The sequence below is a fragment of the Ailuropoda melanoleuca genome, chromosome 3 (genome assembly GCF_002007445.2).
Source record: "Ailuropoda melanoleuca isolate Jingjing chromosome 3, ASM200744v2, whole genome shotgun sequence".
In the NCBI taxonomy this organism is placed as follows: Eukaryota; Metazoa; Chordata; class Mammalia; order Carnivora; family Ursidae; genus Ailuropoda; species Ailuropoda melanoleuca.
The window spans coordinates 96067408-96135199 of record NC_048220.1 but is presented as its reverse complement, the minus strand read 5'-3'; the positions used below and the strand labels follow the sequence as shown (position 1 = coordinate 96135199).

Here is a 67792-nt window from a genome sequence, read left to right as displayed (position 1 = left end):
TGTTATGAGCCTGCTTCTTCCTCTCCCACTCCCCCTGCTTGTGTTCCCTCTCTCGCTGGCTGTCTCTATCTCTGTCGAATAAATAAATAAAATCTTTAAAAAAAAAAAGAATATTCCACATAAAATGAAATTATTAATCCTCTATTACAAATAAAGAAACAGAAATTCAGAGAAATTAAGTGGCTGAACAGTAAGTAATTGACAGAGAAAGAAAACGTCTGACTCCAAATACCACTTTCTTAAATATGTTATTCTGCTTCCCCGTACTAAACATTTTTAAAATTTTAATTCATATAATTACATTTCTTCACAAATCGCAAATCTGTGATCAGAAATATTTTCATGAGTCTCTCATGACAGCTCTACTCCCAGCTTACGAGGAAGGGACATCCCTTCACTTACCTTATAATCATGAGTTTTTGGACATCACAAATCAATGTCTTCATCAGGTTCAAATCTGGGCTCTGAATTATGAGCCAGTTGTGTCTAGGAAAGTCCACTGTTCTTTTGAACCTATGTTCTCTTACTGTAAATAGCAGTATTGCAAGAATGCAATGGCAAAGATTGTGTGGGGAAAAAAAACCAACACAGTTTCTGGTATACTTTAGCTCCTAACTAGGAGATAATCTCTTTTATGGGGGGAGGGAGAGGCATTTTAGAGTTCATTCTCTCACCTCCTTAAATGAAATTTAAGAGTGGTCTACTTTATGTTGAAATTCTAACACTAAATGGGAATAGTGGTGAACAGAAAGCCCACTCCATTACTTTCAGAATCACACTTTAAATCTTTATTTTTTTTAGATTTTATTTTTATTTATTTATTTGAGAGAGACAGATAGTGATAGAGATAGTGAGAGAGAACACAAGCAGGGAGGAAAGGGAGAAGCAGACCGCTCACTGAGCAGGGAGCCTGACGTGGGGCTGGATCCCAGGACCCTGGGATCATGACCTGAGCCCAAGGCAGACGCTTAACTGACTGAGCCACCCAGGTGCCACACTTTACATCTTTCAAAGGCAGTTATGTGCTGTCATCTTTATAAGCAGATGAAGTGTGGAACAAGTAAATCTGTCTTCACTTGTCATCTTGATCCTTTATGTTAAGTTGATATTGGTCTATATGGTTTCTGATGTTGTATCTCTTTACCCATCCAGAACAATGCTTTCTGGGCTAAATCTCCAGTTCTTATGGGGGACAGTCCACGTTCCTGAAATTTGCATGGGCTAATTGTTTCATATATGAAATTACTCAAGAGTAATTATCACTCTTCTTTAAAACTCTTTTGTTCCCCCCTACCCCAAGATCATATATATAATTAAAATGGAAGTTGTGGAATTTTCTCCAAGAGAAAGCGTTGTGAATGTTATTATGAGCAAAATTGGAAATGGGTTAGGTTGAGACTGTTTAGTTGGCAATTGCAGTTAAAAAAAATCTAATTGTTTCTATATTCTACATTTAACACAAAGACATTAGATAATTTGGGATATATTTATGACCAACCATAATAAAAAATGCATCCATATCTATACACTCATTTTCATTTCACTCCACAGAACACAATTATTGTAAACATCAAGAATTGGGAGCTACTGAACAGATGGGGCATTAGTGTCTTAATTCTTGATCTTTGTTCTAGTAAATCCTTCCATTTCATATCCTTTCTACAAATCCTATGGCCATTCAGGGCATGATGAATGGTTTTTTAAATGCTGCTTTAACGTTTGTGTCACTTTTTGTGTTTTATGATTTCAAAAAAATATGTAAATGAAGCTGCCCAACAGGATAATGAGGCCACATTAAAATCCTCAAATATTCTAAACCAGGTGTATCCTCATCATGTCAGAAGATTCTGCCTAAAGTAAATACAATTCCTTGGTACCAACATGCCTATCGTTGTTGTTGTTTTTGTTGGTTTTTTTTCTTTTCTTTTTTTTTTTTTTTACTATCTCTGATAAGTAATCTTTCTAAATTGACCCCCAACTCAGATCTTTATTTTTGCTTTCTGCATGTTAGACACTCAATAACTAATATTGATTGAATATTTATTATGTTCACCTTAACAGAGAAAAATAAGGGCAAATATCATTCTAATGGGTTAGAGGAGTTTACCCAGAGACTATGTACATATACACACTTGAAGTTTACCAAAGAAAATACATCCTGAATGTCTTAATGTTATCATAAAAATAAAGATGCATGTTTCCTAAATTCAAGTTATATAGATAACTACCCAATCTAGAGTCGTGACAATATTTTAATAGACTATGCTCATTTGCTTGCCTCCCTTCTGACTTGCATTGAAGTCTTCACATTGTTAATGGAACCTGTCTAAAATCTTCTCAAGTTTTGAAAAATATTGATACTTGATATTTGAAAATAAATAATTCTTAAACCATCAGCTTATTATCATTCCTCTGAACTCTGAATAAATCTGTGTTTTCCTGCCTGGGTTGATGTGTTTGACATCTGTGAAAAGACAAGACTTTGAAAGAAGATGGGTGAATCTGGGTTACATGTGAGTTGCTGATAAACTGAAAACTGCCACAAAAGAAAACTGGATACTGTCCTACTTGCGTTATTAAAGAGTCTGGCTCTCACATGTATGTTTTATTCCTAAAGGGTATTGGTTGCGTTTTTCTTAAATCTTATAGGAAAACGTTGTAAAAGGTATCTTGGAGAGGGTGTGTGTGACTGACTGTAGAAACTGTGGTTGGAGCATGTGGTGTGGTTAGTTCTATCTTGGAGTAGACTCTTCAAATCTTCCTGGTTTAGAGTATATGTAAAATACTCAACGCCTAAGGCAGGTGTAATGAGAAGCATTCTTCTCAGAACACCTTAGAGATAAGAATATGGGCCGAGGAGTACGCCTGGCATGTAAGCTAGCTTGTCGTGGTATCTTGTCTAATAACTGGGAGTTCTATGTTTCAGTTAAATCTAATGTGTCATGTGGATAATATAATCATTATTGTGAATTATATGAATGAAAGAGAGAAAAACAGAAGGAAAGTGGCATTCGTTGGATACCGACTAGGTGTATGCAGGAGGACTATGTGATCACATTTGTTTTCCAATATAATGCCACAATCAGCAAATGAGGTAACATTACCTCATTTTATTTATTGTTTTTAAGGATTTATTTACTTATTAGAGAGAGAGAACATGAGTGGGAGGAGCAGAAGGAGAGAATCTGAAGCAGACTCCGCGCTGAGCATGGAGCCCCATGCGGGGCTTGATTTCATGACCCTGAGATCATGACCTGAGCCAAAACCAGGAGTCGGTCACTTAACCTACTGTGCCATCCAGGTGCCCCTAACATTAACTCATTTTAAAACGTCAGAAAATGAGGTTCAGAAAAGTTCAACAATCCAGTGATCATGAAGCTATTAGATATAGATGACTTCACATATATATCCGTGTATGACAATCACTGTGCCATGCTAACCCGAGTTCTACAAAGATCGCAGGAAAAATTACATAATCTTTGATCTGTTAAATTGTTTGGGGCAGACAATCTCTGAATCTCTTTAGAGTGCCAAACATTTAGACTCAAATATGAGAAAATTTTGATTTTGTTTCTATTTTACATATTCTGTTTCTCACTACGCTGAGATGTTAAACTAGCCTTCTAGCATGGGAAAAAAGAATTTGTCTAAGTAACCCAGGTGACAAAGGTGTCTAGGTAAAAAAGTACTCTATTACTAAATCACGGTTCTTTTTCCCACTGAGCTATTATTTCAGTACCAATTAGAATAGAAGGTATAGCCCTCTGGATGTGCTCATATAGTTCATTAGCAAGATACTCTGTATGATAAATAGGGAAATTAGAAAAGGGGGACTAGCTCAGTGAGTGTAAAAATTTCATTGTAATATCCAAGTATATATAAATAAATGTAGGTGGCATTATGTTTAACTGCAACCTGTACAGTTTTGTTGCAGATTGATAACCATGTTTCCTACATGTTAAAATGTGCTTTCAGTGTATGTATCTAAGCCATGCAAAGACATTTAGAAAGACCACTTTATTCTAGATTTCAGTTGACACTTATTTGATATTTTATTATTTTTACGTGCTTCTTCCTGTCCCTCACCCAAAATTATTTTGTAAATGATAAAAAACCACAGTGAATTAATGAGAACACTCTTGCTATTTTTTTTCTCATTTGGTTCACATTTAGTTGGAGAAAGTAAAAACATTTCTGTTGAAAAGAATCAGTACCACTTCTTCAATTAGGTCAGGGCTTCCTGCCATTTAAAATTGACAGAAAAAGCAAAATGTACCAGACTGCAACACTGGAAATAGAGCTATTAGGCCTTCCCAGGATCTGTGGTCCTAGGTTTGACCTCAAATCCCTTCTGCCTACAACCAGTGATGGTTTGGAGGTGCTTTGAGGGAGTGGCCTCTTAAGAAGGAAAATAGCAGAAATGTCCGAAACACTAAAGTAAGCCTGACACTGTGTTGCAGTTTGGTGCACTAGACCAGCAAAAGAAAGAATCTTGTCCTGAACAAATATTTTTAAAAAATGTTTAGAGGTAGGTTTTATGTAACTGATATGAAGATGATAAACATAGATATAAGATGAATAAAATAGATTTTAATGTGAACATACAGCATATCATAATTAAGGAAATAAAGTAATGTAGAAGGGTGGTTAAGAAAATAAGCTTTGAAGTCAGAAGATCTGGGTTTGCATTCTAGCATGAACATTCACTACCTATGTGACCTTTGGCAAATCTCTCACTCTCTCTAATTCATAATTTATTGAATGATTTGTAAAGCAGATATATTAAGACTATCTCTCACAGACACGTTTGTGAATTAAATTGAATGGTTTATGCAAATTTGTTAGCACATTACTTGGCACCAAGTAAACACTTTAAGAATATTAAATATCATGGCTATTACTATTTCAAAAACTTACTTCAGTCAGATGCAGACACACTTTGAAGGGGTTTATTCCACTAGGTAGAAGAAAAAACAAGAGTGTCATCAATTATCTAAAAGATACAATGTAACAAGACAACATAAAGTAATTATTTCCTTGCCATTAATTTCTTATATTATTTCTTATATTTATTCCTTGGTTTTATGTGCATGTGTTAATGATACCTTAATGGGAAATAATAAACACACTGATAATTTAGAGTTGCAATTGCTGTTTTTGAAGTAGTCAAATTATCAATGTTTTAAATGGCCACAATTTATTTATTAAATTCATTTATTAAAAACTGTCTCAAAGCAAATCATACATATAACATCTGGTAAAAACTGCCTTGTTTTACTTAAATAGGGAATCATAGTATGGACATTTCCATTTCCGTATGTTCACTATAGTTTTAAGATAAACCCAATGATTATTTATAAATATTTATTGTTTTAAAATGTATGGAAATGCTGTGCAGTTGTATCCTGATGGATAGTCACATAACATTTAATCTGAAGAAAGATGTGATTGGCATTGTCCTCAGAGATTATTGTGCAAATGATAACGTTTCAGTAACTGTGATTGAAAAAAAACAATCAGTAGAGTGATTCGGTTGTATGACATTAGATATAGGATATAAAGTTATTCCCATTTGCAGAGGAGAGTAGAAAGAGCTGGGACAGTTTTACCAGGAAGGAAAAAAAAGATGAAAAGATTACATTTCTAGGACCATCAGTCTTTGTTGAATCAAAACAAAACTATGAAATTGCATTTTATATTGTCAGGTGAGAAAACAATACTTCCTAATTGTTAACCCAGGGTTTCAGAACCTTACTGAAGTGAGTTTTATTCTCAGAACTGCTCAGTAAGTAAGTGAATTAATGGATAAGTACATAAGTAAATAAAAATTGAGTAATGTCATATAGGGAAGCTATGATGATCCTCAGTGGATATCTTTAAGAATGCATTGAACTTTGTCCTATCTGAACAGAGTAGGCAACATAAAATGATCTTCAAATCTCTCTTCCTTGAAGACTTATTTCTAAAATCATTTCCCAGTAACATTTCCTTTTAAAAACTAATGATAACCAAGCCCAATTCAGATTGTGGTCGTCAATTTTATTTTCCTGATCATCTATCTCAATCACCTGTCCTGAGTTTCAACCACGTAAGCTGACTGCACTGCAGCATAAGGTCAAGGAAGTCTTCTAGCATCAAAACCCAGTGAGTGGTATAGACTGGCCATTCAGGTTTTTTCTTCACTTTGCCAAGCTCCGCCCCTATCCAACCCCTCCCCCCACCACACACACAACCCCCAAAACAACCCTCCTCTGCTAGAAGTCTCCTCTGCTAGAAGTCTTGGGCAAAATGACTAGGGAGCTCAAAGTTCGGACCTTACTCACCAGAAGAATTACTTGGTAGGCACCTTATCTTTTCAGCGCTTCCTACCTAGTCTGGAGCAAGTACTGAAGGGACAGTTTCCAGAGCTTCGGGTCATTTCAGAAAGGACCCATCTCCTCTCTGCTACAAACACCCATTCACAAAATCCGAAGAGAGAACTACAGTCGCCCCTGGCTCCTTGGAAATTTAGTTAGATTGATGTTGAAACACACCTTCCTTCCCCAAGTGTATAATTATTCGTGGGTGGAGAGCCACCAGGGAGGGTAATAGAGGAGGGCAGGAAAAAAAAAAAAAGTAGAAGATGGTTTTGTCCTGACTTCTAAAAATCTTTTTGTTAATCTTCTCTTCTCCCCCTCTCCCATTTTCCTAATCCGGAGAATGATGGAGTTCGAGGCAAGGGAATGATTCCGGAAATGGAGATATGACTCTCAAACCTAGAAATGATCTGGGTGATTTAAAGTTAAATACTCCTCGTCCTGGGAACCCAGCACAATTCTTATTTAAAGGAGCTCGTGTTTTCTCCTTAATAACATAAACAGACAAACAGTTGCCTCCGGAGATTAAAAACCCGGTTCCGGAGCGCGTTTCTTGCTGTCCTCTAAGCTATAGACGAAGGTGGGGTGGAAAGCGCTCGCAACCTGTGAAAGTGCGAAAGCCTCGAAACCCGGTGGCCAGTTCCCTACTGGCCAGAACTCTTCCCCGCCATCCCTCATCATTCATGACTCCGCAAGACACAGGGACTCAGACATGTGTGTGGGAGTGCGTGAGAGGGAGGCAGGCGAGAGGACAGTGGCTCTCCACATGTGCAAGCCTGCAGCTCCCTGCATTCATTCATATGCATGCAGTGGTTGAATCTTTGATCAAAGCTGGACTAGTTACACGGATCAGTTTTGTTTTGTTTTTTTCTAATGGGCACACCTTAAAATAGTGTTCATGAATTTAAAGTGTGAAAAGGTTCTGAGTGGAGTCCCTAGGTCTCTAACCCTTTCTACCCTTTCCTCCCCCATTTCTACTCCCCATACACAAAAAAGGAAAGCTTGCAGCAGATTGTAGAAGGATTTGAGTCTGCAGCCAGAGAGAAGGGGATTACGGCCAGAGCGGTGCAAGTTAAATTGTGCTGCATATAAAAAATGGGCGGATTGGTCTCCAGATCCAGAGGCTGGTACCACCTTCCTTTCTAAAATAAAATCTCTCTGGCATGAAGTCACCGCCTATTTCACATCCGGTTTGCCCTGGGACGTATTACTACTGTCTTGGTAAAGAGAAATCTTTTGTTGTATAGCTGCAGATCGGATACTGGGAAGCAAATTTGGGTGTGAAATCTTCAGCAAAGGAGCACGCAGAGTCCATGATGGCTCAGACCGAGTGAGTGAGAGGCAGAGCGAGGACCCCCCTCCGCTCCCGGCGCGCCCGGACTCGCGGACTCGCGCTGGCTCCAGGCTCTCCGCGATTTTCTCTCGCACACTTTTCCCGGGTCTTGAGCGATCCTGTGCCCAGAGGGGGCCCGAGGTAAGTGCGGCTTCGGACCGCTACACACTGAGCTTTGAACGTGGCTTTTCCTAGCTGGAGAGACAGGAATGCTAGAGGAAAAAAAAAGAGAAAGAGGGAACAGGACAAGAGCCTGATCCCATAGCAGGTAGAAACAACGAATGTTTTTCTTTCAGGGTGAAAACCGCAGCGATATAGAAGCATTATTTTTCCCCCTCTGTATCTCTTCTTTTCTTTCCCCCTTTCTTAGGCAGATATGAATTTATTCCGCGGGGTGGGTGGTGACATGTTGTTTTGATTTTTTTTTTTTTCAAGAGGGAGCTGGAATGAGCTGGGGAGGGGCTTTGGGGGGCATCGTCTAAAGTTAAGATGCTGGGACAGAAAACCTGTCTTAATGTTCCATTCTAGGGAAGGCACTCTCACATTCTGGCTGCAAAAATGCCTCTTTCCTCCTTTCCAGTGGACGCTGCTAAAATGCCCTCTGGTGTAGGGGTCTCTGGTTCTGAACATGAAAAACTCAACTTATCATTTGATATGGGTGGCATGGGATATGGGTGTTTGGAGGGTGTGTGTCTGGTGGGGGAAAGTGGAAGGTGGAAAAGGGTAAGGAAGCAGCTTAGCATTTCTTTTAAACTATTATGTTTGTATTTGCAAGAAACTTTCTTACTCAACAACTCAAGTGCCATGATAGGTTTGTTTTTCTCTTTCAAATGCCAGAGGAGGACAAAAAGCTATGGTACCTTGTCTTGGGATTTTGTTTTGTTTCATTTACCCCTTCGGGAGTCACCTTTTTTTTTTTTTTATAAAGACCAATAATTATTAATAGGTTAAGAGAAGTTGCTTTTCCTTCATAACAGATGTTGAAGATTAATGCAAGGATGAATTATAACTGTGCAATTTAGATGCAATATTTTAACATAATGATATTTATCCAATATTTCTTGTCATCCGTGCCAAAACCAGTGACTAAATTAAGTAAAAACTATGAAGCTCACAGCTCTTATCTGTAGATCTGGACCATTTCACTCTAAACACATTAATTATGTTTCATTGCTTACATGCCTGTTTGTAATGGTTTTTACTGATATAAATGATCCCCAAGAGTGTGGGAAGCATTTGTGTAGATGCACTTAAAGGCATACTACATTAAACCATAGAGTGGTTAATGAAAAACATGCTTTAAAAGACATGCAATTCATTAATCATTCACTGTACTAAGGAGTATAGGTTCAGGGAAGTGCTAATAAATGTCTTTAACATTTCTCATGTTACAACTGCCATTAAGTATAACACATTAAAGAAAGTGTTACCATATCTGCTCCTTAACCAGGTAGTGCACTGATTTTTAAAAATTGACTCCACAAATAGATCATAATTTTTGAAATTCTCTAAGCTTTCTATACTCCTCCTTTCCTCCAGCATCCCACTATCAAGTCTAAAATTCAACAATCAGATGGTGATTGATTGCACTTTACCTAAGAGGGAAAAAAAATTCCCGTATTCATGCAAAGCAAAGCACTCCAGTTTCCATCTGTTTGAGATGAAACATTTTCTAGCAGCAACCTGGCAGAATTCAAGAGGGCTTAAAAGATATGTGTGGGCATGTTTGTATGCATTTACGTGAGTGTGGTTTGTGTGTATGAGAGAGATCAGCACATGGCTTGACTGTAAAGTGTGTCCTTTAGCCTCAGAGAAGCATTAGTGAGCGTATTTAACAAGGCAATCAGAGGCAGAGAATATAAGCACGACTTCGGCATTCAACAGTGTGTTTCCTATGTTGTTTATTTTTTTGAAAAAAGATAAATACGGTTGCTTTTGAAATCAAGGTATATCCAGAATTCAAAGATGAATTCAGTCATCGAAGCATATTAGCCTACCCCAGCTCAGCTTCAAAATATGTTCTCCCCATTATAGACACCAGCTTAAAAATTTCAATGCACAGTTCAGGCGTGGAAACTCCAGTCAGAAAGGTCAAATTTTTAGATGATAAACAACAAGAAGAGAGTAATTCGCACTATATTGGAAATATAAAACCTAGAGAAAAAAAAAATCACAGTTTTTATGTTGAGGAATATTGTCACCTGAAAGCATTTCAACTTGTATTCTTTTACAGGAGAAATTAAGACACTGATATATTTCTGAATGGAGAAATGGAAGGGAAAGTGGAGAATGGATGGGCCAGGTTTCCATTGCTTCCAATGAGGTGTCATATCCCAGTGAGGTCATTTCCTGACTTCAAAGCATTCATCTGAACTGCCTCAGTCAGCCCCAGTGGTTCTAACCTGATGTTTCTTGCAAGAGACATTGATCTCTACTTGTTCTACTTTTCAGCTGCACAAGCCCGCGATGAAGAAAAGTCCGGGTCTCTCTGACTATCTTTGGGCCTGGACCCTCCTTCTGAGCACATTGACTGGAAGAAGGTGGGGGCACTTTATTTTAAATCTGCATGAGGATTTCTGTAACTTTTCATTTATTCTTTCAGGGGGAAGAAAATTGTCCTTGGATGAATTCATGACTAAGGGAATTCAAAAAACTTAACGGCAATAAAATCCCAACTAAGAATAAAGAAGAGCAGTATGAAAAAATAGCCATCTATTTGCATGATGGTTAGAATACACTTAACACGCTTTTGTTAAAGGAATGTATTAATTCAACATTTAAGTCTTAAATTAAACTTTTCACTGTTCAGTTGTAACTGAATGAAATATGTGGGTTCCTAATTCATAGAGAAAGTTACCCCAATTAATGTCTGCATACTCTATGAGTTGATTTTCCAACAAGAAAATTTCTAGCCAACTGTAAAGATCATAGAGTAACTTGCGACTGTATGAAAGTGGAAAGTTTAAAATAATATTTGTAATTTGAAAGTCCTAAGTCTCTATAAATGCGTGTGCATATTATGTTTTGAAACCATTCTTTGTATAATCGATAGAGGCAGAATATACCGAACAAATATTTAAGAACATTACATAAAATCGAACTTCTCCATTTAAGCGTAACTACTGTGGGGACAAGTTATGAGAAAAATTTAATAATATGCTTAACTGTACTCAGAAATTTGCTAATGATCAAATCAAGCATATAAACATATTATAGTAGCAGTGATTAAAGTGACCGAATATTTCAGATTCTTCTCTATCTGCTTTAATACTTCTTGAATGCTCTACTCCTATGGCCCTTAAGAAAGTCTTAGACATATTATAAAAGCCTAAGGTCCTTCAAGATGTAATGGAAAGTGAACTCTTAACAAGTTAAGGCGGAGAGAAATAGTCTGGAAAGATAAGAATAGATTCTTTTTTAATTGAGAAGTTGTTTTTATTTTTTGCTGTTGTGTATGGTAAATAATGACTACCAGATGAAGAGGAGAGTCACTATTTCCAGATACTCTTAACCTGAGGAGTTAAATGTTCTCCATTGCTTTTGAAAAATTATATGAAGTGTTACTATTGTAATGACCTGTAGATGGAGTTAGTGCACAGTGTTTTATTATATAGTGGTTCATATGGAATCAAAATCAGGTACTGCAACTGACATTTCTCTTCAAATTATATATTCAGTTTAGGAAACCTTACGTTGGCGTTAAGTGTTTAAGAGCAATAAACAATCTTGATCTTTATCCTGGGGTTATTCTCTGACAGCTATAACTGGACATAGTGAATTAGAAGTGGAGATGAAGAATAACCTGATTAGAAAATCACAGGAAATAAAGATTACTATTCCAGTTGGGATAGCAGAAATAGTTTTCTGGGAGGGAGGGAAAAGTCTCTATTGGCATTTGCATTCTGATGCATACAATTTGTAGAAACGACATTTATAAGATAAAACCAGGGATGAAAGCTTTTCCTGAATTTGGTATAAGCTTCAACACACAGAAAATGCCGGAAAAGGTAATCGACGACTGCATATTCTAGGAATTGTATCCAGAATCGAATTGTGCTCTGTCACTCACCCCATCTCATCTTTACCCCTTCTTACTTTGCTGCTTTCTTCCTTAGACTGCTTGATGAGGCCCTCCTCACAACTTAAAGTGTCCTAGCATTTCTTTTCCACTTTATCACCATGACCTTCCAATATCCTTGAAAGATGCATGCATGGCAGTTCATTTTGTGATGAGTTTTTATAAATAATTGCATTTAGACAACTATTTTTGCTTTACTGGTATCATCTGCTATTGAGACATCCTGGAGGACACAGAACTCCGTGAAAATTTGATTTCAAAAAACTAGTAAGATGTTTAAGTTTGCCAAAGGAGAGTGAACTGTCAATCTGTATGGTATTAATGTTGAATTTTGGAGAATGGAAAATTGTTCCATAGAGTTGCATTTCATATATTTAACATCATGAAGAGCTTTTAGTTATAATAGCTTTAATTATTGAATTAAAATTTTATCAGAAAAATGGCCATTGAATTTTGCCAATATAAAAGTAATTACCTTTTTAAAAATAGTTTTTGTTTTTGAAATGATACTTTCATTATATTTCTTGTTCCTGTCAAATAAGTGGATCGTGGTTTCAGACGTTACTGTTTTTTTTACATTGATCAGTAATATAAACACACACGAGTGAAGCCAAAAGCATATTAAACAGAGAATATGAAAGTGATATATTTGTGGCCCTTCTTAGTTTACACTCTGTATTCAATTTTTTTTAACTCAAGGTCAGAGCTATCACTGAAATATATCAGTGAGTGTGATCCACTCTGAGATAAAAAAAAAACTCTTCTCTCAAAGGATTTTGGAGGTGTCATCCTAATCATTACATAAAATATGATATAATGACCATAAATGATAGTGTGATTGATATAAGATATACACAATATTTGAACTGTGGTCACTATGTGGTTGAAACTCAAAGACTAGTAATGGTAAGGGGTAAAAACTACACCTGCAACTAGAAAGATTTAAATAGGAACAATTACTCCATTACAGAAGAATAGAATTAAAGTTTTACACTAAAAGTTGAAGAAAACAGGGTTCTAGGTCAAGCTCTGCTCACAGATTACTGTGTTTTCTGAAAACACTAATCCCACACTACAGTTCAGTAAACCACAAATTAAGAATATTGGACCATATCTTTTCAAGGTATCTTTTACCTCTAAGGCAGAAATGACAAAAATTCAATTAATTAGAGGTTTGAATAGACACGTTGTAAAAATCAGTTCATAAAATTTAAGGGGAATGGAAATTACACACTGATTTGAAACTATAATTATCCTAAGAAACAAGTTTTAACTATTTTTCTCACCTAAATATCCTGAAAGAACATCAAAAGAGCAAATATAGATATATGTAGATAGATATATAAAGTAGATAAAGGAAGTGTATGTTGGTAGGTGAAATCTTAAGCCAATGCTACACATTAAATGAAAGCAAAACTAATTTGATAGCTCAAAAATACGTATTTTTTTTTAATTTGGGAAGAAGGTTGCCAGACTTTTTTTCCTCCCTAGCACGCATTAACATTCTTACCCAGAGAAAACATGCATTATAGCATTGTGTACATGCTGAGATTTATATATGCAAAGAAACAGAACTCATTTCCTGTAATTTTCCTTCCTAGTTAGAAATATTAGAATAAAGAGCTTATCATGTGTGATAACAAATATGAGAAAATGGTAAAAATTAAAATATGACTTTTTTTTTTTTTACTTTGCCCAAAAGAATAATCAAATTAAGATTCAATAGAAAAGAAAGTAGGAAAATCCAAGGAAGGCTTTATTTGGAAAAATGATTTAATAGAATTGTATAATGTGGATTATTACCTGCCTTTATGTTTTTTTCAGCTATGGACAACCCTCATTACAAGATGAGCTTAAAGACAACACCACTGTCTTCACCAGGATTTTGGACCGACTCCTAGATGGTTATGACAATCGTCTGAGGCCAGGATTGGGAGGTGAGTTGCATTATTGTGTTTTTATTTTAGAGAACAGTATCAAATCTTTACTGATGAAGCCTTGCTTTCATTCTAAACGATAAAGTAATAAGAATGGCAGCATGTAGTTTAAGGACTAATCCTATTTTTAATGGATTGCTCAATGTTAATTCAGTTTACTATGGTAGTTCTGTGCACATACCTATATGTAGTAAAAGGCAGAATCAGATATCTCATAATTACATTAAAAAATGTTGCATTTACTTGGCAATCATAATGTTTTCTATGCAATGATGTTTGATTATCCAGGGAAAAAGTGAAGATAATATTCTTCCTTCCAGCCCAAAGACTACACCTACTTCATTTGGCATTGCTACGTTTACATTGAAGTCAAGTAGATTATCTCTGAGCCTGATGCTCTAAACATTTATTTTGGAATATTACATATTGATCTACTGTTTTGCATTAGATTAGCACCAACTCTGGGATAAAAGGTGAATGAGATAGATGATAATTTTTTTAACCATGCATTTGAACTTAAACCCTAATTTTCTATAGTAGAAATATGTTTTTCTTTGTATACCAATTAATTGGTTACACTAATGGGTTTCTACTTAGGAAGAAAAAAGCACTTAATAATACAATATTTATAACAATAAGAGTAAATAGTGCTAGACATTACTCACTTATTTGAATAACCATTGAATNCTCACTTATTTGAATAACCTTTGAATAAGATAATCAACCGATCTTATTTAGTTAAACAGAGGCTCATGAAGCCAAAACAAATTATTGATCTCAGCTAAAACAAGGGAAGCAAGGCAATAAATTATTGTTTAAAATCACACAGGAAACTAAGGTGAGAATCTGTGATTCCCAGTTATAGCTAATTAATGCTGCATCTTCTCTGAAGCATTTGTTAAAAAACTATTAAATAGCAATATTAAAATTACAATTAAATGGCAGTATTAAGAAAGTCATCTCTTCTTCACTTAGATAGCAAATACATACAAAAAATAAGAAGCTTAAGAATCCAAGTTTTGATTTTAAAACTGAATAGTAGCCTGGATTTAGAGTCTTTTTTATTTTTTAATATTGTGGGTAGCGTAATCACCTGGATGTGGATCATAGGTCTGTTTTGAGGTTGCCAAACACCATTAGTGTCTCAGGGGTTTAAGAGGAATTGCTTTGTCAAAGACAAGACTCAAATATATGTCAGAGGCCTTACCAGGTGTCCTTTCTTGTCAATTTCAAACAGCCATTCTTCCACATGCTATACAAATTCCTTCAGGTTTCAATTCCACCCATTACTGCCTTCTGAGAAAAAAAAAAATCTTAAGGAACAAAACGTATTGGTCATAAAATGGAATGCATAATTGAGTATGTGATGTATTATAATAATATTTGTGCATATCTAAACTTCTAAATTGGCTTTAGGAAAATTGTTCTTAATTCATAAAATTTGAAATAAATTGCAAAGACTGCAGGTAGGGAAGGAATGTACAAAAAGAAGATCCAAGACAGTGATATAACTTTTAAAAAGTAAGGCTTTCTAAAGTACTAATGGGCATGTGTCTGATTCCTTTACTTCCCACTCTATGATATCAACCTTTGCTAAATCAACAGAATTTTATAATGCATCTAGGAAACATTGTTTTAGGAAATCCCTCTTAATACTTTAACATGTGAATACGAGTATCCTCTATAAGCTCTTTGTGTAATTTTCGGTTTGTAAAGAATTTTAAACACACAGGCACACACCTTTAATGATCAGTTGTATTGTTGTTTGGAGTATAAGTAACGAACCCAGGACTGCTCCTTTACATTTAATTATATATAATAATTCTTAGATACATGTGTATGTTAACTCTTTAATTACATGTAGTGCAAGCAGGAAGCATTTTACCTACTTCTCATCTGCACACCTGGACCTTGGAGAGCCACAGAACTTGAGGATATATAATGTAGACAAAGAATGAGTTGAAAAGCTAGTTTTCAAGAACTGAAATTAATGCTAGATCTGTTAACAGAAACAACTGCATTGATTCAACGTGCAACATTACTATTTTGGTAGAATCTACTTTTAATATCTATTTAATCCCCCCAAATAAGAAAAATAGACATGTATTTAAAGAACAGAAATAGTAGTTGGCCAAATGTAGTCGAAGTACATTCCTTTTAATTGAAATAGATATAATGTGCTATGATGATAGAGAATTCAGGGACTTAAGAAAATTTAAAAGAATGGATGTGCTTTAATCTTTGCTAAAGATGACTTTTCTGATATCTATGATTCCTGGAAACAGTGATTTTGAGGATATGGTAGACAAAACAAGTTAAAAAGTAGCTCAGATATTTGCCTGTGTTTCTATTTTATGTATCATTCTCAAATGTACTGCAATTAAATATGATAAATTTGACAGTTCTGAGCAAGCTTTAATACTAACTTAATTTTGTTAAAATTTTTTGGAGTGCATCTTTTAACCTTAAGGTGTTTATTACATGTATCTCCAGAGTCGTCAGTATTTTTATATGCATTTTGAGAATGTCTCTCCGTCTTTAGAAAACTATACCTTAAAATATTACAGTTTTTAGGTATTTTCAAAAGCATAATCAGCTACAGCATTAGAAAAACATTACCATCTTGCTTTCTGGATGCTATAAACTGAAATTATTGAATACATATTTCTCTGTAGTTATTTAATTTCATTTCTTTACCATAGATTTCTGCTAAGTATGACATACATTCCAGTAGATCTCCATTGCAGAAATGGACCTGTTTTGTTGTTGTTGTTGTTGTTGTTACATGATCCATTTACTTTTTTATCCACCAATTTTCATAGATGAAAAGCCCATGTAGAGCAAATACTTGAAAGATATCATTAGTTTGTAAGAGGGTAAAAGTTTCCTCTTAACAGCTTCATGATCACCATTGAGATAATCTTCTCTTGCAAGAGAAATGGGTCCACTGTCTTCTCCATTATGACAAAAGTCTGGTTTTATAAAAAGAATTAACGTTATACAGAAGGCAGGGATATTTTGTTCTGAATATTCTCAGAAGGTATAGAAATGTGATAAGCTGAGACTCTAGACTAATGGGAGAAACTCTTTATGTGCAAATTCATCATGACCTGTTTTTCAGAAAAACACACTGCCACCCGAAGGCATAGCAATACTCTTTGGAGATACACACCCTGGGTCCAATAACTAAGAAACAAAATATATAACTTGGTTCATCTAGATGATAGAAACCAGTTTGGAGATATTGTTACACTATTTTAAAAGTCTACCTTTTCAGAGCCCAGAGAGTAATCCTGAGAAGATGAAAATGAAAGGATAACATAAAGAGAAATCTCTGGGAAGGGACTTTTCTTTTTTTTTTAAATAGAAGAGTTGAAGAGGAATACAATGCGTGGAATTCTAGTGATGTAATGTACTCTATTCAGGAACTAAAGAGAACGATAATTTGGCCATGTTCATATTTTAAATACAAAGTTAATGAAGAACCTTTAAATAGACTTGAATTGAAATAATCAGTAGCCAGAAAATACAAGTCAAATTGTCAGAAATTGTGGAAGTCATTCTCATTTAAAAATCTTCTTTTTTTTTTTTTTTTTTTTTTTTTTTTTTTTTTTTTTTTTTTTGAGGGCAAGGTGTTGAGGGCTATTTCTTCCTTACAGCCAGGGACTAAAGAATGTTTTTGAAAGGCTATTGCCTAAAGTCTGGTCAGTACAGAAGAATAAAATAGTTGGGGGAGGGGAAAAGGTAAAAGCCAGAAAGAATGTCAGGATAGAAAAGAAAAGGTTAGAGAAGAAAGATGAGCAAAAGGGGACATTGAAAATAAGTAGAGGGAAGTGAGAGGGATAGAAAAGGTGAAGGAGAGCAACACAGAGAAAATACTAAAGGAGGGGGACCTGTGTTCTAAAGATGGGTAGGCTCAGGTGTTCCTTGATTAATCAAGATTCTTCTCATTTTAAATCAGGACCAAACCAAGCACGTTCTGAGACAATTCATTTTCCGAAGGTTTCTCCTTATTGACTGTGATTAAAATATACTAAAGAAGCCTGAATTTTCTCCATCTTCCTAAAAAGTTAAATGATCCAGCCCCTGAACTGCAACCATCTAAGTCAAATTTCGGCCACCATCACACTGGTTCCCCCTGCGCTCTAGGTGGGGGCAAAAACAACCTATCAACACAGATCCCAAACTTAATTCTGAAGGGAGGTTTCAGGTTTTTAAGGATAAGTAATGCCCTTCCAGTGACATCTTACCCTTTCCTTTTGCCCAGCCTTATATACAGGCTACACTTTATCGATGATATGACAAAATCCTAGGGTGAGTTGGGTTGACATGTGCAGTTTATTGTCTGGAACATACCACCAGGCTGAGGGGTAACCATTCCCCCTGTTCACAGGCTTCTTCTTAAGCGTCTTGTTTACAAAAGACCTTTTCTTCTATAAATAATTTTATTTCACTCCTTGGAAAACTGATTAGGATAAAACCATTTTTAAATAGAACTCAAACAGGATAGCGCCAAGGGAATGAGATCTTGGCTGAGCCACATTTTCAAGGGACTGTAGAACTTTTCACTCTCTCCCTCCCTGCTGATGGTAGTTTCTGGAAATATTCTAAATTTCTAAATATTGCCTTAGGTTTAATCTCAATAAAAAATATATAGGATGATGAATGTCTCTCAAAGATTTTATCCTAAAATCATAAAGATGAAGATGGTAAAGGAAAGTGAGTGAATGCATACCATCATGCGACAAACCCAGGTGGATGGGAGGAGAAGTAAATAAGTAAATGGGTAGATAGGAATGTAGGTAGATGATGGACTTTATTTATCCCTACCATACCCTTAACAGATATTTAGTAAAGATTTTCTTCTTTTTCCTGTTAGTCATATGGAGTTAGGTTTTTATTTATTTGTTTGTGCCATATTTTCCTTGAATGTAAGTTAGATGGATATTTGTAACTGGAGTAGAATTGGGTTTTTCTCTCAAGGTATTTTAGCACTAACATAATGTTTAACTATCATACTTCAAAGCAGACTTTCTCCTTGTCTTCCTAATTTTCCCAATTTCGGATTTGTAATGCTATATAAGACCAATTATTGCAAGAGACCTCAGCTTTTTTTTTTTTTTAAAGAATTTATTTATTTATTTAACAGAGAGATAGCCAGTGAGAGAGGGAACACAGGCAGGGGGAGTGGGAGAGGAAGAAGCAGGCTCCCAGTGGAGGAGCCTGATGTGAGGCTCAATCCCAGAAAGCTGGGATCACGCCCTGAGCCAAAGGCAGATGCTTAAGGACTGCGCCACCCAGGCGCACCGGAGACCTCAGCTTTAAGATGTAAACATCTCCAGCTAAGCAAGGTGACTGGGTTGGATATCCATGCAGCNGGCAAAGTGGTGTTGACTCCTTTCAGAGTTAGCTTGGGGTCTTCACTTATGGATTTGTTTGTTTGTTTGTTTTTGCATCAAAATAAGTAAAGGTGNTGAGGCTCAATCCCAGAAAGCTGGGATCACGCCCTGAGCCAAAGGCAGATGCTTAAGGACTGCGCCACCCAGGTGCACCGGAGACCTCAGCTTTAAGATGTAAACATCTCCAGCTAAGCAAGGTGACTGGGTTGGATATCCATGCAGCTGGCAAAGTGGTGTTGACTCCTTTCAGAGTTAGCTTGGGGTCTTCACTTATGGATTTGTTTGTTTGTTTTTGCATCAAAATAAGTAAAGGGAAACCTAAGTGCCTTGGAAAAAAAGCAGATTAACTTCTGGGAAATTTTGTGTAACTTTGTAAAGTTTAAGTGACTAGGGGATAGATAAAGCAGCACCATTTAATTCTTTTTCAAAATTCAACTTTGTTCTATTTTAGGATTATAAAGTATCCAATATTCATGTAATTTTAAAAATTATTATTAATTTATAATTTATGTATTTAAATTCTATTATTATTATTTTTATTTTTGTTGGGTGTGATGCTGAGATCAGAGGCAACCATCTTATTCATGTTCAACTGAAGTTAACACACACATTTTATATTTCTATTAAACAGCCAGAATTTCAAAAATGAGGATGAACTAGTAAGAAGACAATGCGATGGCTTTTGACAGAATAAAAAATTCTAAATTGCTAACAATATCCAAAAAAATTTATAAAGTTAGATTCATCTAGTATTTTTTGTTGGTGGAAGTGGTGTTATATTTACTTTACCAGACCATGGCTTTAGTATTATCTTTTGAAATTTGACTCTGGATCCTTCATTCTGAATTTGCTGTAGCCTTATCTGGTGCTTTTAATGCCAGGTGTGGGGCAGATACTCAGACTCTGACATAATGCAATCCATTTCCACAGAAATACTATATCTAGACATTCCATAATTCAGTTGAATTTTTGAGAAAAAGCAGTTACCGAAAACCCAAGAGGAATTGTTAAAATGAAGAGAGAGCACCTTTTAACCTTTACTGGCTGAGATCTCCAGTCAGCTCCTGAAGCCAGCTTGTCTAATGAATCCAACTTAGATACCCAAAGGAATGTTGTAGCATGTTTAGAAACTTTCTACTCTCATCTTTTCCTGTTGTATATAAATCATCGACTGATCAGTGCCAAGAATTTCCTGAGGTAAAATGTAGCCACTGAGACTATGCTCAAGTTATAAAGACTAAATTATTAGTAAACAGCTGTGGTTTATTTTCTGTGCAATTACTTTTGAACTTTTTCTAGTTTTCATTTCCCGTCTTGATTCTAGAACCAATGTAGAATATTTTTTCAAATGTTTTGTGTAGATGATTTTTTTTCAGGTAGAGTCTGAATTCCTTACTTGAAAAATAATGTTGTAGTGTTTCTGAGATGAGAAACTCTGCCATTTTGGAAAACTAAAGAGAAAACAAAGTCCTAAGTGGATGCCATATTCCTCCAAAGATTGCTATAGTGTTAGTCTTATGTAACTAAAATGCCGTGATGGGAACAGGAAGTATGATGCCTCAAAGCTATTATAGGTTATACAATTTTGATCAAGACTTACATAGACCAAAAGAAACCCATTCCTCCAACACAGCCATCATATTCTCTATAGGTTACCTCCTCCGAATAGAAATTGCCTATAACATAAGGAGGGAAGGAGGGAAATTCTCAATGGAAATGAGATTAATCTCTGCCACAGTAAAATTTACCTTTTTTTTTTTTTCTCCCCTGGAAGATGCTCGTATCATTTGAGTACTTGGAATCTGAAAACACAAAAGTATCAGGGATTGGTTAGACACCTCGAAATGTGGGTTTCTACTCCATATCCAAATTTAGTAACTGAACACAGCCACAGTTAAGTAGCTCTACATATCAGCTAGGGAAATTTGCCAATTATTTTAAAGAATTTAGGTAATGGAAATGAAGGACAGAGAACAAAAATGTTGCCCCAGGCAGATTGGCAGGGAGCTGAAACATTGTCCGACCCAGGAGTACACACTGATGGTTATGTAGGGATCCCAGAATATTTTCAATTTCCAAACAGGACCATTTCCAAGTGGGGTTTTAAGGTATACTTTATTATGATGACTAATGTTAGTCCATTTAGTCTCCATACAGTGACTGCTTCTGTGAATTAATAGATACGAAGTAACTTAAAGGAGGCAATAAACCTCCTTCATAAGTTATAAGACCGCAGAACAGGGCCTGGTGAATATTACTCTGAGTTCCTCAGTAGACAGCATTTCCAGTGAAAATATGGCCAATACCATATTAAATAAATTGTTGTGATAGGCATTCCTAATAAAACACCACCTATAATTCTTCATTGTTGATTCCCTATTCCATTTTTTTATTACACTCTTAGAATGCGTTATTCACACAGCATCAGCTATCTTCTTAAACTGCAAGTACCATCACTTCACTTCATTACCCAAAGGCTTCTTATTGCATTAGAATAAAGGTCAACTCCTTAATGAAATGCACAAAGCTTTTTATGTGTGGCCCCACTTGCATCCAGAGTGTCATCTTATACCATGATCGTCAGCATCACCAGGCTCCAGATATATTATATTATTGAACTTTCTGTTTCTTTTTTTAAAAAATATTTTATTTGTTTGAGAGAGAAAAAGAGAGAGAGCACACAGGTGAGTGAAGGGGCAGGGGACAGGGAGAAACAGACTCTCCACTGAGCAGGGAGCCTGATGCAGGGCTCAATCCCAGGAACCTGGGATCATGACCTGAGCCGAAGGCAGACACTTAACCAACTGAGACACCCAGGCACCCCTAGACTTTCTGTTTCTTAAACATCACACATTTATTCTCACCTCAGATCTTTTATTTTTAAGATTTTATTTATTTATTTGACAGAGACAGAGACAGCCAGCGAGAGAGGGAACACAAGCAGGGGGAGTGGAAGAGGGAGAAGCAGGCTTCCAGCAGAGGAGCCTGATGTGGGGCTCGATTCCATAGCGCTGGGATCATGCCCTGAGCCGAAGGCAGACAGACGCTTAACTGCTGTGCCATCCAGGCACCCCTTTCACCTCAGATCTTGTTCTTTCCTCTCCTCCTTTAATTGTCTTTCCCTTTCTGCTCATCCCTGAATTTTTCTCATCATTGAGGTCTCAGTTCAAAGTTATTTCTTCAAAAGACATTCATTCAGAGCATTTATAGTGATCTGAAATGAATTAGTATAATTTGTGTATGTGTTTGTATATAACTATATATGTAATTATATCCATCCCTTTCCTATCATCTACAAATCTGTGTTTCTAATCTGTCATCTATTTATCTATCCTATCTATGTTTCTAATCCATCTAAAATAAGTCTTCCCCAAGACTGTAAGATGTGCTACAGAATAGAAACGTTTGCACTTTCGTTCACCAATGCGTTACTATTACTTAGAGCAGTGCCTGTCTGGCACATAGGAAATGCTCAATAAACATTTGTTGGTTAAATTAATATACCTAACACATACATCTCAAAGTGTTTTGGCATCTAATCTTGTTCCACCCTTACTCTAGTGTGATGTAGTCGACCGTGCAGGTGTTATTTCTTCACTGAAAAGGCGAGAAAACAGACTCAGAGAGATGAAAGGATTGTACCTAAAATCACACAGCTTGTTCTCCAGGAGAACCAGAGTTAAAATCTAAGTGTTTTGACTTTTAATCCAATGTGCTTACTACTTACTATACTATACTGCTTTTCTCATTTCTGCCTCAAGCACTAATCATCTTTTTGAATTATCACTTCAAAACATCTGTTATTTCAATACTTATCAGCAGGATATCAACATTGTAAAAAATCTCTGGTAAAAACAGATTTACTACAGTCTAACAGCTGTAGAGTGTATAATATAATATGTGTATATATAGGTACATATATGTGTGTATATATAAAACATAAATATATATAAATCATATATATAAAGCACATAAAGCACTTAGATATATGTATATAAAGTATATCTTTGAAGGATATGCTTCTTTAAAGACTGATTTTAATTGGTTTACTTATCATCAAAAATTTTATTTACATTGATGTACTATTTTAAGATATCCCAAGTCACTATAATAATCATCACCATCATTATAATCTCATTTTACACTATTCCAGGATTATCCCTCTGACACTTGAACATGTATTAAATTTATACAAATTTTAAAGACTGTTTTTTTTTTAATAATGGACAGGGAAGGATTATTGTGAAGAAAATACTTTAAAAATTATTTGCTAATTAATCTGCTCTTGAACATTTCCTCCAACTGAGTTATTTTAATTGATTTCCATTTTCAGACAATTTCCTAGTTACATAAGGGGTTCATTCATGTTTAACTTTGGATAACTGTAAAATCACTCTAGCTGAACTTCATTAGAAGTTCCTGACTCATGTTGTGTGGTCTTAAATAGAATATTTTGAAACATGAAGGTATCTTCACTTTTCCTCATGTGATCCATAGAAAGGTTTTGAGTACTTTCTAGGTATTTCTAGTAACACTTTCGAGTCCAGTGCTGAGTCAATAAAGTCTAGTATTAGAGCACACGATTTGGATTTTAATGTTCTAATGCTCCTTAAGTAATAAATAATTCCTGAAATAATAAATAACTTTCTAAAATTATATATATCCCCTTCATGGGGATTTATTGGGATTTCAAGTTGGAAAGGAGGGGGAAAAGATGCCTAAATTTTCCCAGAACTGGGAAAAAGAAGGTTCCTCAACAATTAGGTATCAGCCAAAGCACATACATATGAGCATATCTTCCATCTAAGCCTGGTCCTGGATCTAAAGAGGTCTTGATTTCAAACCATCATTTCTTTGCTGAAAAGGCAAGTTAACCATGTCACTTTTTACAATTTGACAGTCCTCTATCTTGAACCTTTGCACTCTGAATCATAAATATTCTGTCTAAAGAAGAATGATTTCACGTATAACTAAGGAAATTGCTGGTGAGCTGTAGTGAAAGACAGACTTTTGGTCCAAGGAACCAATTTCTTGTCACTGAAATTGTACTCAACTAAATGAGAATGTGATTTGAGGATAATCATTTGAATTAAAAAAAAAAAAGAAGGAAAGGAATACATCAAGATACTAGCAGTAGATTTATATGAATGATGGTATTCTAGGGGAGGTTAATTTTTTTCAATTTTTTTTTGAAATTTTCAAAGATACTATCAAATTTTTAAAAAATTTAAGTAAACAACATGATAAATTACATTAGCCTTTTGTTTACTGTAAAGCTTTTGTAACACTTTAGGGTAACATTCCCAGATAAGTTTGGGAAATACGGGGGTAAACAAGGTGGATCACATTTATTTAAAACATGATTTCTTAGAGACATTGGCATGCTAATTTTCATGATGAGTCTTCCAGAGGCATACATAATAAGCAGAGTTTTTCAGCAATGGAAACTGGCCACTCACAAACAGCTGATGACAAATCAAAGAAAACTGTTTGGCTATGTGGCAAGGAAAATATGTTGGAGGGAAAAATACAGAAAGTGTTGTTCCCTTCCTCTAATTATCTTATCCCAAGTTCCAGATGGTTTCCTGAATCTCATTGCACAGTCCTCCTTTCTCTTCTGGTGCCATCACCCATCTCTTCCATTTGGTAGTTGAGTGATCACTGCTGTGTCTCCTGCACCCCTCCCCACCCCCACCAGGCAACCTTCAGTTTGGGGACTTGGAAATTTTGCTACTGTAACCTTAGGGTTTGTGAATATGTTTGGAGGAGAAACAGAATGAACAGAGAGCAAAAATCAGAAACTCTTTAAGGATATCTGTATGATTAGAGTGCATGGTGCAAAGGCCATCTGAAGGACTCAGGTGAGGGCTCCCGGTCAGGGTACATGCCTTGGAATATCACAGTGGTGACTTTTGGGAAATATCGGAGGGAGATAACTCGTAGAAAATAAGGTGAAGCACTTGAAGATGATGAACTGGTATGGTAAATATACTTAGGGGCAAGGATAGATAAAGGATTAAAGAAATAGAATTTTAAAGTGTGATTATAGCCATTTGTGTGAACTGCTTTACATTTATGCCTAATCTTTCTATATGGCACACTAACAATTGTGTATGGCAGTAAATGTGAATAAACTTAACTGTGTTTTACATTCTATTTTATTAGTACAGTAATCTTTATAAATAGGCTTTTTAGTCTTTATAATTTGTTAGTTATATAGCATCATCATTTACTAACAATTTAAAAACAGCAGGGGGAAATAGCCCATATATTTGGCAAGTGGATATCTCACTTCTTTAGAGCGCTTTATCATGCTAGATAAAACAGATTGGTTGCTCTTAAAACATCTGCCAAGCCAATTTTTGTAAAGCTAGCTACCTTGGGGAGTTACCTTGAATTGCAGAAATTATGCCCTCCCCACACTCAAGAAATAGATAATGGTGATAAAGGAGTTCAGGAAAGCTGTCCCATACTGCCAAGCACTTGCAAATATGCAGACAGGGATTCATACATAGTTCCCAAATGAACATGCATTTAATAGTAGATCCTTGCCACAGAAGTAAAAATGAAAGAATGGTCATAATTTTAATTCTGTAGATGTTACCCAGATCTGTAAGATATTCACAAGTCTTACAGTTTATAATCTGCAGGGAATTAAAACTCAACCTTAGAAACAAAATTAGGTTGAATCAACCACTTAGAAAAATAAATAAAATAACAGGAGGATCCAACTCTTTCAAGATTTATGTAGAAGGAAAATAGAGACATTAATTCTCTTTGATCACATAATATAGGGTGTTTTTAATTGCAAGAAGTTGATCGCTGTAAATAATAAGAAATAAAATTATTTCCAATAAGGAGCATACCTGGGACACCAGGAATTAGGGTGAAAATATGCCCAGTTCTCTATTATCTGCTGTCTTTCTTTTTGTACTTTTTTCATGCCGATAAGTGCATATTTTATCATATCAAAGGCTCCTTTGCTTGAACTAGAAAGGAAAATCCTGAAAGAGAAAAGACAAAAATGAGCTCAATTAATAAAATAAATTCTAGCTTTTGGGAATAGATAGCATGCATTTTCTTTTTATTATTGTTTTAATTCAAAGTCAGCCCTGGCATTCTAATAAAGTGTAAGCTCTAGATGGAGTCTTAAGAAATAACATTTAAACTAAGAAAAAGAGTTGGGCAAGTAAAAAATACCTATGGAAAGAGGGTGCAGGAGAGAAAGAGAGATGTAAGCACTGGGAAAATGACTGCAGAAGATGCAAGGATGGAGATAGCCAGAAGAGGCCAATGGTTACTCCAAGCCAAGACATTGCTGACGGCTGTTCCTTTCAAGTTATACAGTTGCTATAGAATGTTAACGCTGACTTTGGAAGGAAGTGAGTTCTAAAAACACAGCTCAGTTTTCTTTGTTTCAAACTATGTCCTCCATTTTCAAGTTTTTAAAGGGTAAATTTCAGATAATTCTTAAGTCAAGGGGCTCATTTAAGCATTAAGGGCCAATGAAATTGCTAGCGAAAGCAAAAACAAAAACAGAAAACAAAAAAAGAAAAAAACAAAGGAAAAAAAGAAGGAAAGAAAGAAAGGGGGAGGAAGGGAAATTAACCAAAATATTGTATTGGTTATTGAAAGGATTATCTCTACCTCCAAATTATAATCTCATTTGTGGTACACATTATGCACGATATATAACATGACCTTCTTGAAAGAAATTTATACTGAAAGTATGAACTGTTTACAAGTGAATTGCTGAGAGATAAAATTCTTTATTCTCACAACAATTCATTATTGCATATAATGGATCACCTTTTTAATATCCTACCTCAGAGATATAAATGTCCTGATAAATAAAATGAATTGCTTAAGATACTGGACCATTATTTCTCAGAGCTACAGTTTAAAATTACAAAGCCATCTTTTTCATTCTCACCTCTCAACAAATTGTGTCCTTTAATGAAAGCAACATTTTTCTATCTTTCTTTTTTTGGGGGAGGGTAACTGAATTTCCTTAAAATGCCTGTATTGAGTTGTCACCAAACTACAATGAATATGTTTTATTGGTTGATATATATGCCTCAGTGACTAATAAAATAAAATTACATTGAACTTGAAGTGGAATCTATTAAACAAACTTTTTCTGTGCCATAATATGTTCTTCTTGTCCTCAAAATTGAAAATATTTATGTAGGTTGTCAGATTTTTCCCAGGGAGTAATTTGGATAATTCAGTTATGATTTAGTGCCAGAAAGCATCATTTGCAAAACATGCCCTTGAGTCCTTAAGGGGTTAATAAAGCTTTCTACAGTATACTATATACTTCCCAAGAGTATCCTACATACCTGGAGGATCTGGTGAGCTCTGTAATAATATTTAAGCTTAAATGACACCCATATGCTAACAGATTTTTTTTTTTTATTACAATGTGAAATGGCTTGGTATCACTTAGGAAAGTATGTCTATTCTTGAGGAATTCACTAAGCAGCAGCTGACTTCTCCATAAAGTCTGCCTCCCAAAGTGGCATATTTAGGCTCCATTCTCCATTGAAAAATATTAACTGTGAAATTTCATGTGTAAGCAGTAAATTATCAGGACTACACAGTGGACCAATTTTAGAAATAGCTAATCAAAGCCAATAAATTTGCCATTTGGGTATGAGTATGTGGTAGTGAGATCTAATAAGGGCTGTTGATAGACATTCACTGTCCCAATTTTCTGCTTCATCAGAGCGTGTAACTGAAGTGAAGACTGACATCTTCGTCACCAGTTTCGGACCTGTTTCAGACCATGATATGGTAAGTGACACTGCATTTTTGGTCTTCTTGGTGTATTTTCTAAATTTAACTTTTGAAAGGAAAATACAGACCAAGTATTTAGAAAGCAACTTGAAACAGGTTGGCTATATCTTTGTGTCTTTCTGTGTGCATAATATGTAATATATCCTAATATATAATATTTATATAATAGAAAATACCCACTTACTTTCCAGACCAAACCTATTTATGGAATCAATGACTGCAGTCTTCTTTTTTTCCATTCCTGAAATGATTGCTTTGCCTTGGTTTATGTTTTGTAAGCCAAATAGTATGATCTGCCTTACATTTTATTTAGGAGGGCATGTTGATTCACGGATGCTAGGTCTCTAGATAGACAGCACTCTTATAGAATAGCCATGAACATCATGATTTCTGAATTATTCTTGGCTAAAAGGGGACATGAGTATAAAAGCTGAGTGAATACTTGACCAGAATTAGAGAAATAGTTAAAATAAAACACACTGGTGGGAAATGTTCACTGCAAAAGAAATTCATTAAATTATTACCAAGAATGAAAATAAAATTAATACATACCTGTTCTCTCTTTTCCCAACCCAATAAGTTAGCATGAATTTCTATTCTATCTGATGGGAATTGGTAAAAGAGTAGAGCTCTGAAAATATTATATAATATTTGTGAACTCATAATAGCCAAGCTCCTATATAATCAAAAAAATTATAAACAGGCCATGAAGATACAGCATTATGAAATATTTCAAAAATATATTTATTGAATATTATTTGTGAAATGCCTTTTTGTTGACACCATCTTTACATAAAAGTCCTCTGACTTAATAATAGTTCAAGTGATTGAGAATAAAAGTTACAGAAAATATCAGTTTAGACGAGCATTTCTCAAAGTATGGAAATTCACAAGTGTACCCTCTTTGGCAGAGTAAAAGCTCTGTAAGGAAACATTTTTAACTACATTTAATCTAGTGTTTTCCACTCATATTTGTCCAAACCCTTCTATGCAATACCTGTTGACATTCTGTAGAGCTAGTACTCTGTGAGTCAAACACTGGGAAATGCTGGCTCAGGATAATTAGATATTTTAGGTCTTAACATAGGTTATGTACCAACTATGCAAATTAGAGTCAGCAGAGCATAAGAGAGTAGTAGGTAAGAATACAGATTCTGAACCAGAATGCTGCCTGAGTTTATAATCCCAGCTTCTGCATTTATAAGGGTGTATTGTTGGGGAAGTTCCTTAATATCTCTTTGCCTCAGTTTCTTCATGTGTAGGATGGGAGTGATGATAATAGCTCATGGGGTTATCACAAGTATTAAATGAATTCATACACGAAAAGCACTTAAAAGTTCTTAGCATATAGGAAGCGTGCAATGAATGTCAGCCATTATCACTCTGCAAGAAATAGAGATATAAGAATTAGCCATAATTGTGGATTTATTCCTTTGCAACGTATTACAGTGGTTGGTCTGTAGACCACTTTCTTGAAATATTGTGTTATACACTATTTTTTGCTAAACTGATCACTCTGGGGAACTCTTGTGATTCTCCCATGTTGGAACTCCATCTTAGAGCACTATTCTCTCATGCTACTTTCCTAATTAAGAACATTTAAGAGATCCCAGTCAAGTTTAAGGTCAAATTTAAACTCCTCTGCCTGTATTCCATGGAGTCCACGGATGTCGTTACCATTCATCCTCACTTGCTCCTAATATTGACTATGTAGTTTGCTTTAGTACTACTTTCTGTGAGGCCGTACCACTTGGGGTAAGCCAAACTTGTCTAGGATCCAGGCTGGCTGAATTCATATCTCACCACTACCAATAGTATGACCTTGGGCAAATCACTTAAGTGGGTAAGCCTCAAAGTCTCTAAAATAGGTATATTATTGTACTTACCTCTCCTTGTAAGATAGTTAGGAATTTTAAATGAGCTATGTAAATAAAGTGTTTATAGATAATGCTCAATAAATAATGGTTATTACTATTTTTGCCTCAGAACTGCTTACCATGGTGTGTACCCTTTGTGGAAAATTCCCTCTAATTCCTACCCATCTAAATCCTACATTTCCACAAAGGCCCAAATCAAGACCCAAAAGCTTAATGAGAACCTTTTTTTAAATTAATCTGATAACAGATTAAGTTTCCCTTTCTATATTCTAGTCACATTTATTGACTGTAAAATAACAACTCAACTTTGGCCTCATTTATAACAGTGCTTTGTAAAGTTATCTCTCTTATATAAATGTCTTATTTTCCTAAAGTAATGCCAAAAAATGTAAAGACACATTTGTTTCACATCTCTCACAGTACCAGAGCATTGCTGGCTTACAGTAAGTGTTCAATTACTACTTATTTAGTGATAGGTTTAGGAGTCTATATTGTCTTTAAAAACATAAAATCTTATGGGACTCAATAAATAATACCCTCTTTCCTGAGTTCTGAACCTTTTGAGAAATAAGATAATAGCATAAGGGATTTGGAAAGTGAGAATATCATCTTTATTACTAAGAATTATGGTCCTGCAGAAGGTGGTTTATATCTGTAGGCAAGTGAGTTTCCAGAGAGTAAACACAAGAATCAGTCAGATTAACCCACCCAGTCACCTGGCAAGACTTGGGTCTCCCTCTGTTAGGGCAGAGACTGTCCATATAAAACTTCTAGCATGGAGAAACATCAGAATTTGTGAGTCATGTGGATAGTGCGGCAGAAGAGGCTGAGATAGGCAAGATTGATTTCTCCTTCCAAATTTACCCATCAAATGAAATTATCCTTCCTTCTTCCCCTCCCTAAATAGAGGAGTCTGAGGGAATGGAGAGCATTCAGAGATTTTGCACTGGTGAAGCTCTCTTCTCATAAATGGAATCATCGAGAGGGGATGAAACATTACAAACATTACACACTGACAATTATATTATTCCTCTTCCTCATTATCATTATTATCATTATCATCATCATATTTAAAAATGAATATTCTCTATCACTGGCATCTTTCATAATGCCTCACAAAAGCTAAATGCTCAATAGGAGTTGTTATGGGACAGTGCTCAAATAAAGGCATGTTTTCTTTTGAAAATATTTGGCATACCTTTGAGTTATTGGTTTAGATTGTCATTTAAGGAAACATTGATTTTTTTTTTTTGTCTTGGACTAAAGGTATATGTTAGGATTTTTGATACACCATTAACCCTATGATTATCGTGAATTACTTTTCATAAATGGCCTTTGGTCAAATATCAGATAGGAAGAAGAAAGAGAGTGTCTAAGCAAGTTATACCCCCTGTTGCCTAAAATCCTGAATGAGATAATGTTTGAATTGTTTTGTCAGAGGACCAAATTAGCCAGGTCTACAACTGATATGCTAAGTGGCTAGTGGAAATTATACCTGGCCAATTCGTTTCAGATTACTCACTTAAACCACATTATGTGTGAATTACACATAAAGAGCAGTATGATTTAGAGTCTATCAAAATTAGAAGGTCAATGACAAAGCTATTTTTCAAGACAAGAAAAGTTTTGTAGTTTTTAAAGTGAGAGCTAATAAAATACCTAATAAGGCTAACCATAGTAACAGAATTCAACAGTATTGAATGCTTATAATATGTCAGGCACCATGCTAATAGGTTTATAGATCATGTTGCATCTAGTACTCATACCATGATTTTACCTAGGCATTATTATTATCTGCATTTTCCAGAGGAGGAAAGTGACCTAGCTAGGTAGCAACTTGAACTCAGGCTGTGGGCCCCTAGAGGTTCCACAGCTCCCAAGGCATCTGACTTCATCTGGAATAGAAAACAAAATTAGGACAACTCCTTAACTTTATTTTAAAAACCATTAATTGGCAATCAAACAGCACATTCCCAGGGCACTAGGTTCTGACAGAAATATCCAGGCAGCACAATCACAGAGCCCTGTTTTCCATGGTGCTTAAAATGTATGAAGTCAAAGCACACACAGATGGCAATAGGTGGTGCAAGTGGGAACACTTCAATACAATATTTATTTAGGGACATAACGGATGTTTTGTCCCAGTCTTCAGAGTAAGACCCACATTCTCCTGCGACCTCCTCTATTGAACAGGGTAACGTGGAGAGACTTTTCACATGAAGGATGGGGGCTGGAATACTGAACCTTGCACAGTGTCCTTGCCCGAGCTTCCTGCTTGTTCACACAGTCTTCTGTAGAGTCTTTTCCTTTGCCTTCTGATTTTATTTTGCCTGGCTGTGACCACCTCACCTTCCTGAGGTTTCCTGTCCTGCTACCGCTCCAAACAAAGAACACTTTTCTCATTCCCAGCTACATCGGAATGTAATATGAATTTGTGTTGATTAAAAAAAAAAAAAGAAAGAAAGAAAAGAAATGGGGAGACAAATAACTTCGAATGTTTACTGAGAACCCCCTGTGTTTCAGACATTCTCACAAGCTGTTCACTTGCATCGTTAACTCACTTCTCACAATAGGCAAGTGAAATCAGTACTACATGAGCCCCACTTTATAGATCGGAAACTGGAGTTTTTTAGAAAGGTAAGAAAATGACCTAAAGTCATACATTTGGCAGACAGACGATTCAGCTCTAGTTAACAGGTTTAGAACTTATATCCATAACCATTACACTGTGGCTCTGCTCTCCTCCCTCTTATTCCAGCTTCCTGAAGAAGGAGTTCTGGCCCATCCTGGTCTAGTGAACTATGACCCCAAAGGTGAGGTCATGCTGAGAGCCTCCTGCTGCCACCATGGCAGTGTTACAGGGGCAGTTCTCAGAAAATGGGAGACCAAATATTTACACTCTTTGTTAGACAGGATCTGATCATTATCAAGTGTTTTTATTTCAGTTTTCATTTCCACTTCTAGCTGAAGGGAACATGGAAACAAAAGCTTATCCAGTTACTTGTGCAGGGGGTGTGTGCATGCTTGTGTGGCCAGTATCATATTTGAAGGGAGAATATCGTAAATGAATTTGGTGATTTCAATGTCTGCCATTATCACAGGCAAGTAAAGCTGGTTGTAAACATGACAAATACGTGAACATGAGGAATTTGGCAAGTTTTGACATAATTTTTGGAATCATTGACTTTGGGATGTATCTTATCAAAGATTTGATAGTATATTTTAAGGTTTTTTAAATATTTAACATTTATTTCATTTTCAAAATCTTGGAGCAAGCAAACAAATGAACAAAATAAAAATTTTCGATTCATAGGAATATGGACAGTTGGGCACCTTGATTTACAAGTGACTGTTCCCTCTACTGTTTGACAGGCTGAAGTAGTTCAGTTGGACAGAAAATAGAGCTTATGTGGCTGATTCCTGAGTAATAGAATGTCCTGATTATCATATCCCTATCTCATAAAACTGTTGTCCGGAGAAGAGAACATATGCAGCTCAGGGTAAATCCATCCATTTGCTTCCCTGGCAAGCACTGCTACTCTGTATCACTTCCCAGTGTAGTCCATAGTCTCCCTCCCCATCTCGCTCCTCATGGAAAATACCACTGTATGCCATCCTACTCCATGAGTCTTCCTTGCAGCATCTAAGTTTAAACAGTTTCTCCCTCTGCTAAATTTAAAGATGCTTAACAAATGTTTCCTGGTGAGTAAATTCCTATGTCTTGTATCTCAGTGCCTTTTCATCTCACACTTCCAGACACAGAAAAACCTAAGCAACAAACAAGGTCGTTTCTCTCGCCCATAAACATAAACTGGCATCATGTTACACTTCCTAGTTGCTTCTGTCTCAATCGACATTTAGCACTATGTCTGGTATACTGTAAACTATTCAATAATAATTATTGTTACTGGATCACAAGGGCTCAGCTATACCAAACTTGTGGCAGAAAGATAAACCTTTATTCAATCTTTACCCCATCTTACTTAAAGCCTAAGAAAAAGACAGGTAGTTAAACTCATGCACAAAATGCCTAGACACAGACATTATTTTTTCTGCATGTTCTAAAGATGATAGATTAAAAAAAAAAAAAGCCTTCTAATGCATCAGAGTTTAGGGGATTAAGAAAATGTAGCATGATGTTTTCAAGTTAGTCTTCCTTCCAGTTTGGAGCATGCTAAGATTAATGGAGAATGTGGTAATCTTTATTTCAAACCATTAAGTTCCAAATTTAGTGTCAGTGTAGCAAGTGCTGCAAGGAAGATGGATATTACCCTTTTCAGTTTTAGGAGCTGGTAAGTCACGTTGCTTGTTTTCAGATTAGCAGATGTTTGTCTCTGGGTATTGCCATAAGGAATGCTGTGTTTATTCAAATAAATAGATTCCCTGGCTGTGAATGATGATGAGCTTCACACATTTCTCATGTGTCTTATACACACATATACTCAGATACACACACACACACACCCGCATATTCTGCATTTTTTTTTTTTGGCGAATATCCCAATTAACAGTGAAACAGATTATTTGCATAATCTTCTTTGTTGTGGAAAATTGGAAGTCTATATACAGAATCTGTTTTAAAAAAAATTTGTTTAGCCATAAAAGAGATGGGATTGTCATGCTAGCATTAGAACCATGGATGATTTGAAATTGACTGTGAGGTTTTCAGACTATGGAAGGGCCCCCCCTAAAAAAATACTATGCTCTATCTTTGTAGCTGTTGTTATCTGATTTAAACATTTTCCTGTTTATAGTAAGCTCCAGCATGAGTTTGTTTGTGGTTTTTTTTTTTTTTTAATATGTGTACTGTATTCTATTTTTTCAAGCCCTGGTGTGGTAAAGGTATAGGGCATGATTTTCTTTTCACAGAGCTGAGGAGATAATCATGGAATTTTTCTGACCAAGAAATAGTTCAGGGATATTAAATATTTTAAAAAATTATTCACCTGAAACCAATATGTACAGGCAACCACAAGTTTACTTCTGAAAATGTCACCTAGCTCATACTTTGCTTTTAAAGTTGCAAAAATTATGCATTGTCTGTGAAAGCTATTTGCATGGCAAAACAGTTCAGTGAACTCTTTACCATTTTCCAAAATTACCTAGGAATATACAATAGATGTATTTTTCCGTCAAAGCTGGAAGGATGAAAGATTAAAATTTAAAGGACCCATGACAGTTCTCCGGCTAAATAACCTAATGGCCAGTAAGATCTGGACTCCGGATACCTTTTTTCACAATGGAAAGAAGTCAGTGGCACACAACATGACCATGCCAAACAAACTCCTGAGGATCACAGAGGATGGCACCTTGTTGTACACCATGAGGTAAGGACGACTGGGATTCTATCTGTGATTCTTTCTGTATGTCTTTCTCTTCCATTATATGTGATCATGAAGCTGATGGGTCATGGTGGAGCATCTGGTTTCCTGTTTGCCCTCTTTTTCAACCTTAATAATTATTCCTCTATGAAAAATAAACCAACTGAAGTCTTATGCAAGTATTAAAGCATTAAGTAAAATGATTAGATAAAGTGGGGGGGAGTTTAAAATGTATATAAAGAAACTTATCTCAAGTATCTCTCCAACCTGCTGTAATTCAATATGAGGAACTTCTTCCCCCTACTACTAACTTCATATATTCCTGCATCCCAATAAGGTCTAGATCAGATTTCTAGAAGCTGTCTCAAGGTATGTATCCAAAAATGTTTCTACTTAAAAGAAGTGGAGAAAAAATCCAAAAAAATTAGAACAGATCAAGTATCTTAAAAAACATAAATTCATATGGAAAGATACATTTTCAAAAAGTATATGAATTTATAATGATATCATTAGACAGAATATAAATATTCTTAATTTTGCTTAAATTGTAGAATATATATATGAGGAAAATATTTATTTATTTATTTATTTCTGCTTTATAAACATTTCTCCCATTTTGAGATTATTGGAAAACCTGACGGCTAGATATCTTCATTTATGGTTCAATGAAGGAAACATGAATCAAAAAACATTGTGAATACTTTCAAAGAAAAAAATGTTAAAATATTCCTAATTTGTAAGAAATTAAAAAATTGTCTAGAGCTCATTCTTTTTTTTTTTAAAGATTTTATTTATTTATTCGACAGAGAGAGAGACAGCCAGCGAGAGAGGGAACACAAGCAGGAGGAATGGGAGAGGAAGAAGCAGGCTCATAGCGGAGGAGCCTGATGTGGGGCTCGANGTCTAGAGCTCATTCTTTTTTTTTTTTAAAGATTTTATTTATTTATTCGACAGAGATAGAGACAGCCAGCGAGAGAGGGAACACAAGCAGGAGGAGTGGGAGAGGAAGAAGCAGGCTCATAGCGGAGGAGCCTGATGTGGGGCTCGATCCCATAACGCTGGGATCATGCCATGAGCCGAAGGCAGATGCCTAACCACTGTGCCACCCAGGCGCCCCTAGATCTCATTCTTAAGAGAAGCAGTTATTTCATACCCAAGTGACTTGTCTGAAGACAGTACTTGGTAATTCAGACTAANTAACCACTGTGCCACCCAGGCGCCCCTAGAGCGCATTCTTAAGAGAAGCAGTTATTTCATACCCAAGTGACTTGTCTGAAGACAGTACTTGGTAATTCAGACTAAGTTTTCCTTTGGCACAAAAAGGTGATGGAGGCAAAATCCTAGACTTAGTGGATTTTGTTCAGTGTGGGAATAGAGTGATACTTTGCTTTTGAAGAAAGCTGCCAGAATTTCTACCTTTCTATACAAAAATATCCAAATGAGAAAGAAAGAAAAAAAAATGCTTCAAGAGCCACTTTAGATGTGGGACTCAACTAATAAACATGTAATAGAATTAAAGAATGACAAATCTCAAAAAAAAAAAAAAAGAGAGAGAGAAAATAAAGGATCAGTGGACAGACATGTTGAGACCTTTCCAGATCATCCCAGTAGGATCTATTTATAATTGAAACCTTGAAATATCCTCCCCTTATAAAACACCCTACACTTGTTTTTGAGCCTAAGTTCAGTATTTATTCCTCCCAGCTGGCAGTTTTCTGGGGCAGGATTTGCATCTACTGAAAAGTTGAACGATTCATACTTTCTGATGTGTGCAGTTTTCGTCAATAACTAGCCTGCTATTGCCCATCTCCTAAACTTAGCACCACCTTTGCTAATATGTCATCACTTTCCTTAATATTTTGATTTTAAAGTACAAATTTGATCATTAATTTACAGACTTCATATTTGCTTTAATAAGTATTGTAATCACTTAATGAGTCTATTGGCTATAAAGCCATCCCTACCACATTTCTTGAGCTACTTAATAATATGGGTAAATATATTTTATAAAAACCATGTGAGGAATTTGGTATAAATTCCTTCATAATTCCACCAAACAAAATCAAATATATTTCAGTGAATTATTTTCTTTACCTTTTTCAAATAGAACTGAAGATAGGAACTAAAGAGAAGCCCAGCAGAGTCCTGGCTTCCATTAGGAAGTAAATTTGTATAAAATGAAATGGTTGGAATATAGTGAGATCACCCACAAACTCTCCTTCACCTATTCCTTTGCTGTTTTATGCCATTTGATGCTGTTTTAGGGAAGGAGATGAGGAGAGCTGCCCTGAAGAGAGGAGACATCCTCTTCTCTTCCTAGCTATCCATGTCGTCTTCTCCACCAAGCCTTTATCCAAGTATTTATTTGCTTACATCTAGTTTTAGTCTCAAAAGATTTTCTGGGTCTAGGTGAATTAGGTAATGATGCTTGTCTTGGGAAACATTACAAATGCTTGCCCATCATACAAATTCTGGTATCACCTGTTTTCTCAAAACAAACAAACGGATAGAATCCAGTCATTGTTGTAAATATTCCTTTTAGATCATTTGGTTAACAGCTTGGTATCATGCTGCTGTTTGTGCCTGCCTCTCTTGCTTTTCTTAATATATTTGCTATAGTTAATAACATCCTAGTCACATTTATTGGTAAGTGTCTAATCTATAGGGCTCTTGTTTATACCCTCTGTTTTCCTTACTTGATAAGGCTGACGGTGAGAGCTGAGTGTCCAATGCATTTGGAGGATTTCCCTATGGATGCACATGCCTGCCCACTAAAATTTGGAAGCTGTGAGTAAATTTTTAATTTTAATTTTTCTTTATTCTTATGAGGGACATAAGTCTGTAATTTTTTAAAAGATTTTATTTATTCATTTATTTCTTTGAGAGAGAAGGAGAGAACGCGCAAGGGGAGGAACAGAGGGAGAGGGGACAAGCAGATTCCATGCTGAGTGCAGAACCTGATGCAGGGCTTGATCTCCTGACTCTGAGGTCATGACCTGAGCCAAAATCAAGAGTCAGATGCTTAAGTGACTGAGCCACCCAGGGGCCCCTGAGAGACCAAAGTCTTTACGCAAGAAACCTCCAATTAGTAAAGTCTGTTAGGGGAGAGATAAAAAGCATGAAGTTTAGCAATTTGCTGCAAATACTTTCTAGGGGCGCCTGGATGGCTCCGTCGGTTAACATTAAGCGTCTGCCTTCAGCTCAGATCATGACTTCCAAGTCCTAGGATCAAGCCTGCATCAGGATTCCTGCTCAGTCTATTTCTCCCTCTCCCCCTTGCCCCTTCCCCTCCCCCACTTTCCCCTCCTTGTGCTCTCTCCTTCTCTCTGTCAAATAAATAAATAATTTTTTTGAAAAATACTTTCTATAAGTAATAATCTTTTATTTCATGTTTTATTGTTATTTCAGGAAGAGATTATTATTAAGAAAGAATGGAGTTAATTAATTAGTGGAAAATTTCTTCTTTTGTTAAAGCTGTATTCGTAGAAAAACAAATGGAGTACAAATGTTTTTACCCCATAGATTATACCTCCCTGCCAATAAATGGAGATCATTGTGCTTATTTTGTATCATTGCTGACATTTGTTTGACCTTAAGAATATTGCAAGTTGTTTATCAGTTGGAAACGTTGGTAGGCGGAAGCAGTGCATGATAATTGTTTCTTAATAATGAAGTATACACCTAAGAAAATATTGCCTGAAGACAATTTATACTAATCATAGTCTTTTGAAAAGTTCTAGATCTGTTTGGATATCCCATGAAATTCATGTGTATATTAATGCTTTTGTAGGTATCCTAGATACCTTTATGATAACTGTCGGGGTTTCTGCTTTTGAAAATATGCAGGCACACGTTAGAGGAGCCAAGAGAACAGTGACCAGCAGAGTCAGGTTCTCTGGTCTTCCTCTACCCTTCTGCTTTTGACTAGTATGCATATATAAAAGGAGTGAGAACAATGTATTCCTGGTTTCCTGCAGGAGAGTTACTTACAAGGACTGAGTCAACTCCTGGACTACCTAACCAGCTTTCTGTTCCCACTAGACAGACAGTCTAAGCAACTATTTTGGTGAAGATATGATTCATAGAAAAAAAAATAGTGGTGGTGTAGGAAGACAGCAAGCAAAGAAAATAGCAAAGGGCCTTCAGGCTCCTAGCAGCACTAGTCATGGAGAGACAAGTTTATTTATAAATCTAATTCTATACTGAAACCCAAGGACAAACTACTTCAAAAATTGTCAGCCAAACAGGCCTTTGATGATAACTCCCTCCTCCCCACTCTTTTCCCAGTTTATTGTATATTCTGTGTTTTGGACTACTATGTTTTCTCCTGATTACTACCTCCATTTTTAACAATATTATGTATTATGTGTTATGTGTATGCCAGGCAGTATATTAAATGTTTGTGTATGTATCAATTCTTCTAATCCACAAAATAATCTTATACTCAGGAAGATCATGCATTATTGTTTGCCTGGGGCAGTACTTATTTATGTCTGATATCCTGGTATAACTACTAATAGTGCCCCCTTTTACCTTCAGAAATACCTTGTTTTGGACAACAAATTACTTATTTAGTATACTAGTCAGGAATGCTTTCAAGCAGTGAGTATTGCTAGCTGAAAAGAAGAGGGGTTTGTATTTTTGTGAGATGAATGATGATAAGTGATTGTTGGTTGATTGTTGGTTAGTCAGCATCTTAACAAGGATGATGTTTTAAGATGCCCTCAGATATCCTTCCTGATCACAAAATGGCTGCTGCAACTCCAGTCATTGCATCTGCTTTCAAAATAAAGAATAGTGGACAAAGAAGAAAGAACCAGTACCTGTATCAAAGAGATAAAAGCTTTCCCTAAAATCCTAGCAGGAATTTAGTCACATCTCATTAATCAAAGATGTGTCTCATTGCCAATACTGCCTGCAAATGAAGTTGGGGAGAAATATTCTTAACTAGGCACATTGTCAGCCTGAGGAAAACAGGAAGTATTTTAGGAAGGAGGAAATGGATAGAGAGTAGAAAACAAATAGCGTGTCACGTAACAAAACTAAAGTTAAATAAAAATCTGCTTTCTACCTCAGAGCTCTTTTCTCTACTTGGGTTACTCTTCCTTTGGTTATTCATGTAACTGGCTTCTTTTATTTTTCACTTCTCAGCAAAAATGTCATCTTCTGGGGCCTTCCCTAATGACCTTATCTAAATTGACATACATCCCCACCCATCTTCTTGATTATAATACAAGTTTAATTTAGACATATTACAGCAATGATTATTTGTTTTATTTATTGGTTGACATTTTTATTGTCTGGAGACTGTAAACTCCCATGAGAGCACAACCTATTTTGTTCAGCATTTCCTAGCACAGGACTTAATATAATGTAGACACTCAGTAAATATTTATTGAATAGATAAAAATTACAATAATCAGATTTTTAATTCCCCTTTAATGTTTAAGTCTCAGATAAGATAGCTTCAGAAAAGGATTTAAGACCTGTGGGGAATTAAACAGAGAAGACTTGGCATTGAAAAGTAAGCATCTGAGCTCAGTGGGAGAGCGCCATGACTAATTACCATTGCCTGCCATTGGCTTGAGAAGAAGCAGTAGTGATTGATTTATTGCATAGTTAGTTCTCTGACCTGGCCTAATTAGCACACTTCTGAAAGGAAGAAACTGAGGCAAAAGTGGGCTAAAAATTGACCCAGTTTTTGAAACAAACATCTTGCCAAAATTTCACAGAAGAAAATAAGCAAGAGATAAACTGGAGGACTTTGTGATAATTTAGTAGAACACTATGTAATAAATGTTTATGAAGCAAAGTCATCCATATGTTGATAACTAAACTCAGAAAAGCAGATGTTTTCCTTACCACTTTCCATTAGACCTTGATTGTCAGTGTTCCATCACACTTTTTGCTTATTGGGGATAGAGCCCTCTTCATAAGGCCAGATAGCCAGCAGATAATGTGCATGATTTAGCTGACATCTTTTAACTGCTTATTGAGGAAAATACAAATAAGGCTTTGATTTCAAAAAAAGAGATTCAGATGGTATTCTGACAATAAGATCTAGGCAAGTGCAAGATCTAGTACGGACTTGATAATTGATGGTTTCCTGACTGCTAATCAAGCACAATGCCTTGTAAATAAGGAGAGAGGGATGAGTAGAAATTTAAATGAATTCTGAATAATAAATAACTTTGGAAATTATTTCATGCACATGCTTCATACAAGTGGAAAGACCAAAGCCCGTAAAAGTGAAGTGGTAATGTCTATTAGCAGATGCTCTTCTGATACCAAGTCTATGCTCCCAGTGTTGTGGTACCACAGAGTTCTTCCATAAGCCCAACCAAAGCTTTTTGTCTTCTTTTTAAATTTTTTCTGAGGTATCCTGCTGATGTATTTGAAATCTGAGCTTAACTTTGACTTAAATAGCTGAAGACTCTTTTTAACCTTATCTTCTTTATGCTGAATAGTTTCAAATGAAAGAAGTAGTCATAGGCCCTACTTTCTAGATACTGAAATGAAGAAGTAAGGTGTATCACCTGTTGTGATGCCTAAGGTATACCTGCCTTCTACATCTTAAAACACCAACTTTATTTTTTTTTTAAGTTTTTATTTAAATTCCATTTAGTTAGTTGAGGCGCCTGGGTGGCTCAGCTGGTTAAGAGCGTCTGCCTTCAGCTCAAGTCATGATCCCGGGGGCCTGGGATCAAGCCCCACATCGGGTTCCCTGCTCAATGGGGAGTCTGCTTTTCCCTTTCCTTCTGCCCCTCCCCCTGCTCATGCTTGAGCTCTTGCTGTCTCTCAGATGAATAAATAAAATCTTTAAAAAAATAAATTCCAGTTAGCATACAATGTAACATTTATTATTTTCAGGTGTGCAATGTAGTTGATCCACACTTCCATAGAACACCTGGTGCCCCTCGCACCAAGTACACTCCTTGCTCCCCATCACCTGTATCACCATGTGGAGCCCCTCTGCATTGGGGAGATTTCCACTGAGAGACATAAACAGTATGTCATCTCCACTTGCACAGTAATGCTGCGTTTATTGTAGATTTATACGCATTGGCGTTTCTAAGAGATTGCAAGTGTGAGACATTGGATTATATGAAGTGAAAAGTGGATGGTAACAAATTTTTTCCTCTAAAACTATATTAGCAGCCCATTAGCAACACATCATGAAGCGCAAAAAGGTAGAGTCCAGGCACTGTTGCTAATGATAGTGCAATATAGTAGAAAGAGTTTTGTTTTGTTTTTTTTGTTATGAAATGACACAGGGTCTAGAATTGGTTTCATCCCAAATTACTTGACCACCAAGTATCCTTGCTTGGATTTTGAGCATATAATATGCAGTTTTTGCCTAGGAAATCCTTATTAATAGCCGTAGGGTAGAATGATGTCATTCTGTGCTCTTACCTCAGTTTTCCCACTAAATAGCTATTTAAATATTTAAGCCCTCAAATAAGCCATTCAGTGTGTCTGTGCTTGAGTTTATCGTCTGTAAAATGAGACAGACTATATGACCTCTAAAGCCCTTCCATATTAACAGTCAATGATTCTGTGTTACCATAAATGTGAGAGGTTTTCTTAGGTAAGACCCTTCCATTAAAAAAAGAAAAAATTATCATGATCGGAAAAGTATTTTACTGAACATACATACCTACAAATTGTAAGCACTCTGGTTCTTCTCAGCTAGTGCTCTGCAGTTCTTTGAGGGATTTTTAAAAATAAATTATGTTTTAGATGCTAACAAATGCAGTCCTCCTCCTTAACAAATGCAATGCCAAAACGATTCAAAATTTTAAGTTAATGAGATGTGTTAAATCAATGGTAGGGATTATTTCAGAATGTATATGTATAGCAAATATTCATGTTGTACACTTTAAGTATCTTATAATTTTATTTGTCAGTTTTACCTTAATAAAGCTGTAAATAAATACATATATACAGAAGTCAATGAGGACAGCCAAAATTAAAAAAGAAAAATCAGTGAGAATAAATTCCAAAACCACTCGTTTATCAATCTTACACGTTTATGAAAGAAGCAATGACCACTAATTAACTCCTAGTATATTCTCTCAAATTTCTGAAAAAATTTGATTAAAAAAAATACCTGATTGTAAATTGGTCCAGAAATGATGCTGGAGCAAACCAGACACCCACGTAAAATCAGGAGGATACTGACTACACTTTTCTGCAAAACTCATCCCAGAGACAAGAAGCAGCTTTGGTTCAGAGAATGAGGGCCATGGCTCTCATCTTTCTTACAGCACCTTCACATGTGTGTAAAAATGCCACCATCACTTCACATCTCATACTATTGTAGCTTGGAGTATTACAGATTTGAACAAAACACTCAAATTTGGTTACCTTAGAGTGGGCATTGGGTGAAGCAGGGCGTTACAACTTTTACGGGCTCTAGACACTTGCATTTGTGAACAATTCCTCAAAAAATATATTAAAACTATATTTTATTGAATATAATCCAAGTGGGGTTATATTCACTTTTTTCTGATTTTAAAAGAAAACATTGGCCACCTAGAGGTATTGTAGACCCTGGACCTTTTGTCTGCTGTGTCTAATGTCGAAGTTGGCCAAGACGTAAAGCTTTCACAGTAAAACCAGCTTTTGCTATCATATCTGCCTCTTAAACACCCTGGAAACTCTTCACTTTTGCTATTGTGCTATTCCTTTAATTTTTAATATCAATCTACATCTAAACAGAGGAAAGTATACACTATCATTCCACCCCATGTGTAGTGGGTGTTCTGTGACTGGAAACCAGAAAAGCTATGGAATCCTTTCTTCGTCTCCTTCTCACTCATTCTATACACCTCTTCCCCCAGCCTTCCTGAATTATGGATCAGGATTATGACCTCACCTCTCATGTAAAAGGATAGGCATGGCAAATGAAAATGATGGAGAAATGTAATGAGCCAAATGGTGTAACTCATCATCTCATCGTCATGAGAGTAAACATCCATTAAAAGGAGAATTAATTTAAAAGGAAGTAAAGCCAGACTCTTTTAAAAATGGATGCTTGGTAAAATTTCCAGTGTTACATTTCAATTTATCATGACCTTCCCCCGGCCTGACATAATCTGGACCCAGGCTCCTGCTTCTAACATTATTTCATCTCTCATGTATTCAGCTTTAGTCACATTGGTATTCCTGTTCTTCCTCAAACATATCAAGCTTTTACCTGGCCTGGATGAAATAAACCTTTGTTCACCTACCCAGCAAACTCTGTCCCAAGACATACTCTACTCTCATTTCTGTCATGCATATAACTGTCATTTCCTCAAGGACCCTCTGTGCATCCTTTACCTAAAATAGGCCCATGTCCTTCATTCTCTACCCCCTTAACCTATTGTGTATGGCTTTTTTGCATTTAACACTGCTTGAAATATGTTTATTAGCTTGTCTCTTTTTGTCCCCATTACTGCCGTGCATGTTCCACAACATCAGGGAAACTTGGTTGTTATGGATTTTTTCAGCAAGTTACTTTTTCTTTTGTAGGTGCTTAATAACCATTTGTTGTAAGAGCGAACAGATGACTGAACAAATCAGGGAAATGTGTCTTAGTTTTCCTAAACTAAGGGATATGGGCTCTTCTTTCCTGGCCTGCCCTCTAGTACCATGCAATTGAAAATATGAAATTGATAGGACTCACCAGCTAATGAGTAGACTTGAAGTAGCATGACATAGAACATTTTCCTTCCTTCCCCTTCAGACGCCTATACCAGAGCAGAAGTCGTTTATGAGTGGACCAGAGAGCCAGCACGCTCAGTGGTTGTAGCAGAAGATGGGTCGCGCCTAAACCAGTATGATCTTCTTGGGCAAACAGTAGACTCTGGAATTGTTCAGTCTAGTACAGGTAAGTGCCAGTTGATTATTCCAGATATGTCAGAAGAAATCTAAGCAGTTTCTGTGAGAATGTGAGAATTCGGTTAGTTCTTCAATAACACAAGTAGAGAGAGAGAAAATTTCAGTAACCTGAGACCAATTAAGCTAGGAACTAGTGTAAACTCTATAGATTTGTGTCCTTGGATTCCTCATTTAATGTCTTTTGGCCTCTGTTTCTTTGTTTACAAAATAAGGTACTAGTTCTATGTGACCAAGGTAGCAGAGTATTCAGAAAAGTGAACTTTTGGGGAAGAATGTATGGATTAAATTCTTACTCTTCCACCTTGCCTGTTCATTGTGGCCACCTCACAGGGTTGTTGGAAGGCATGAATTAACTCCATGAAGAGTACTTATGATAGTTTCTGGCACATAAAAAAAAACTCTCAATAAATGTTAGTTCGTATCATCTAGGCCTGATTTATTATAATGACTCAATGAATCTTGGTGACTTTGTAGCAGTGATCATTATATATAAGATACCAAAAGAGCAGCTGGACCCAAAATTTTAAACTTTTGAAGTTGTTTCAAGAAATAAGGGTGTAGTTATGCAAATATCCATTTTGTGACTAAATGAAATGTGATCGTTGGTCTGGAAAATTATAAAAATATGGATTTTAACCCTCCCTCAATCCCAATAATTTTAGATTTTTTTTTTAACAAGAACCAGCAGTTTTTATAGCTGTCTTTAAAATTTCTTTTAAAGATTTTTATTTATTTATTTGACAGAGATAGAGACAGCCAGCAAGAGGGGGGACACAAGCAGGGGAGTGGGAGAGGAAGAAGCAGGCTCATAGCAGAGGAGCCTGATGTGGGGCTCGATCCCATAACACCGGGATCACGCCCTGAGCTGAAGGCAGACGCTTAACCGCTGTGCCACCCAGGCGCCCCTGTCTTTAAATTTTTAAATTAGTTCATTCACTTTGGTCATTTCTAAGAAAAATACAATTTGGTAGTAAATAAGGGCAGAAGTGGTATTTTTGTCAGAAAAATTTGTTCCTTAGATTTCAGACTTTATATTAGGGCCTTGATAATTCTAAGAAGTTCAAGTAATAGGTCTGTATATCTTATTCTGGTTATTGGAAAATCCCTGCTTAATGGGATCTGTGTTTTTCTTATTTTGTCTCAACCATGGCTACTCTGGAAGCCCAAATATTTATGTTTCTTGTTTTGAAAAATGAAGAAGATTGTTCCTCAGTTTTGCCCACATTAAAAATGCGTGTGGCATAGTGGAAAGGTTTTAGGCTTTGTAGTGAGAAAGATACGCACTCAAGTCCTGGTCTTGCCACATAGAAATCTTGTGACTTTGGGGGGCTCCTGGGTGGCACAGCGGTTAGGCGTCTGCCTTCGGCTCAGGGCGTGATCCCGGCGTTATGGGATCGAGCCCCACATCAGGCTCATCTGCTGTGAGCCTGCTTCTTCCTCTCCCACTCCCCCTGCTTGTGTTCCCTCTCTCGCTGTCTGTCTTTCTCTCTGTCGAATAAATAAATAAAATCTTAAAAAAAAAAAAAAAGAACCTTGCGACTTTGGGAAAGTCATTTATCTCTTCTAAAAAGTGGGGATTTTATACTTTTTCATTAAAGATGAGATAATATAGAACACTAAGCAGAACATTACATATGGTAAGTGCTCAAAATGGTATGTAGTCTTTGTTGCTATAGTCCTGAAGATCCCAGAACATAGAAGATACTGAAAATTTCTCTCCCTCATAAGTTATGTGGGAAAACATAAGAAAATGAGCAGTGTTCACTTTTTAAAAATCAAATGCTGTTGTAAGTTGGATATTGTGGTAGGCACTGGAGAGTCAGTGATAGACAAGGAGAAGAGCTTGCTGTCATGGAATCTGAAGCCTAAGGGAAGACAAACACATAAACTATAATTATCAAAATGGGTGGTAAATGCTGTGGTTAACATTTTTGTGAGGGCAAGGACCGTATCTGTCTTCTGTACCCCTATTATTTACTATAGTAGCTGAAACAGAAGAGGCACTAAGTAAATATTGTGAATTAATGAGTAAAACAATAAATGTATCCAGCCTAGGATAATCAAGGAGGAATTGCTGCAGTTGACTTTCATGTTGTTAAGCTGTATTTGTTGGGAACCAAATAATCACCGTTTTAGGCCCAGAACACTGAAAATAATAAACAGAAATTTCCTTCAAGAAATTCTCCATTATCATTAGAATGAAGGCTGAGGGATGTGAAATCAATGATAACTCAAACCCAGTGGCATGCATTCAATAGTAGAAGTGCATACAAGCCAGGAGGATTACTCAGAGAAAGGAGTACCTCCACTCTAGTTCCAGTGCTAGTGACCTTGACATGTCACTGCATCCCTCTTGTGACTAATTTCCATGTTTGCAAAGTGAATGGCTCATTCTGATGAACTTGGAGTCGTCTCTGGCTTCATCAGGATTTAGGCTACATCCATTCAAGTTATTTAGAAATGATACACAGGCATAAATGGACCTAGGGGATGAGAGGCAGTGGCCCAACCCACCATCACCAAACTGGCTGAACCTCATACATTGGGTCTGTTAAAAGTACTCATTCTGCACTAAAGCAGCAATTTACCTGTACAAATAAGAGCTTTTTCTTGTCATTCCCATAATGGATATTGGTGGAGGGGCAAGGGAGGTGAGGAAAATAGTGAGCAAATTCTCAGATGTAGGAGCTCAGTTTAGTGCACATTTTCAACCTCACAATAAAAGACTGAGCTATACTTCCTCTGGGTGTACTTTAGCTCATCAAAAACCCATCCTGATAGATTTCTGTGGGAAAAAACAAAGATCTTTAAGGTCTTCAGTCCCATATTTCACATATCCTTGTGGAGGCCTAAAAACATTAAGATAAATGACATTGAGTGCTTTAGCTCCCTGTTCCTGCCAGAAGACTAGGAATGATAGCAAGAAAGAGCACCACATGGAGCATGATTAGGTAAAGACCATCTTCCTCTACCTTAGAATTCTCTGTGGTGAGAGAAGCAATTCAGATCACCTCTTAAAGTTTTCCTACTTGCCTGAGCCAACTCACATGTGAACACACATTCATACGTCCTACCCGTGATCTCTTCCAAGTCAGATACCTCTAGATGCCTTCAGTGACGTAGGAGGGGGGAATATGAGACTCAATCCAATGCTTGGATTTTTTAATTCAGTGCAAACCCATTAGAGGCCCGATATCTTTCACGGGGTCTGCCGTAAGATTTGGGGGAAGACATTAAGTTGGAGATTTCATTTGAAGTACACACCTACTCACCTGGCAGAGAAAAACTTTTACAGGCACATAGAAGGATGACTCCAGTCAGCTCTCAAATCCAATACAATTCTATGTTATTCACTCATTTGTTCACTAATTCCTTCAACCATTTGATCACTTACTGTGTTTGACAATGTAATTGGGCCTGGGAAAGATAGATGAAGGACACGTAAATCCTGTCTTCAAGAAGCTCATAGTTGATTGACATAAATAGCTAACATGCACTTGGCATTGTTCTAATACAGCAATCCCAGGATATAGGTATTAATGTTTTTATATCCATTTTACAGATGGGACAGAATTGAAGCCAGAGAGATTTAACTCTTTTTCCTAGGTCACACAGCTAGGCAGTGGCAGAGCTGAAATTTGAACCTGGAGGTAGTCTAGCTGCAGAGTGCTCTCAACCACATGACTAGTAACAGGCAACATAGACATGTGTGAAATGCAATAATGTGGTGCAGCATGAATTTAAGAGTGTGGACTGTGGAATTATACTGTGAAGGTTTAAATGCTGGTTTTACTACTTATTAACTGTCTGACCTTTGGCAAGACATTTCTCTGTTCATCTTTCTCTTGTACAATTTGGAGATGATAAAAGGATCTACTTCATGAGTTACTGTGAGATTGAAATAAGAAAAATGCATGTAACCTGCTTAGAGCATCTGACATGTAAAAATTATGTAATAAATATTAGTTATTACTATTAATAATGATGATAGAGTTAGTGCAAGGGAGCTACATAGCATAAAGAAGTCATTTCTGCTTGAAGTATCAGAGAAGGCAGTTGGGAACTGGACCCCAGATACGGCCTCCTCATTCTACTGCACCACATTATGTTTCCTAAGTAATTCTTTAAGGAGAGCCCATGCAAAAATTACAGCAGTGATTAAAGTGCATGAAAATATGACTTATGCAGAGAAATATAATAATGAAATTAGTGACCAGGCATAATGATAATTTCATGGCCAGAAAACAGTAAGAATATAATAATATGCAATGCCTTTTTAAAGTACATGGTGATGGCTGTAAAACCTCAATATTTACCTAAGTCAATAGACAGATTTGATCAAAGGAAATTTAGGTTAGCTTTGCTGAATAAGAATGTTTCTTCTTTATGAATGACTGTCTTTTATCTTCAAAACAAATAACCAAGAGAAATCGTGAGATCCTCTTTCTTAAAGATAGTCTTCTCTAGATGAGTTGATTTAAGTATGACCCTGCAGGGTCAAAATGAATGAGGAAAGCAACCATTTTCCCTGACCAGGGGGCAACAGCAGTGATCAACATTCATCCAAGGAGCCTCAGGGCCCCCATTTATGAAGCCTAGAACATGATCTCCAGAGAAATAACTGTAGCCATAAACTATAAAAACTAGGGGTTGGGGGCAGGACAAAAAGACTTCTATAGTCATCTGGTCAACCTATTCATATTTAAGATGAAGAGACCAATCCAGAAAGGCTAAGTGGCCTAGAACTCTAACCATTTTTTTCTTATTTCTATTCTAGAACTCTTTGATTCAGATATTAAAATACCAATTCCTCCCTCAGTGATATTTTTGATTCCTCATTCCTATTTAAAAAGTAGCATAGAAACTTAGGGAACACATAGCTTAGAAAGCACAAAGTTTAGAATACTTGTAAGGAAAGTGACAGGTTTATAGGGACCTAATGTTTACTACAACTTTGTTGATGTGAATGGTTGCTTTCTAGAGCTGGAAAGAATACATTTCTATCGTTTCTGTCTTCACACTGTCAATCTGCATGTGACTCATTTTTTTTTAAATGACTTTCATATCTATCATTTCATTTTATCCTCCCAGTATGCTAGGAAATAGTTAAGTAAAGCATTATCATTTTAATCGAAGAAATGAAGAAACTGAAGTTAAGCAAAGTATTTACTCTTCAAGCAAATGGAAGCTATTTACTAACCAAACCCTCGAAGCTGCTTCATAGAATTATATCCCAGCTTCTTTTCTTTCTTTCTCCTTAATTTTGTATGGTAATGTATCAGAAATATTGTCACATCTAATTTACAAGCTTCCCTGAGGGTTACATGACATGCAAGGATATTTGAATTACAATTCTTCTAGTCTGTTGAATTAGAGGAAAAGAATTTAACATGCTTAGTGCATAAGCACTTGATGTCTAGAGATACTCTTTCAATCCAATTTAGGAGATTGATTTTTTTGTTATTGTGTTTTTCTTTTATTTTTAAACTATTACAACATGATTCTGATTTTGCTGCCTTTTTTTCTCCTTATTTATATGTTTTGTGCCAAAACTTCTTAGATTTTTTTTTAATTTAGGAAAATTATTTCAATAGATTTGAAATTCTCCTGTTTTTCCTCTAATTTGTTAGTGAGGAAGTGGTTTATATAACAAATATACTGTGGAATAATAGCTCCACCAAAATAACATTCTTTGCAGAATTCCTAAAATGTCACATTGTGAACAACAAAAGATAATAATGGAATATATATAGACACTCATCTTTCTGACATTATATGAAAGATGGATTTTTTTCTTTGAGCTAATGACATTTTATAAACTGCAGTTGAATGAATGGTTAGGAATAATAACGCATACTCCTGAGAGGGTGAAATGTAACATGGTCATGTCCACACATGACTACATCTTAATAGTCCTGGGAAAATTGGTTTTCTGCATTTTTTTTCAAATTTGAATCACTCATTTCTTTCATATGACCTTGGAGTCATCACCCAAGGTATCTACAGAAACTGAAAAGAAATTAGTAAACATTGTATTTACCCTCCCAAAGAGAGAGTCTCGTAGATGTTAATTTCAGTGAGTGCCCTTAAACCTCAGTGCCTCCCTTTTCACCGTACACGGATGTTGAATACTTAAAATAGGTAAAACCGTGCTGTATTCAAAGAACTGTCCCTCTTCCCAGTTAACCTTCAGTTTGGTGAGAGGGATATAAGCATATAAGTCAGCTAAAATAAAAAGTGTGAGATTTTATTATTATATCAGTTAATGGCAATTTTTATCATTATTAACAATTAGCAGTGAAAGCATACTTGCGTGTGTGGATGGATTTTCTCCTATAAAGAGTAAATGCATTTATTTTACCAATTTTTTACCAATTCTGATTGGCGGGGAAAGAGAAGAAAATGGAGAAAGGAACTAAAATTTATTTTAAAACTCCTACATAGCATGATCTTAATTAGAGCCCTTATTCTTTATTCTCCCCACAATATACTTCTCACTTTTTTATAGATTGGGAAACTGAGGATCAGAGACTATAAGCGAGTTACCCGAGGCTATCCAGAAAGAAAATAGCATATCTAAGTTTTGAACCCAAATCCATTTGCTTCCAAAGCTAATCAACTTTCCTCTATAGTACATTTCTTCCTAGTCTGCTATGGACTGAGCCCAACCTATAGATGAAAAAATATTCATCAATAATAGATGTCAAGTAGAGAGTTTTGTAGGTCAAGATACTGAGATGTGAAAATGTGTGGTAAGACATGAGAGATGATACTGAAATGCATATTAGAGCTACGACACGGAGAATCTTAAATCCAGGTAACAGAGTTTGCTTGTCAGTAGGTAACACTGGAGTCGTTGTTGATTATTACACTGGGGAAGGGCAGAGTGTTTGCTATTGGCATCCAGTGGGTAGAGGTCAAGTGAAATATCCAAAAACATATGGGACCGCCCCCACAACAAACAATTATCTGGTCTGAAATGTCAATAGTGCTGAGGCTGAGACACCTTACTGTAGATAATGGGAATCCATTAAGGTATTTTAAGATTTTATGTATCTAAAAAGATTACTCTGAGATCAAAATTTAGGGAAAATGAGTGAGGAAGTGACTGGAGATAAACAAGGCAGTTAACAGATCTACAAAGGAGATAAGAGCAGTGACCATGAAATAAGAGATAGACTGAGAGATACTGCACAGGAGAAATTAAAATTGTGGTAATCAACTCATTCCTTTCTCTCTCCCTCAGAAGCCCTACTTAACATCCAAGGTTTGATTCCAGGGCTGTAGCCTGAGCGAGCAGACAGATGAGAGAGAGTACCATGAATTTAGAGATGGACTTTATTTTTTTTTTTTTTTTAAAGATTTTATTATTTATTCGACAGAGATAGAGACAGCCAGCGAGAGAGGGAACACAAGCAGGGGGAGTGGGAGAGGAAGAAGCAGGCTCATAGCAGAGGAGCCCGACGTGGGGCTCGATCCCATAACGCCGGGATCACGCCCTGAGCTGAAGGCAGACGCTTAACCGCTGTGCCACCCAGGCGCCCCTAGAGATGGACTTTAAGTGGAAAAGCAGCACAGCTATACACTGGTCATTATATTTTTTTTATGGGAAAGGTTAACTAATGTCAGTTTTTGAACACAGGTGGTGATAATGAAAAATCATATCTCTGAGATGTCCAGTAGGTATTTGGGAATACACGTTGATTTTGAAAGCAGTGTCAGTTGGAGCTGTAGATTTGGCTGCCCTCTAGATACCAATGATGCTAGGAGCAGGGGTGAGAAAAGAAATTCCTGGTTAGAGACAAAAAAAAGGGGTGGGGGAAGAAAGCTGAAAGCAGAACTACACCAGGAACCTCTACTATTACTTTGCAGAAAGATGAAGATTGGTGTATTAAGAGATCATGAACAGTTTTAGCCACATTATAGGGGCTGGAGCTAGATGGCCATGGGCTGAGACATAAATCACAGGTTGTGTCGCAAAATTTGGAGTTGAAGGGAAGGAGAAATTTGGAGCAACGTGAATACCAAAGAAAGTGATGCTTTCTTAGTAAGAATACACCTATTTCTCTCCTACCCACCCACAGATATCTAAGTATATATTCAGAATGGATAAAGCTAAAATTTTCTAGGATTTATAATTGAGAAAATATAACATCAATTAAAAAAAAAAACTCCTGTAATTTGGGTTGCATGTCAATCGCTTTGGATCTCTAAATGAAATCAGACTTTGATGTATACAAAGACCATGAAGTGTGCCCAGCGAGTCCACTGTTTCCTAGCCCAGGCTAGAAATGAGAACCGTTAAAAAGCTATATTGAAGTGGATTTTCCTTGGCCTCCCTTAAAGAATGGTTTGTGTATCTCAGTGGTACCTGAAGAGCTGAATGTTTCTAAAACCTTCCCTGGTGATTCTGGTGAAGGTATTCCTCAAAATAAAATTTGAGAAACCCTGAATTCTATCCCACTCTCCTCATTCCAAAGATCAGGCTAAGCTAAATGACTTACCCAGGGTCACAGAGCTGCTGAGAGGATGTGTTGGCAATAGAACTGGAATTCCCCTGACTTGGACACCAAAGCTCCTTCATTAGACAGCCTGAGTGTCTTCCGAAGTGGTAAACTGGGGATTTGGTCTGTTCTAATCCATTAGTATGTGTCATCAGGATCTCACACATTGCTTTCATGGTCATTAAAGCCAGTCTGTAATAAATAGATGCTCAGCTATGTCTCTTAAATGTGTGATATCCCAGGATAAGGACATAGCAATATCCGTGAGATCTCTGGCACCTCAGGCTCATCCTCAAACCCATTTTGGTGTTTTTACAATGTCTCTGTGCTTTCCTGGGTAAACATTTTCTCTTCAGGAACCAGATGTCACATGGAGACAGGAATGTCTTAAGACTAGGTTTTTGCTGCTGATGGAAAAATCCAGAGATAACTTCTTTTCAAGGTCAAATTGCTCACCTCACTGTCTGTTTCACCTTCTAGGAGAATATGTTGTTATGACCACTCATTTCCACCTGAAGAGAAAGATTGGCTATTTTGTTATTCAGACATACCTGCCATGCATAATGACAGTCATTCTCTCCCAAGTCTCCTTCTGGCTCAACAGAGAGTCTGTACCAGCTAGGACTGTCTTTGGTAAGTGCCAATCAAAATATGCAGACAGGGGTCTGGAGGGCAAGTTATATCATGCTGGTGATGTCACAAATGGAATGAAAAAATACTTATACCTTAAAATCTGAAGTTAGCACAATCGAAAGGTTCAGAGAATTACCATTCTCATTATGGTGTGATTTAAAAAAACTCTTTCCTTAAATAGCAAGCTGTTTTAATGCATGTAAATAGATGCATGTAAATATCAACTAGGCACATGCTATGTCTAAGACTCTTTATGACAGAATAAAAGCCTTAAGAAGCTTATAATCTGAACTAAGGATTATTCATGTGCAGAGATCCCTATGGTATCATTCTTTAAGAATAGGCAAGGTATGGAAAATCAGTTATCTCAGGAAAAAAGCAGGACTACAAGTGCCCAGAAAAGAGTCTTTTATTCTGAACTTAGCAAAGTGCTTCCGGGTTGGAAACCACCAAATCTTTGCACTGACAGTAGCCTAGAAACACAGGTGTATTAAGATCCAGAATGATTCCAGCTGCAGACCACAAGAGTAGTTCATTTCAAACTTTTTTTTATTATCATTTGTTAATATTAACTAGTGTTGAAGCCACTTACTAGAATTGAAGATTGAACTCTTGTCAAGATGCTTATTTCTATGTGTATATTCAGTTTGAGCCCTTTATTCACTGGAAATTGAGAAAAATAGAATAGAGAACATATTTATATGTTTATATTTGTAGCATGAACAATAGCACTATAGTGAAAAAAATTTTTTAAATGCTCATTCTTCCCCCTTATTACCCTAATAAATCATACCCTTCCTTTTTGGAAATTCTCTAAAACATTTTGGTATGTTCGTAGGTAAAAAACCTCGCCTTAACATTTTCAACAATCTGATATCTCAGCCAACTCATGCCCTTTTGGTAAATATAACTACATATCTGTAATCTCAACTGTGGCAAGTATTTCCGTGTATCAAGTTATATATTTCTGATGTTTTAAGTTCAGTACAATCACAAATACAATTTCCCAAGACCTTTAGCCTTTTAACATTTACTTAGAACACATGTTTCTATTGTTTTTAGTCTCAACTCAGCACATTCCTCTGTGCTGGGTGAGTTGCCTGGGAGGGTCACAGATATTTAAAGAAAAAAAATACACAAAGGAAAAAAAAAGAGAGAAAGTTATACTTTGTAACAGCTTATTATAGGGCATCCAGAATGCAACAAAGTTGAAGCCTGTTTTATGTCTTCAAACATCATCCTTGCTGGTCCATGCTTTCTGTCATTTAGAGGCAATGTGGTTGTGTGATTTTGCTGCCAGATAGATCCAAGTTTTAGGTTCAGTCTTCATTTTTCTAAGATTCAGTTACCTTTTAAATGAGAGTGCAATTAAAATAAAATAATGCTCTTTAAAAGATTGAGAAGAATAAAGTAAAATTTGTAAATTATCAGGTTGAGTTCTTGGAACTCAATAGATGCTCAACACATTTTTGTTCTTTACCCTGTCCCTAGAGCAGGAATTATAAGACCACACACACACACACACACACACACACGCACCTCTTTTTATGTCCTTCTTAACTTAATTTATGGATACATTTAGTTTAAGAACGCACATTCCCAAATTACTTCTGACAGTTGCCTACGTGATCCAAAATTTGAAAAAAAAAAATGGAATTCACTGCAGTAGAGATTTATTAACAAAGACTGAAGTTGTCAATAATAATAGCCATTCACTTTGTTCTTGGGTATCAGGCTCAATGCTAAACACTTTATTACAGTAGTTTATTTAGTATTCATAATAGCCCTTTGAGTTAGACTTATTAAAATTAATTTGCAAAAAAAAAATAATTAAAAAAAACCCAGAAGTTCAGAATTGTGAGGCAATTTTCCCAAGGTCATTCAGCAATTAAAGAGCTGGGATTTGAAACTGGGTTGTTCTGTTCCTCAAATACCAACATTTAATTACCTTGCTCTTTGCTCAAGTTAATACTGATATGTAAATTTAAGAGCTGTTTACCAGCCATTATTTCTTAAACCATTTATTGGTTATATAATACAGATAATGCCCCAGAACTTTCTGTAACACCTCCAAAGTTTAAAGTAAGTCTATTCCCTATATCTGTGACCATGTATCAAAAATACTATTTAATAAAAGTCTCTGTGTTTCTTCTTAATCTTATCACTTCCTAACATAGTTGTAAAGATCATCTACCTTAAAATTCATGGAAAACTAGGAAATATTGGATGGTTTAAAGCAGCTGTGAAGAATTAACCACCTACCAGCTGTGTGATACTGCTGATCCTCTAAAAATTAATGAAAAGGAGTAATCATAGATATGAGTTTTAGACACATCAGATGAAAATATCTTCCACAGCAATAATTTATCATCTTTAAAATGTTTTACATATTGTTACATTTAATCCTCAAATAATCTTGTGAATAACTGTGCAGAAATTTCTCTTAGAATATCAGCAATGATAGATAGTTGAGAGAATGAAATCTAAATCACCCCTCTTACAGATATGGAGACTGAGGTCCCTAGAAGTGAATTTGCCTATGAGGCCATTGAGCTAATAAGTGGTGAGTTTGGGATTAGTCACGGGAAGAGGTGAAAAGTTTTTCCATACCATGCAGCCCGCTGGGTTACTGTGAATTTTTAATGCATTTTCAAATGGCTTAAAAGGTGTCTTACAGTATTCTATCATACTGCATTACATATACTAATTATCTAAATAAGCTGAGAGCAACTGACTTGAAAACCGCTTTGAATATTGGTAACTTTAATCATTAGGGATGGATGTGCAGAATAGGACAGATGAGGCAGCATTAACAGAATAAGGGAAAGATTGTAGACATCTCAATCAGGCGAGCTTGTGCTCAAATTTTTGTTTTGCCATTTCTGTGCTGTGTGCCCTCAAGCAAGTGACATGCAACACATTCCAGGAGTTTCTTTAAAAGAGGAGCTGGATCAGAATTGAGGGGAAAGATAGTAAAAAAGCAGAAGAATTTGTAACAAAATATTATCCTAAAATAATTAATTAAAAGTAATGTAAAAAATATTATCCTAAAATAATTCAATTACCTAGCAATGATTGAATAACAAGAAGCTGTTGGCTTCTTGGTTTCTACATTTAGGATACGCAGATAGAATATGAAACGGAGGGTCCAGCAATTTCTTCTGGATGAGAGACAATGAAGATCAGTGCTTTCTGTTTCAAAGAGTTGGGGACAATGAGACCGTATTACTTCCTTTCCTGCCCAGGACACCTTGTTCAAGCACCCATTTAAAGGAACTCACGATCTTATTAACAGCTTCTCAATAGCAGAGCAGTTTATCCCTCCAGGAGATCCCCCTCAATACTGCCATACCGTGAACTACCAACTACACTGGGGTTAAATTAAAACTCATCCATCCCAAACCCAAATGGGATGAACTGAAAAACACACTGTATCTATGGTCCTGCTGGTTTCCCTTTGCACAAGTAGGCTGACCTCCAGTGATCAAATTTTGTAGTATGAACCTACAGATTCATTTCATTTCTTTCGTTACAGGAGTAACAACTGTACTCACCATGACAACTTTGAGTATCAGTGCCAGAAATTCCCTCCCTAAGGTGGCTTACGCCACTGCTATGGATTGGTTCATTGCAGTGTGCTACGCCTTTGTGTTCTCAGCTCTGATCGAGTTTGCCACAGTCAATTATTTCACCAAGAGAGGTTATGCATGGGATGGCAAAAGTGTGGTTCCAGAAAAGGTAAGTACTTTAATATCCCCTGTGATCTGTCACTGTATGTCTTATTAAACCTGTGAGATGGCATGTTTGGACTTCGGGGAGTGGATGAAGAATGCAGAGACAGGGTAATGAGGATTCTCTGTTTCTTATATCGTAAGTAACTGTCTGCTGTGGTAATATTGGTAGTGCTAAAGAGAGAGGTTGGTTAAGTAGGCCGATGTGCAGAGTAGAGTGAAGGAGATAAAGGAGGGACAAAGGTAGACATTTCTACTCAAATATACCTTCTGTGGTCTCTATTGATTTGAGAACAGTTTTAACTTGACATTAGGAGCAAATAAATTTATGCCATTATAATTTGAACTTGAAAGTCATAGTCTTTTGGTTGTTTTCTGAGCCTAATCACTTTGGTCATAAATATTATTAATTCTAATGCCTCAACTAAATTTGGTTTAGAAAATGTTTTATCTCCAATTTTCAGTGAAATAAAGGACAGGAAGTATATTTCCTTTCCAAATTAGAGGTTAGCTTTAAGGATCATACACAAATCACAGAAAAATTCTTCATTGTAGAAAATTATCAAGTCAAGCTCATTACTGTTTTTCTAAATTAGAACTTGTTTTCAAGTGTATTTTAAAGCACACGTGGCGAGGATATTTCTACTTCTTTGGCTTGAAGGAAAAATATGTCAAAATGCAAGCAAACCTTGGGATGGTGGAAAAAAGGTCAAAGTCAGAGACACAGAGATTCTAAGACGTGTAGAAATAATCTGGGAGGAATCACTCTGTAGCAGCTTTTCCCCAAAATTCTATTCCTCAGAGTACTAGTATCATGAGATAGTCCCTAAGAATAAAGTTCTGGGGTTGAATACGCTTGGATAATGCCGTGTGCTGTATCACAGAGTCACAGGATATTCAAGAATCTGAAAGCGTCTATAGTAAAGAAATTAACTTAATGGTGTTTTCCTCATAGCTGTACAGATATACTAGAAAAAAGAATCCTCTGTGCTGGAAACATCTCCCATATTTAAACTAATTTAAACTGTTCCTGATTATAAGATGAGCCATTAATATATGCTCAAATAGGAAAGCAAAGATGCTGCCAAGTAAAAGCTCTTTTAGATTTACCCCTCAGGCACAGACGAATCAGCTGAATACCCCATGATCTCCTACACAAGCAAAAACAGAAGAAGGTCTGTGTAGAGTCCACTTTGGCAGCCAGCAGAACCTGAACCAGGCCCTCAAAATTCACTTGCCTTGAAACATGCTTGCCAAGTATAAAAAGAAAAAGAATTCTCTGAATTGGCAAACCAAGGATCTTGGCTCAGGTTCAGTAGAGAGAAAGAACAAAACAAAGGGATTGCATTTACCAGTTGGAGAGAGAAGTAAAAGTGTGAGGACAGAGTGATTGTCAGATACTTCCTTTAGCCATGGATGGTCTCCATTTGTCCTAGAACAAAAGGGCAGCCCAAAGGAGAGAGAGCCAAACATGGAAAATAGTTCATCGTAAGACACTACCACATATAAGACGTAGCCCAGATTCATAGATGTGAACATTTTTAGAGGCATATCTTAGAATCACTGGAAGAGTCTGCTAAAGTGCTTTAGAATTAATGGTATGCAAACGTGGGTGATACACAACTGAAAAGTGATATGCCAACATTGGGAAAAATGGCTTTTCTCTCTGAATACTTTCTTTGTTGCAAGAGACCAGTGTCTTTCTGATTCTGTCTCATAAGTGTCAGTCGTTAGTGACCTGTGAGATGAATTTGGTCTGGAAAACATAGAATTTGGGTTGAGGCATTGGTTGAGCTCACAGTTCAGTTTATGTTTATCTTTCTGACCCTGTATTCGTTTTTCAAGTGCTGTGTCTCAAAGAAAATACTCTGATCTCTATCAATCTACAGTCTGTGTTATTCAGTATACAAATACAGATGTAGGTAGAGTTGTATCTTATCTATAAATATACATATATATTTATCAATAATTTGTCTGTATCTGTCATCCTAATGAGAAAGATAATATTTTCTGTAAATTATCTATACCTCTGTAAAAGTCTTCCCCAGGGCTTTGCCAGTTTGATTTGCTTATTACAGGGAGTTTGAGCACAGTGTGATCCAGGTCTCATTTTGACATTCAGAGACAATGAATAAAATATGTTTTCTATCACCAGGTGAGTGCTTTCAGGAGAGTTAAATATTCAATCTCTAACATGGTATAACTTGAAAATAAAAAGAAAGTTTCTGTAAGTCATCACATTATCAAGTGAGCATTCAGGGGCCTACTTAAGATCCATTTTCATAGGGTAAATTGCTGAAAGAAATACCAATTTCTTAAAGAATACAGAGGAGCTCAACTTTCTCAAATATTAAAAAAGATTGTTAAGGGGCACCTGGGTGGCACAGCGGTTAAGCGTCTGCCTTCAGCTCAGGGCGTGATCCCGGCGTTATGGGATCGGGTCCCACATCAGGCTCCTCCGCAGGAAGCCTGCTTCTTCCTCTCCCACTCCCCCTGCTTGTGTTCCCTCTCTCGCTGGCTGTCTCTCTCTCTGTCAAGTAAATAAATAAAATCTTTAAAAAAAAAAAAAAGATTATTAAGCATTCTTTCCTGATAAACCAACCAGATATTTCTCAATATTTTATTCAACATGATGTTACAAATAAAAGCACTTAACTTGAGAAACTTTAGTAGTAGAGTATTATAATAATTTGGCCCTGGGAGAAATCAAACCTGTCAATAATATAAACTCTTCTCCAAGAATTTTTCCTGCTGCAGATTATTTTTTTCAGTTTTTCCAACAGGGTATCTGTCACTCAAGTTTTGATTAGATTGGAACCCATTGCCTCGCTTCCACAATAGAGTACATACACATTTTATCTAAAGGACATGCATACTTTTTAATGTATTCTGCAATGTTAGAACTCTTATTTTTTAAGAAGTGGACTAATACAAGTTCAGTTTGGCTGTTTAACTGGGTTGAAATAAACCACATCTATTTTTTTATTCCAGTATAGATGATACAAAATGTTACCTAGTTTCAGGGGTACAAGCTAGTGATTCCGCAACTCTATACATTAATGCTATGCTCACCACAAGTGTAGCTGCCAACGGTCACCGTACAATGCTGTTACAATACCATTGCCTATATTTCTGATGCTGTGCCTTTTCTTCCCATGATGTACTCGTTCCATAACTAGAAGCCTGTATTTCCCACTCCCCTTCACCCCTTTTGCCTACCCACCCCCATGCCCTCCCCTCTGACAACCAACATCTTGTTCTCTATAATTATGGGTCTGTTTCTGCTTTGTGTTTGTTTATTCATTTGTTTTGTTTTTTAGATTCCACATATAAGTGAAATCATATGGTATTAGTGTTTCCCTGTATAACCTACTAAACCATATCTGTTTTTGACCCTATAGTCATTTTGACATTGAAAAAGATAATCACTTTTACTTGCTTTATTTTTGTACACATAGTTATGGAAATTTCTGTCCCTCTTCATAAAGCTTAACCAAATCTGTCTTCATTATAAAATAGGAGCACACTTGGAGTAAGTGGCCTTACTTCTAACTATGTAATACTAGAAAGAAAAAATCCTGGGCTTTTTGTTGTTGTCCTAATGTAATTCTTAAGGATTCAGAGAGGGGGGAGAAAAGTAGCAGATAGGTCGCAAGGCTGGATAATAAAGAAATTAACCTGTTGGGGCGCCTGGGTGGCACAACGGTTAAGCGTCTGCCTTCGGCTCAGGGCGTGATCCCGGCGTTATGGGATCGAGCCCCACATCAGGCTCTTCAGCTATGAGCCTGCTTCTTCCTCTCCCACTCCCCCTGCTTGTGTTCCCTCTCTCGCTGGCTGTCTCTATCTCTGTCGAATAAATAAATAAAATCTTTTAAAAAAAAATTAACCTGTTAAAATTCCTGACTAATGTGCCTTGTAAAAAAACAGCAGGTCTTCNCCTGCTTGTGTCCCCCCTCTCGCTGGCTGTCTCTATCTCTGTCGAATAAATAAATAAAATCTTTAAAAAAAATTAACCTGTTAAAATTCCTGACTAATGTGCCTTGTAAAAAACAGCAGGTCTGTTAGTAATGTTAGTAATGTTTTATTCTGATTCAATAAATAAGAATACAAATTATTCAGAAAGCATTGAGTCTGGTTGGTCAAGTTTAGCTGCTCGTCAGTATTCTCTGTATACCCTTCTGCAGTATCAGTAACCAGACTCTGCTCCTGAGGAATTCTGATTCAATACATGAGATTGTGCCCTAGATATCTGCCCTTTAAAAATTTTTAACTAGCGATTTACTGTTCACAAAAGAATGAGAACGCTTCTAGGCTAGTGCGGTCCAGCAGAAATATGTAAGCCACGAATGTGAGCCATATATGTAATGTAAAATTTTCTAGTAGCCTTATTTAAAAAGTGCAAACCAGTAAAACTAATTTTTTTTTCTTTCTCGAGTTTTTATTTAATTTCTAGTTAGTTAACATACAGTATGATATTAGTTTCAGGTGTAGAATTAGTGACTTAATAATATGCTTTAACCAATATATCAAAAATATTGTATTTACAATGTGTAAACAATAAAAAACAATATTAAGGAGATATATTGTATTCTTTTTCTTTCCTTTATAGTAGGTCTTCAGAATCCTATACCTATTTTATACTTACACACTAGCCACATTTCAGGTGCTCAATAGTCGCAAGTGGCTCATGGCAACTCTGTCAGACCACATAGCAGTAAACAATGATCCACTGCAGTTTTTAGAAATTTCTATATGACAGAAACCCCAAGAAATGCTGCAGTTGTGACTCATTGCACAGATAACATGGACAAGCAGCTGACATTGTGACTTCAGGATACCCTGAATAACTCTGGTTTATCATTTGCCCACTTGTAACATGGGGAGAAGGAGCAAATAATAGCTGGCTCAGCACTTGACTTCTGCAAAACAAACCACTCCAAAACTTAGTGCCCTAAAGTAATCACCAAGCGTTTGGGGTTGGGAACAACGTACTTCCCTTGGTCGGAGGCGGCTGTGGGCTCCGTAACTGGTTGCAGTACATGAGAGGCTCCACCAGAGGGAGAGCATCCACAGTGGCCTCTCACTCGGCTGTGGCCTGATACTGTCTGGGCCGCTCTCAGCCCATGATCTCTGGTCACCCAGTTTTCTAGTCCAGGCTTCTTCATGAGCCCGTAATATGTCTCTAGAGGGTAAAGGCTGAGGATACAAAGCTTCTTGAGGATAAGCTCCTAAACTGGCATCACATCACTCTACCTCCTGACGGGAAAGCCTGAAAATACTGGGCATTTTTTTTTTCAGCTTTATTGAGATGTGGAACACATGACCTTGTGTAAGTTTGAGGTATACAGTGTGGTTCATGTGATACATTTACATGTCGCGAAGCCATTACTGCCGTAGCATCAGTTACCATCTCCATCCTGTTACATAGTTACCATTTCTTCCTTTATGGTGAGAACATTTAAGACCTAGTCTCAGCAACATTCAAGTCTAGGATATGTATTATTCGCTGTAAACCCTGTGCTGTACAGTAGATGCTCAAACTTGTCAATTTTATAACTGGGCATTTGTGTCTGCATTTTTCATTTGTCTCAATAATGCAGTCATACGTTACATTTCTCACATTTTAAACAAAGCATAAGTTTGGGTCCCAAAGTAAAGGTCACTTTGCTCAGCAACTTACAAACTTCCTTCCCGCAGTCTACTGAACAAAATGCTTTTACTCTTTCCTTCTACAGCCAAAGAAAGTGAAGGATCCTCTCATTAAGAAAAACAACACTTATGCTCCAACAGCAACCAGCTACACCCCTAATTTGGCCAGGGGTGACCCCGGCTTAGCCACGATTGCTAAAAGTGCAACCATAGAACCAAAAGAAGTCAAGCCGGAAACAAAACCACCAGAACCCAAGAAAACCTTTAACAGTGTCAGCAAAATTGACCGACTGTCAAGAATAGCTTTCCCGCTGCTATTTGGAATCTTTAACTTGGTCTATTGGGCTACATATTTAAACAGAGAGCCTCAGCTAAAAGCCCCCACCCCACATCAATAGGTCCTTTCATTCACATTCTGTTGTTCAGTCCTCTGCACTGGGAATTGCTTTCTGTTCTCAACGCAGTGATTCCCACCTGCTTTATTGCCTCTGTCTTAAAGAATTTGAAGGTTTCCTTATTTCCATATTTCATACAAGAACAACAGACCCCTGTCCAGCAGTCCAGAGCAAAGCAGAGCATACAGCTGAGAGACAGGATTCTGAAAGAGGAAGAAAGAAAGGAAAATCACGACAGAAGGAGACAGAATGAAAGAGACAGGAAAGGTGGGCGAGTAGGTACAGGCTATGAAGAAAAGTAGAAGGAAAATAAAACTTCACTCTATAACTCCAGGTCATTTGTAGATATATATTTCCAAATATTCTAAAAAAAAAAAAAGATACTGTATATGTCGAAAATATTTTTACGTAGAGGTGTTTCAAGGAATAAATTATAAATGTTTAATGAAAGAAATTTTAAAAATCTATGTCTTTATTGCACAAACTGCAGTGTGCTTTACATTTTGTTTTGTTTTTTAAACTGATGTGTAGCTTTAAACTTTGTTTCCAAAGCTCAAGATCCCCATTTTTTTCTCCATTGAAAAATGACTATTGCATTATTCTGTTGTTAAAGGCTATTTTAAAATTCATGGAAATTGCACAGGCAAATGTGCAGTTCCTTACTGTTAAGCACATTTAATCCAAAAGAGAGAAATGCTTTAAATAGGTTACTTCACCATCATATGAGCTTTTATCACTAGATTCAATGAGGAATCATTTTAACAGAGACATACACTCAATAAAAACTAAAAATTAAAAAAAATAATAAGACTTAAATAAAACAATTTTAAAATACACCCTTTGCAACCCTGTCTGTATCCAGATAGCACATGGTTCCAATAATCACTTGATTCCCATTAAGAAAAGATGTTTTTAGAGGGGCAAACATATTTTGCAAGCTCTAGAATTGTTGAATGTATTATTTTATATAACAGTACATTAAAAGCTTTAGATTGAAATTTATGGCTAGTAAACAAATATAGAATATATAAATTATGTATGTAAATATACAGCATGAGATTGTACATTTTTTACTTTTTTAAAGTTGTGTTCTTAAAATATTGTGTAGGACTCACCGCTCTTGGCTGTTAGAATGTTGTAAAGTGCTATGGAGATACCTTTAGAGCCTGCATTAAGAGCAGAACAGCCCATGGGAATCAGATGGAATTTAAAATAGATGGGGATGAAGTCCACTTATGTAGAGAAAGCTTATAATTTCAAGCTATCGTCTGGTGTACAGTAGTAAATCAATCAGTTGCTCTCTGCTCAAGTCATGCCGCATTTCCCTATTTGAGGCTCTTGTAAAATAGAAAGAAAATGGAAAAGCATTAGTTGGAGCTAGAAAATCAACTGTATATTATTGCTATAATTGCTGAACCAACTATCTCAATAAGTGTTGCACCATATGTAGCATTAAATATAAAAACACATGAAAGAATGTACAGGAAATAGCTTTTATTGAGTACCATTATTACATTTCATTTATACTGTAGCAATATATTTGTAGGTATACTATGTAAGGGCTTTAACTACAAGAGGTCCATTAATACTCCCTATAAAAATTCTGGTCTGTTTGATTACTTCCCAGATGTTTTAGAGATGAATATTTATGCAGAAGGTATTTTTGAAGTCTCCTTTTGTCTGATAGAATTTCAGAGATGTTTAAAATTAGCGTCCAGAATCCACAAGTCATAGACTAACCACATTTAGAATACTACGACATAAACCTATCAGCATAATTGCCAAATAAGTCCTTTGGGATCCGTACCCAAGTTTTGAGCAATGTTTCTTTCGAAAAGCTGCTATCCAATGATGTAGGAAAAAACACAGTTTGTGTTTTCCTAAACAAACTCTGGTTTGCTTTTTAAATGTGCTTTATTGTTTGATTTGGTCCTGCCTAAATTCAGTGAGCTAGGCCAATGAAGACCGAACCAAGGACGTTTCATCCTCTGGTATCATGTGTAGATATCATGTATAGAAAATAAAAATTATGGCTCTAACCTCTGTGTTGCTGTTTATATCTGTTATTTTTCGGCGTTAACCCAACGTGTTTATTAAGAGCATTTTATCTTCCAGACTCCTCATGGCTAACATTTGGTCTGTATTTTGCTCATTAGATGTGAATATTTCTTACTAGTCTGCTTTCTGCTATGCAATGATTGCATTTCTATCATTTCTTAGTTTGTTAGTATTGTATAAATTGATTGCACAATTTATCAAAGACAAATTATTCTATGTAGCTTTTCTACAGTGCTTTGCTAAACCATGTAATACTAGTTAAGTCTTCCTTGAAAATAAAGATACACTCTTATAGAGGACAGTTCCTGTTTACTCCCAGGAACATTTTTTAAAAGATGACACTGAATGTTTATTGCACCTTAGTGCAGTGAAGTGGCAATAAAACCTAACATGAATTGAGGTTGTTTATGGCAGATGCATGTATTGCTTCACAGAGTTTAGCAAAAGCTCTTAATTTTATGTCATACTGTATTCTATAATAATAATAAAGCTAACATTATTCAATAACCAAATGGAATGCTTGACTCTCTTTTCATATTATCAGTGGGACCTACCACTGACCTGTTTTAAACATTTTCATGTGGGAGGACCATAAAGTGCCAACTGCTGGCAAGAGCCTAGGGTACAGAGAAGATTGTTGAAGATGTGTCAATAGTATGACCCTTAACTATGATTTTAAATGAATCACATTAAAAAGAGGAATTATCAATCACCCGGTATCTGGTGCAACCAGTAGCACTTCAACTCAAAATTTGCAGGACATAAATAGAACAGAATCAAATGCTGAAATGATAGTAGAGTATCTCTTGTCAATACAGCAAATCTGTTTTCTGATCTGGGCACAGACTCTGGTTTAATTGTTTTGAGGGAGGAGTCAAAGCATTGTCATTTGAAAAGCTCCCCTGGGGCTATTCCATTCCTCAATGTTTCTATGACCATGAAGTCAGATTAAAGTACAAAATACTTATAATTACTTGAAAGACAATAGAAAAATGATTTCAGTGACAGGCACAAAACTGTACTGGGTTTCTACAGACAAGACTATGTGAGGCAAAATCTTTGTGTCAGATGGCAGCCAAGCAAAAACAAAATAAATTCTGTCTCTACACATAATCTATCAAAAAGAAAAATGATTCAGGATTTAGCAAAATTAATAATTTTAAAAATCCTCCAACCAAAGTGCTTATTCAATCCAAATAAAACTGCTCGTGTAAACTAGCTGAATCCACCACATTCACTGATTTCTTGGCTCTCACAAAAATGAATGTAGTGAACGATGGTGATTTTGACTATCAAAACAGATCCATGTCGGGGCTCACCATAATAATTAGCTAAGAAATCAGAATCAGAGTGGACTTGGCGTAATTGCTGACCATATGTTTGAATTTCATTATACCTGTTTGTTAAGACCTTCTGTTGGAGTTTTCTAAAATCTCTCCAACTCTGGTGACCAACAAGAAGAAGCATCTGACTCAATGACGCTATAGCCACATTTCAGTCAAATAAACTCCAAATGTTAATTAAGCTAAATTCTGCTAACATTTGCCGAGTCTCTATCCTGTGTTAAGTATTGTACTCTATGATAGGGATGTAGACATAAATATTTCACGGCTTTTTCCTTAAGGAAATTGCAATTATGATAGGAGAGGAAGACAGAGAATCAAGCACAGATAATAATACAAATACTGTGAGAAAAGTAGGGGATGCTAAGAGACAAATAGCAGGGCTAACTTGGCACTCTTCATAAGTTACGTAGCTGTCTCTGTAGGAACTAATCATGCCCAAGCTAGAACTTGAACTGAAAGAAGAATTGAAGTGGTCCATTTGTCAGTGTGGC

General features: G+C 36.3%; 1 protein-coding gene across 1 annotated transcript; it reads left to right on the top strand.

The window, feature by feature from the left end:
* Positions 1-7400: 7400 nt before the first annotated feature.
* GABRA1 (gamma-aminobutyric acid type A receptor subunit alpha1) lies at positions 7401-66442 on the top strand. Its single transcript, XM_002912520.4, has 10 exons — positions 7401-7830; positions 10141-10229; positions 13592-13704; positions 27832-27899; positions 34886-35106; positions 37805-37887; positions 44831-44974; positions 53970-54122; positions 57658-57860; positions 63589-66442. Exons 2-10 carry the CDS (start codon positions 10156-10158, stop codon positions 63898-63900), a joined length of 1371 nt encoding a protein of 456 aa, XP_002912566.1. The 5' UTR covers positions 7401-7830; positions 10141-10155; the 3' UTR covers positions 63901-66442.
* Positions 66443-67792: the final 1350 nt, after the last annotated feature.

Excerpts from the sequence above, each read along its gene's own strand:
- GABRA1 (XM_002912520.4), top strand. The coding sequence starts at position 10,156 with ATGAAGAAAAGTCCGGGTCTCTCTGACTATCTTTGGGCCTGGACCCTC. Across the intron at positions 54,123-57,657 it reads ACCAGCTAGGACTGTCTTTG|GAGTAACAACTGTACTCACC; the intron begins GTAAGTGCCAAT and ends CTTTCGTTACAG. Across the intron at positions 57,861-63,588 it reads AAAGTGTGGTTCCAGAAAAG|CCAAAGAAAGTGAAGGATCC; the intron begins GTAAGTACTTTA and ends TTCCTTCTACAG.